The sequence below is a fragment of the Strigops habroptila genome, chromosome 7 (genome assembly GCF_004027225.2).
Source record: "Strigops habroptila isolate Jane chromosome 7, bStrHab1.2.pri, whole genome shotgun sequence".
Classification (NCBI taxonomy): domain Eukaryota; kingdom Metazoa; phylum Chordata; class Aves; order Psittaciformes; family Psittacidae; genus Strigops; species Strigops habroptila.
In genome coordinates, this window is record NC_044283.2 from 51,789,164 (window position 1) to 51,861,252 (window position 72,089).

General features: G+C 40.8%; 1 protein-coding gene across 1 annotated transcript; it reads right to left on the reverse strand.

The window, feature by feature from the left end:
- Positions 1 to 2,696: 2,696 nt before the first annotated feature.
- On the reverse strand, positions 2,697 to 57,140 carry EMCN (endomucin). Its single transcript, XM_030493397.1, has 12 exons — positions 56,965 to 57,140; positions 39,819 to 39,878; positions 37,189 to 37,290; positions 36,770 to 36,883; positions 29,659 to 29,802; positions 23,203 to 23,235; positions 21,038 to 21,103; positions 19,435 to 19,530; positions 17,702 to 17,726; positions 16,630 to 16,691; positions 5,632 to 5,694; positions 2,697 to 4,420 (listed from the first exon to the last, which is right to left on the reverse strand). Exons 1-11 carry the CDS (start codon positions 57,017 to 57,019, stop codon positions 5,636 to 5,638), a joined length of 816 nt encoding a protein of 271 aa, XP_030349257.1. The 5' UTR covers positions 57,020 to 57,140; the 3' UTR covers positions 2,697 to 4,420; positions 5,632 to 5,635.
- Positions 57,141 to 72,089: the final 14,949 nt, after the last annotated feature.

Here is a 72,089-nt window from a genome sequence, read left to right on the forward strand (position 1 = left end):
AGTTTTATTCAGTGGGTTGTTGGGGGTGAGCGCTGTAGTCGCACTGTTTAGTGCTGTTCCCTTGAGTGCTGCGATGTGGCCCCAAAGTCTGGCATCTCTGCCACAGAAGCCCTGCCGTGCGAGGCAATGAGGCACGCTTTCCCACAGGCAGGCTTGCCTTTCACCCTTGGCCAGCCACTGCTCCTTTCGCTTCCCCAGAAGATGCTGCAGGTTCAAATCCCTAGGGCAGGTTTTGAAGGAAAGAGCCCCTTGGCAGGCTGTCCCATTCCCAGCTGAAGCATTGCAGTAGCTTTGATCTCAAATAACTGACTTAAGCTCTGTGCAGCACCTGGGGCTGCTAAATGCCCATAAGATACGGGAGATCTTTCCAAGCAACAGGTATTCAATGTGGACGCCACAGGAGGAAGGGTTACCTGTAGCTGCCTGAAGAACAGCCCCGGAGCTGCCCACCCCAGCACAGGGTCCCAAAATCCATTTCAGGCCACCAGCAGGCTGCTTGTGGGTCTTTATTTTGGCAACCTGCAAAGCCATGGGTGGATAAGGTGTCAGAATCATAGAATGGTTTGGTTTGGAAGAGACCCTTAAATGTCATCTAGCCCAGCCCTCAAGATTAAGGCAAACAGACAGGCACATCAACAGGCATAGCTGGCACTGCCAGCAATGAAGATGCTGGTGACAGCAGAGAGGTTTCTGGCCTTGGCCCCAGTGCAGCCTGGTAGGGAAGTGCCTCTGCCTGAGGTCTTCACCCAGGGAAGGGTGCACAGTGGACACAAAGGAGCTGAGAAGATCATTCAGCTGTCTATGCTGAGTATTTTGAAGGTATTGGCATTTCACATCAGCTGCATTCACCGGGGTTAATTAAAGCCTGTGTTTTATAGATTGCCCTCGGCCATAAACTGAAAAGCTTCCTCAACTGGCAATCAATAGAGTAACCTTTAAGCTCATTTATTTTATTAGATATAAAGTCCTAATTTGAAGAGATTGAGAAGCCATAATTAATGGTGCCAGAGAGGTCCTGAGATGTATATTTAAAGCTTCCCAAGGAAACAATTTTGCCCATAGGTGCAAGTGCCTAGTGCACTAGAACACAGCGGTGGGGCCGGGGATGTTCCAGCGGGTGAGCCTCAGGAAACAGTCCAACACCACAGAAATACAACAGCAATTCAATAGACAGTATGCTGCTCTGCTCCCTCACCCCAAAACTGAAGGGCAGGCTGTGAACAGCAGTGTTGCCACCACGGGGCAGAGCAGAAAAGTCAGATCCTAGGGTCGGCAGATGGCTGCTGGCAACTGAGGTGTTCCAGAGATGCTGCAAACACCAGCCCCATCCCAAGCCACAGAGATTTAAGTGCTTTATGCCTCTCTCTTTAGTCTGCTGTGTGCTGGTGTGTGATTAAATGGTTCACCCCTCTTCAGTGGGGTGGAGTTACTCCAAAACTGCAAAAGCCTTTGGGGGTTTTGGAGGGTGAAGTATCCAGACGGAGCTGCTGCTTCCTCTTTCAGCGGCCTTGCCATGGGCGGTGTGGCTTTCCCACACTGAGCAGATGGCCCCAAGGAATATCTTTTATTCAAGCATCTTTCTGAGCAGTGCCATAAGTAGCAGTTAATGGCCCTGTCCACAGACCCTGGGGTGTTGAGGGCTGGAGTGACTCCTGTGATCCCATAAGCAAAGGAACTAACAAAAGACTGACCCATGTGAAGGAGCAGCTCACAGTGAGGCCCTTGACCAAACATACAAAAATAAATATCTAAGTACTTAGAGAGCTAATTAGTTGCTCATGGGATTTTTAAAAGCACCTAACACCTATCTCTTCAGCCCCTTTTTTCTATGCTTTTTTCTCATTTCTGGACCTTCTTCCTGTAAATAATCATACAATCACAGAACGGTTTGGTTTGGAAGGGACCTTAAAGACCAACTAGTTCCAAGCCCCTGCTATGGGTAGGGACACCTTCCACTAGACCAGGTTGCTCAAAGCCCCATCCAGCCTGAACTTGAACAATTCCAGGGATGGGGCCAATACAACTTCTCTGGGCAACCTGTTCCAGTGCCTCACCACCCTCACAGTGAAGAATTTCTTCCTAGTATCTAATCTAAATCTACCCTCTTTCATCTTGAAGACATTACTCTTTGTCCTGATCAAATAATGATAATGATAAAAGTAGATGTTTTTCTGATATTTTCTTATATGAGTCAAATAAGATGCTTGATAAAGCATCTTAGAGTAGAAAGCCAATAGTCAATACGTTGTACTACACCTGGTTTTTTTGCTTGGTTGGTTGTTTTCTTTAGTGCCCACTCACACGAGCCAGACACTTTGAGATACATTTTCCAGTCTTCCAATGAGCTTGGTTGTCTGCCATGGCCCTTATCATGAAGAGCCCAAACATCTTCCCCTATTTCGTTCTTCCAGTCTTCCAGCACCAAGATTTGCAACAAGCCCTGTCCTCTTCCCATCAACCCTTGTAACGAGGAGGAGATTTCTGTACTCCACACGCCACCCTTAGCATGCGTTCTGCAAGGTCTCGTGCCCCCCCTGCCACCACCATGCCCAGAATATCCAATGTCTGCTCTCTAGGCTCACTGTAAAGAGTTCAGCTCACTCTGCGCTACAGGAATGAAGAGTAATGAACATTAGTTTTATTAGATATGGGTAATTACTTGCATTTCTGAAAAGAGAAAAAGAAGAGCCACTTAATAAAGAGAATAACTTTTAATAGGCAGTTACTTATTTTTTTTTGCCCTTGACACATCATGGTAGTTTCAGAAAAAATTTTGCACAAACATATATATATATTTCACAACCTTTGTTTTTTTCTTTGTTTTTTCCTTTCAGTAAGATGCAACATGCTACAAATGACTTTTTTATTTTTTTAAATCAACATGAAAATCCACAACGATTGCTTTTTTCATAGGAAACTTCAGCAATCAGGAATCTGAATAGTTGCAGATGCCAACTTATATATTTTAGATGGCCTGACCTCGCCAAAGTAGGCATCCAAGACTCCTCTGCTCCTGAGCAACCCAAGTGATCCAAGAACACCTGAATGAACCCTATAAGTTCAGCTGCAGCATGAGGACACTTGTTGGTTCCCCATCCTTTACAGAGCTTCATCTAAAGTTTCTCTTGGTGCCACTAAGACAGAGGATTATTAGACCCATCAAAGTGGAAATCAGAGCAACTGTCAAGCACAGGAAAATGAACACTTTTCAGCTTTGTGTATAAACATGGACTAACAAACCTGCTCAATCTCTTACCATACTGCCAGGTAGGCTTTATTATTTCAGAAAGGGAAACTGGAGAGAGAAGTTCCTCAAAAGCATTGGATCAATAAGCATCAAAACTTAGATCATCGTCCTGGCTCTTGGTCCTGCACTTACACCACCAGTTGTCTTCTTTCCATTTGCCAAAAAAACAATGGAGGTTCTTGGCACGCTACCAGAGCCAGTGGATGAAGACTAAGCAGATGCTTACAGTAATATAATTTTCAAACATTATTGTTCTAGAAAAGTAGGATACATGCAGGTAGAAGCACTACTTGATATTTTTGAATTGCCAGCTCAGTACAAATTAAAAGAGTCTGTAATTAGCACTTGAAACACTCTTCAAACTTCCAGAATTATTCAATAACCCGCAGAAATCCCATGCATTACTCGGAACAAGGGGGAGAAGGTTCATCTGTAAAACTGCTTATCTTGCTGATCCCTACCGTGCACCCCAGGCTATATAGGAGACATATTTATAGCACACGTAATGCGATTAGCCAAGAAACAGGTGAAAATAGACTATGTTGCCTGCTACATTACCAGGATCATATTTAGTAATTTACAGAGCTTCAAAGAGCCTCAATGCAAGGTACATTCCCCCTTTTGCAGAATAAAGCATGCACTTCAGCATTTCACCCAGGCGTCCCATCCTGTAAACATTTATGACAAGCAAAGTGTGTGCTACAGTGAGGAGTCTCATGGAAATCACTGAACTAATTTTCATAGTGGCAATTTGCCCAGTACTGTTTCAAGGGTCAGGCCCTGTTTGTATTTTGCTACATACAATTAAAAGAACCCTATCTACCATAAGAAGTTCAACAAAGTATGCTAACATATTCCTTCCTGTATGTGCAGAAAACATTTTTAGTAACTACTATGCAAACACCACCCGCTTTTCACATTCTCTTCAACCTTCTTGAAAGTTTTTCTGCTTTTACTATATATGAAAATAATAAATATATGATATACCAGTTATTAAGCCGTCAAATAATTACGTGTCATTCCAGAAGGGAGAGGAGGCACTTGAGATTTAGAAGTCAAGAGCTGGTCGTTAATACAAATCTCCTGCCTGGTAAAAAGCTTCAGCCACTCCACATTTCCTGCAACTTTGGTGAGATGGTCCTGCATATTGTGATAAAACAGGCTGCTTCACATCTGAAATGACAACCGTATCTCAAGATTATTATTCCAGGTAAGGTTGTTCTGGAAGAGTAAGCTGAAATAAGGAGTAAATCCACTGTCTGGGACATTGTCCTGCATCTGCACAAACAGAACCACCTTCTGGATTTTCAGTAATGTAGGCAAAATTGCATTCTGCTGCTCTAGTTCAAGGGAGAAGGAAGATTATTTTGTCCTTACTGTTGGCATCAGAAAAGCTCAGTTTGTACATGCCGGGGGAAATGAGAATAGGCCAAACCCATCAAACTTGTTTTGCAAAAGGGTCTCTCCACATGTCTGGGTAACCAGATCTCACCCAGTGGAGGGACCTGTTCTGGAGGAGCTTCGTCCTACAACAATGGTGGAAGGCTGGTCTTGGTCTGAGTCCGGCGTAGCTGCCTCTGTCTGGTCTATCCCACATATGCTGTGACACCCAGTTCCTCAGGCCATCCTTCTCCTCTACCTCCCTCCACCACCCTCGTCACACAGGGTCCTTCCCACAGCCCACCCCTTTCCCAAGCCACTTCCTTCTCCCACTGTCAGCAAATGGCCCTATTTCCCCACAAATGAGAGAAGCAACTCCATAAGAGTGGAGATTGTGGTGCCCGAGAAAGCTTTGTACATGAAGGAAAATGCAGTGCCCACATCACAAACCGTGGGTTTCAGAGGTGCTCTGACAGTCTCTGCCCTCACACACATAAAAATACTGTCCAACACTTGCCAGTTTTGCATGTTAGCCACCAACGATTTCAAGCTGTAATAAAAGACCTCAATGAAAGCGCTTGCTTTTGAAGGAAAAACAGATTTTTCATGAAACCAAAGGAGCTGTACCAAGTTCCTTTTTTTATAGGTAGGTGTCTTCAAAAATCTCTTACTTCTCACACAAACAAAAAGAAAATTCACATAGGGAATTACAGCCAGAAATGCTAAGCAGTTAAAGCCAAATGCTATGCCTATAAAAGTCTACCTCTGTGAGGTGGCAGCTACTTCAGTCCCTCCGTTTACCTGGGGCTCTGCTCGTGACGGTGTGCTAAAGCTGAGCTTTGCTTAAGCTGTTGCTCATTGAGGCTGCTGCCAGCTGAAGTCATCGCTCTTATTGTTTTGCATTTTTAACCCTTTTGTTTAGTTACATGGCACAATACTGGGACTATTACCGAGACTAACAAACACTAATATCACAAAACATAAGACAAAAGCAATAAACTTACGTATTTATTGCTGAGATGTGAAGAGTTGCCGAGTTTTATTCTTCCCCTGAGATGAGTGTTCTCCTAAGAAATAGAAAATACATTTGCATCAGTTAAACATGCAAAGACAGAAGGACAAATTGGTCCAGCAGGAACACGTCACTGACCACTGTACAAACTAGCCAGTCTCCTTGTCAGACTGACTTAACCAGCAAAAACTGTCCACAAAATAGATTTTTACTACTCTCTCTGTGTTTTATAGCTTATTTCCCGTATGGTTCGCTCTCAAAGGGTGGGTTGCTACCACAAAGTATTTTCAAGGCAGGTCACAAGGGCTTAGAAAAGGCATAAGACTTTAACTAATGTCTAACTATGATGAGAACATTAAATTATAAAAAGATACAGATATAAAACTGTTTTTTGCTGATATCACTGACAGCAGCTCAGTTCCTTCAGAGAAGGAAAATGAACTTTTAAGAACTTCAGTCAGGGATTACAGACAGGTCTCACTCCTTCCCTGGAGAACCAGAGCTGCTGCCAGCAGTTGCAGGCTGAAAAATAAGCCTCCTGATGAGGGCATATTTACAGTTATCCTATTTCCAAATGTGTGTCCAGGAACAGCAGTGGAATTTCTTTGCGACAGAGGTTCGTACATGGAGATGAACAGGGAATGATATCCCCAGACTGGACAGAGCCCCATGGAAACAGGGAGATGAAGAGATTCTAGTAAAAGTGACTATGTATTAAAAAGTTTCCATATGATCTATAGCCTGGGTTGAAAATTGTAATACAAATTAGGATTATAACAAATACACTGATTAGGCATTTAAAAAATTAGCAGTCAAATTAAACAGCTGCACCCTTGAAGAAAATAGAAAAGACTTGTCGATAGTTTTCACATAGCTTTTCCTGGCAGCAAAAAAGAGCTCTGTGATTTTCAGAGATGAGTAGGAAGCTTGGTCTCTAATGGTGTTCAGTGAGAAACACTGAAAATTGTTCAACAGTAAGGTGCTGGAATGGTATTCATTTCTGTCATGGTTTAAGTGCTGAACCCAGGACAACTTCCCAAGTGTCCAATTTTGGATAAAATTATTAAAAAACATTATAAATTGTTGCTAAGTTACAGCTTCAGAAGTTCTGGTGACAAATTTCATCTAGAGAAAAGGAAAACACAAGTGTCCCGTAGACAACCAATGAAACATTTTAACAAGATTTATACAGTTTTGATAGGTGAAAAGCTTTTGTTAGGTAAAAATCTTGTTTTGAAAAGCTAAAATAAAGTGAACCAGTTCAAATATTATATAGTTTTGCACTAAGAAAAAATTAGATTTTCAAGAACACTGATTTCTTTTTAGATTTATTATTTATTTCTTCCTGTATTATTTCTTCCTTCTGCACATTTTTATTTTCCTTGTTCAATATACAGAAATAAAAGATTTAATAGGGCGTGAAAGGGAGAAATTGGCAAGATTGTTTAGAAAAGGGGTAGGAGAAATTAATTGAGAAATATATTACCATGCAGAAGATAATATTCAATAGTTGTAATAAATATCAATATTTTGCTATCAGTTCCCCTCTCAGCTGGTTGCTCTGCCTAGGCTAGAAATTAGGCAGACTTACATGGAAGACTGATATTTCACACCACAGGAAAACACCATGTTTAAGGAGGGGCTCCAGAGCCAACCTAGCTCCCTGGATAATGTCCCATTTATGTCAACAGGCTTTGGATTAGAGCATGAAATAGGTGAGGCAGTGCTGGTTGCAGGCAGCAGACTGCGTGAGTGGTACCTGCTAGCAGTCGTGTATGGGACACGAGTGGTGAAGTTGACTTATTGCAGACGCGGAGCCCTAGTACAAAGACATTCACATGCCCTATCTTATTTCCTGGTGCTACACACATAATCCCTGGAAAGAGTGAACTGCCATAAACTATTGCTGGGGTCAATGTCTGATGATGGCTCGATGCAGGCAGGGACGCTCTGTGTTGCTTTGCCATTGTGCTCCCAATAGGGCAGGAGCCTGCTAGAATTCTGAAACAAAACCAAGTTATTGCTACCCTATGGTTGCAAATGTATCTATCTGAAGATATTTGCATTATAGGGTCTATAATCGTTAGTGCCAACTAACAGTTCAGTGGTAAAGAGAGAATGATGATATACTGGAGAAGAAATGGTCACACAGATGCTGTCTGTTCAAGAGTAACAAGGATGACACAAGGTTTTAGATACAGAGCTGCAGGATGTCTTGAGACTGAACAGAGAGGTATCTAGAACAATTTTGGAGTCTAATGGCTCAGCAATTTGATGTTGTGCTAGATATCCAGCTGCAACACAAAGACAATTAAGAAGAATAGTCAGGTTAGTTGCAAGTGGGAAGACATTTTTATTGATCTCAGAATAGCTTTAACTGGCAGAAATAAAATCTAAGACTCTAAAACACCAAACTTGCCCCCAAACCATCACCCACTAAAAACAATGGATTAGACCTTGCTTCCCATAAAGGAAATGAATGTTCAGTATTTTGTTAGAACAGATGATACTTTAATCAACTGAAGAAACTGTTTCACACCAGAGAACATACACAGTGCCATGGCGGTACTCGACCAGTCTAGATAGATTACCTGCTTTGAAGTCTTGTCACTGGGAGAGAGGGTACAGTTATGCAGAATATGTATCAACAAGAGCAAAATTGCTGGACAACAACATCAGTCAAAAATTGGCTTTTGTTGATTCTGAATTATGCATTTAGGAGACGAGGACACATAAATTCTAGTCTCATTCACTGCAAGATGAAAGGTATCAGGAGAGACTTGACCCATCAGCTTCTCGCAATATAGTTATACAATATCTTGCATGAAGCTATCGGTTGATCCAATTCAATAGGTGCTATGGCAATACTTTTCTGATAACGGGTTGAAAATTCATTGCACGTTTGTCTACTTTGATAAGTACAGGAGTAAACTACAAAAGTGGGAGACTAAGGGAACTGAAAAAAGGTATTTGGTGCAGTTAACAAAGCACTGTCAACTGCACAGCTGCAAATGCAACTTGACCCACTTTACCTGTGGTCCCGCCTCGTGACACCTCTCCTGATGGAGGAGGAGTTGTGGGCTCAGATAGACTGGCAGAGGGCAGTGAGAAGCCAACCTCATATATATCATGCACTTCTATAAAAACTGAAAGAAATGATGCACAGTTTGAGAAAGAGGCCTTAGGCAAAATATTTGGAAAATGAAATCAGACTGATACTGACATTGAAGTTTTAGCTGGCGAGCAAACCCTTTCACTACACCTTTTATTCTCCAATGGTGCACCCGTTGGTTGATTTTGGTCTGAAATTGAATTGTAAACACAAAAGCATAGGCACCAGGAAGTCTCTAAACATTACTGTCATATAATACAGACAGATCTTTAGTTAAACTGTTTAGCGTATTCCTGCAGGAGGCTGTGATGCCACAGGGGATAAGACAAATTCATGGAAGTAAGAGCCACTGAGAACTATGAAGCACCAATGATACAACCTTTATTCAGGACATCTCCAAGCCACAGACTGCTGGAAGGCTATGGCAGAGGATGCATTACTGGACTCCTTCCCTATTTGTTATCCTTTCCTTCATTTCTTGTGCTAGCCATGCTCAGTGAGAAGATTTGGGGCTAAATAGATTCAGGATCTGAGCAGGTACTGCTGGCTTAGATGTTAGCTTCTTAGTTTCAATGTTAAAAGAGAAGGTGCTCTGGCAAATACCATAATACAGCACCGGTCTTTCATATGCACAGCTTTTCATATGGCACCCCTTAAACACTTCTGCTAGAGCCCCAATCACCAGTTCACCCAAGTAAATTAGCAGTCTAGGTACTGGGCTCTATCCAATACACACTGCATACATCCTTCTCTAAAACGCAGTCATGCTTAAAAAGGATGAGGATAAGGAAGATGTAATAGGAAAAATTTTGTATTCCTGACTCCTGATCCTTCAACATACTTAAGTGCATGGGAAGTAGACTCAGTAGACCAGATCCTGAGGGCTCAGCAAGGTTAAATGTTAACCAGGAAAGTAATAGCACTACAGTGAAAATGCAAGATTTTCTTCCTAATTAAAATGTCACTTGTGCAGTATTTGATTCGATTTTTCACTTTCACAAATATACTTGTTTCTGACTATTACTGTTGCATCCTGATGCCAGTATTTGTGAATAAGTAATGGGCACATTATCAGCCAAAATTGCAGATTGTATGAAATCAATGTCAAATCTCTGAAACAAACATTTATTTGTCTCATCTTTGTGGAAGGCTATTGTATTAATCTCACTATAATTTCCCTCCTCCATTTGATTCAAAATCTGAACATATTATTCAGAATACACATGCACTGCAGAACATGATGATATGGAAGAGAGTTAATAGGTCATATCACTATGAGTACAGAAAGTTTTCCACCTGGGCAAAGCCCTCTGACATCAGAAAAGCTGGAAGAAAAAGGATATAAAAAATAGTCTTTGACATAAAAAATAGGTTGTACTGTATCTCAGGTTGCATTGTCTGTAAGAAAAAAATGAGCTGCACTGCTATTTTACTGTAATATCTGCTGCTGAGAAATTGATCATAAGTGGCAATCTAGTTTGGAGCAAAGAATTAAAGCAAGTTTTTCATAAAATATGATTGCAGAAGCCTATTTTTTATAAAAGTATAAAACTATCTCTGCAGACACAGGCATCTAAATGTCTATTTTTATCATGCTCAGCTGAAAGAAAGCAAGCTGCATTACAGATGCTGGAGAACAGCATTGAGTGGGGCTCAGCACCTGAATACACTGGGTGGGTTTGGTGTGTGCCAGTGGGTCCAGCATCTGCAACATGCTACAGCACTCCCCTGCCACACACTTCACCCATGCCCGTGCAAATTAAACTGCTCCTCACCACTGTCAGCATGACAGGAGGATCTGTACAATTCACCATGGCAGAGGGAGTGTGTATGGAGATGTACAGGTGAAGTATAGGAAGGCAATTGCTGCTGAACAGCCAGGAAAAGGTGGGAAGTGGCTCCCCCAACATCAGAATATCTCAGAAAGCTGCAGGCTGGAAAGTTAACAAACACTCCACAGATGAAAACATCAGCTGACCCTCAGCAGTCTCTGACTGGAAGAGATTGCTTTAAAAATCCTTGCAAATATGCACGGGTCACAAACTGAGTTAGAAGTATAGAAGGAAACATATGCTATTTAATGCTTTTGACTACAGTTTTGCCCAAAAGTCTCAGCTGGAAGCGTGTGCAGTCAGATTGTGGTGCAAGTAAACACAAACAGAATCCAGCCATGAGCTGCAAAAAGCTGAGAAAGTTTATTCTTCAGTTTCTGCAAAGAAAGAAAATACAACTTCAGGCCATTATACAAAACAAGGTTAAAAAAAATTAGAGTATCAGAAATGAGAAAGAGAAGGAAAGGGAAGCAGGTACTTCTGTCTGCTGCAAGGGGACCCTTTTCTATTGAAGCAGCTTCTAGGTTTTTTACCTGCAGAGAAAAGAAATAAGACACTGAAAGCACAGCTCATAACAGGAAAAAGTAATAATCAATATCATATCCTCACATTAGTAGGAACGCTTGTTCTTACCACTTCTAAACACGCAGTATGCCTGCTGACTGCTCTTTGCTGACCTGCATTGTTTTTCTTGCAAGTGAGGGGAGGAGGGAAGGGAATTTTCCATGACAGAGTGCCTCATCTAGAGACCCAGCTTCTTCACCTGCTCCTAGAGGCATCCACCTGGATCCTAAACAAAATAAGATACAGATGAAAATACCAACATACTTTGAGAAACTGCATGGCCCACTATGGAACCATGCCCCCTGGCAGGGGTAAATTTCTCTGGGTTGGGCCTCTAATGAGGTAAACCCTGAAGATTTCTTACCTCCTTAAATGCCACGGTCCATGCTCAGGCGTGCTCAGCATAATAGAAAGCAAGGAGGAATAATTCTTTGCCCCAGCTCCAGATCTGTCCCATTGTACCACAGCCATATCTATGGTTTGATGTGTGAGGCAGAACAATTGAACATTCTCAGCATTTCGAGATTCATGGAAAGCAGTGATGCGGATATTTTCATTCAACTTCATCATTTCAGAAGACTACAGGATTTTCCAGGTCCGAAACCTAGCAGCGCAATGGGCTGTCTCATCAGGTGCTAAACTTCATGTATATTCCAATGACTGAGGCAAGTTTTTGTGTTGAATGAGAACAAGGTTTTTTCCTTTGTTCTGGGATGGTTTTGGTGCTTGGTCACTATGTATAGACACTCACCAGCCTTTGGTGTTGAAGGCTAGGAATCACCAAAGCCTTTACAGAGAAGCCTTTGGAAATTCACGAAGTCCAGGAGAATGCTGCAGGAACAAACCAGGGTCATCTCAAAAGTGGCTGAAGTTATGGGGTCCAATTAATCTATGCCATGAAAGACCACATATCTTCAAGGCAGGTAGCTCATCTTGTGCAAGTGACGCACCCAAGAAATGTTATGAAAATCTACAGGCAGGAGGTACATCCAGTTGAAGAAGCAGGTAAGGTTAGCTCTAAGGTTTCTATTACTGCTAACCACCAGCAGCTTTTGGAAAAGATGTGGAGCACATGTGAATGCCGGTTGTTCTACATCCTTGCTTCATACTATTTCATACTGCACTAGAGAGCACCTCTAGATACTGACTGATCCCTTTCTCCAGTGTGATTACAATAAATTAAGGGTGCTTTACATGTGACATGTTAGGTGTCTTTTCAAATATCCATGTTTTCCTGGTACATTTTCCCAGCTTTATTTGGTAGCAGTGCTTGAATTTTCATTTGTGTCCACAGTGGGTGTCTCGGGAAGCCATAATGCAGACATTTACCATGGACCTTTTTCCAGCCACTTTCCATTCCAGGTGCCTTGCCAAAATCTGAGCCACATCAGCTTTGACGCATTTAATACCTTTCCAGCAAATTCAGTGCAGAACAGACAATACCCCTACCAACCGAGTAAGTCATATATCCTCTACCCTGTCATCCCAAAAGAGTAGACACTGGTTAGAAAACATGCCCTATCGAATCAGCTTACGCTTAGGTGCCAGCATTATACCTAACAACTCTGAAATATTGTGTCACCTGCACATTCATATGAGACTTTGTGTTGAATATTGAACTGGTGTGCTGCTACTATAAAGGCCCTTCACACATTTTACCTGCTCTAGAATGGGTACTTCAGGCAAGGGCCATAAAAGAAAATTTTCACATCATTACTCAGGTATCAATATTTCTATCATACATCATTCATCTATATGGAGTAGCCTTATCTCAATTTCTATTCCCCAACCTTTCTGTTACTGAGGAATTTCCATCCTTCAGTATTTTTCATGAATCCTAAAAGGTGTTCAATACCTTTGCTGGTTTTCAGTGAAATACTCAAGAACCCTTACAGAAAAAGTTAGAGATGTTTTCAAGATAGGCAATACTTTATCATTACTATCATGGATGGCAGTGCTGATCTCTTAGCCATCAAGTAAAACCCTCCATCTTACATTCTTGGGAAACATACTGACAAGCTAAACATGCAGTTCTGTGGGCTATATTGAATCCCAAATAAGAAATGTTTTTGCTGGTAGATTTTCCATAGCTCTGTATTGTAGAAGACCATTTATTGTCCCTAGGAAGGAACACCCCAAATATGCCTGTACATTCAACATGGAATGGCTGCAGTAAGTCCTGCATTTGTATGTTAGTGTAAAATGAAATTATTCAGTATCCTGAGCATTTTTATCCAAGCTGAGTTTTCACATAAGATGCAAGTACAGGCACTTATCTCACATCAGGTGTTGTAGTTCACTGGCAAATGTGCATGACATATTCAAGGTGTTTAGTTTTGCATGTCTGTTTTTTTACTTTACATCAATTCTCAGCCAGTTGTGCCTCACAGGTCATAGCATCAGAAAAGCTACTTTTCTAAGAAGAGTTTTAAAAAATAAGAATATTAAAGCTCAGTGTTACCTGGTGTTCTTAATGATACGGCTCCATTAAAAGTCATAACATTAGTCCAGGCTTAACTGAACGCTGTTCTTTTCCTGTATTCCTTCACATTAATGGTAGGTGTTTGAAATAATATTCTTGATTAAATTTAATTCAGCTATGCTTCTGAAAAAAGAGTCTTTCTTTTTTCTTTGAATTTATAGTCAGAACCTAATTTTAGAAGCCCTAAAATAGGATCCTTCAGTAGTCAATGGGCCTCAATAGCTCAGCTCATTCCAGTTCAAGATACATGTCCAAGGCAGAGGGGACAAATAGCCCTCTGGACACATATATCTCTTTCAACTGTCTATGTGCAGCTGGCTTAGTTTTTAGATAGATGCAATAAGATAAAACTTACCATATCCTTTGATCAAGAGAGATCATGCACAACACTGACACAGGGGTTTTCTAGGTTGCCTGCTTGAGCACTTTGTAGGTCATACCTTTTTGTTTACATGTTTTTACACAGTTTTAACACAATTACATAATCTCAAAATATTCTGTTTGGAATAAAAAGTAAAAATAAAGAAAAAATAATGTATACTTCTAATAAAGCCTAATTTGAATATATGTCAAAGCAGAACTTTGTTGTACATATGCTTGACCTTAGGCAGGTGAGCACCCTATTGATAGTGAAAGGATAATGTAGATCTATCTGTAAGGTTAAGGCTGCTCTTAAGAATCTTCTAGATTTAGTCAAACCTTTTGTAGTTTGGTTGGTACGAGCAAACAGGGGTGGCTACAACACACAATTTCTAAGCAGCTGGACAATGGATTTATCTTTAAATTGAGCTGGGTTTTATGCATCTAAAAAGAAAAAGGAAGAACGTATGTAAAGAAGTTTATGCAGTGCAATTGTTTTCAGTTGAGGGACCACGAGTCAGACATTTCTCAATGTCTGTTTCATTTCTCAATACAGTGTTTCTATCTGTGCTGTAAGAAACACTTGCTTTCATGCTCGAGCTTTTAATGCAGCAAGTAAATCTTATTTAAATGGGCAGGCATCCTAACACACTCAAAAATACCGGTATGAGTGACAAATATTTCTGTAAGAAAGCAGGCTCTTCTTTCAGAGTGCTTTTAATTTAAGCAGTGAAGTGTCTAAAATCCTGGGGGAAAGCAGGACTTCCATTTCTGTGAAAGCATGTTTCATTTTGAAACATACAAAAATGTAAGAATTCAAGAGAAAATGGTAGCTAGTTTAAATATGAATTGTATTAATGAGAAGAGGGCAAGAACCTTGTCTTCTAAGTGGTTATGACTCATACCTTCCAATTATAGCACGCATACATCATACTTCAGTAAAAAAGAATATTGAGCATCCTCTGGGTGGAAGACATTCAGAGAGTTGGTGAACCAGAAGCTGATTAACAGGCACCAGACCTCAGCTTCTGGAAAAAAAAACCAAAACCCAAGCAAACAAACCAGTAACCCGGGAGCCTGAGTCTTTTCTCATTTACCTTGCTGTAAAACACATAATTCTGCTGCTGCCAATGAAGTTACTTTATTGTTGAAACCAGCATGAGGGCAGAATCAATCAATAAATGTCTATCAATTCCAGTTTCTGACTTCATTCGGCTTTCAAAAAAACCCCAATGATTTTAAATGAAAACATACACACAACTTCACACTCCTTAAAATAAAGCTAAAAGTCCATTCCCAAAGACATAAAAAAAAAAAAAATCCAAAATCATAAAGCACTGAAGTGCAGTCATTTAAGTGCCAAAGGACAATTGCTGAAGTGTCAAAGCCTAGTTTGCATTTGCTCAACAGCAGTGGGGCAGAACGATGTATCTTGCAATGAAGCAGTCCCTTCTCGTCACCCTCTAGCCTCCTAGCACACTACTTTGTATCAGCAAGGCTGCAGGAAGCTAGCATGACTCTGGTTTGTTGCAAGGGCTGCCAGAGAAGCCCTGTGGGTCTCCTGGATTGCACAAAAGCTTTTGGGAGTTGCAGAGAAGGCTGGAGAGCGCAGACTGTGCCTCTCCAGCAACTGGAGGATACTTCAGATTAAGTGCTGTGTTTCAGAGGGCTTCCCAAGAATTCGGAGGAAAAGGGAGAGCAGCTATCAGTCAATCTCTGAAATGTCAGTGGGGGAAATAGATGGCCAAAAAAAAAAAAAAAAAAAAATTTTTTTTTTTATACCAAAAAAGCATAAAGTATGAAGCTGTTTTTCCTGGGGTCTTCTGTACATGAGGTGAGAGCAAGAGAGCAAAGGTAGGACCTACATGGCTGAGGAAGCAATGGGTGAAGGGGAGAAGTTTCAGCATGAGTAGCTCTGCCATGAGAGGTTTTGGTTTGTTGTTTTTAAATAATGGGAATTATATTAGTCAGAATTTTGTTCTGCCTCAGTCTTCTTTTGTACTATTCTATTTCCCGTGGAATGTGTAACTGCATCCATCACTTTGCTTATACGGATGAGATTTTGCTTTCTTTTGTGCATGTAATCTATAACCTCTGTTCCTTTAGATTTTATTACCACATATTTTGTAAGAAACTGCATCACTGAAGCACAGGACAAAGAAATTTGCAATGAGAGTAGGATTTTGAATGCAAAGGGTGGCTGGGTACAGGGCTTACTGAACACTGCCGATACCAACTCCATCTGAGCCCTGTTACATACAGCACTGACTCCCAAACCTTTTGGCCCCTGGGACCAGTCCTCGAACTTGCTTGTTTATCCGGATCTAGCTGATAAATATCATGGTCATGGTTACTCCTGAACATGCCAAGCTGCAGATCACTTACCATCAATGATTCTAAAAATTGATTTTTCCTAAACCAGTCATACTTCTCATTCCCAAACACAAACACCACACACAGTGCAGCTGCACTGCTGCTTTAAAGGCTCCCAGTCTGGGGATTTGTACTGTAGAGGAATTGCTGCAGTGACTTTGGCCTGACAGGAACTGAAAATGGTTTTGCTATTGGAAATGACATTGCAAACTGCTCATCTCTGGGCTCAGAGGTGGAGACAGACATACACATGAAGGAAACACTCACCAGTCTCAGGAGAAGTTGTCTTCACAGAAAGAAGTTTCACTCCTTCTTTATCTGACTGGGCTCTGTTGAAGTCAGAAAACAATTAAGCAGACAGCATGATGTTGGTCAGACAAACAAAATTCTAAGATTATGAAATGGAGGAGGCCGCACCTGTGCCAGTCTGCACTGGCAGGCTTCAAATGGACTTTGCATTGGACCATATGTAACTTGTGGTAGTGGAAAACACCATATACCAATATCTCTGAAAACACCTTTCTCTTAAAATATGTAATAAATCAAGTTGCATGACTCTGGGTTCACTCTAGCACTCCACAGAAGAAGTACATCTGGGGAAAAGAGGGAGTCATCTTTTTTCTCTGTCAACACAAGACTTTTAGTGATGTCAAATTGCAAGAAGGGTCACTTTAGATGTCCAGGGAATCAGGGCTAGCAAGTAAATCAGCAGCCCAAATGTTGCTTTGGGACATAGAAAACATAGAGGCCACAGCCAGACTCAATGGCCTCTAGTATATATCTTCTAATGATTCTTTCTCAGTTTCACTCTCCTCAAACTCCTTAGCCAATACGGTTTTAACTGAGCCTCTGCAAATGGGCTAGTGGAGAGAATATGGGACAGAGGAACATGAAATAATAGCAAACAAGAGAAAAAGAAAGAGAAAATCCGGAATAAGAAACATTAAAAAGAGTGAAAACATGAACAAAAGAAGGGGATGAGAAAGAATGGAGGGGAAAAAAAAAATCAATGGGGCAGAAACTCAAAAAGAAGAGAAAAAAGACTGGGCCAATGGGCCCTGTGGCATAGCATAAACCATTTATCTATTTCAAAAGATCCCCTGAAGAACAATTAAGAGCCATCACATTTCTATCCATGCTGGAACAGATGCTTATCATGCATACCAGTGTACAATATCTGCAAGTGCATCACTTTCAATAGGATATTTCTCTTTGGGGTAGCAATTACTTATTATGTTTAAATAGAGAAAGATCAAAGCAAATCTCATGCAGAATCTACTGCACTCACAAGTGCCTCATGAGAGATCTCAAAGCAACGAAAAGACAGGATTCAACTTACTGTTCAGTGCTGTTCTCTTGTCTCTCTGGAAGAAGGAAAAAGTTAATATAATTTTGACTGCTGGAACTCGCTTAAGTAAACAGCTATTGCAGTTGCTAGCAGAAGGTTTAGTTGTGATTTTCCATTATTGCATTAAGCACATTAACACAATCAACCAGTTTGAATTGTAACAACTTTTCTAGTTCGTCTTCCCAAAAGATAACCGTCATCTATGAAAGTGAACTGATATTGCTCAAATTGATACTTCTGGAAACTAGGGAGAATGACATGTGACTTGTGCAAAAGCACAGCAGGAGCACGTTTTTCCCTGCAGCTCCCAAGTCCCCGGGTAGCTGGCACAGAGGAGGTGAGCATGCGATGGCTCTCCAATATGTAATGGCTGAGCTAAGAGATACAGGAAGAGGGAAGTGAAGGAACAAGCTGCCAGGCTGTATGCTCTGGGGGGTTTAACCTGGCATGACATCTGAGAACAGAGCCTGTCTTCCCCATCAATGAGGAACGGGTTTCTCTTCAAAAATGAATCATATACCGAATGTATTTTATTCTTATGTGCAAGTGTGGGCAGATGGATGGGGCCAGGGGGTTACGTTGGAGACACAGTGCCAATGACACTGGGCACAGAATCTCCATCCGCAGAGGAAGAACACTGGATAGGCCTGGGCAAATCCTACAGGAAGCACCACAGATATCTATCTACTCTAGCTTCCAAGTGAATTTGCCAGTACCATGCCTGCTGGCATTTTTGCATAGGGTAGGCTGGTGAGGAAATGTTCTTCACCTCATACCTTTATCTCTTGACTCGAAATATTCAATAATTTCCTAAGCAGAGATCACACCTTCTTCTGTGTATCTGGGACTGGTTTTCCACATCATTGGCTAAATTGGTTGTGACACACTGTTAGCCTTGGTCTAGAGCTTCAACACCCTGCTGTGATTTTTATATTTCCAAGTCCCAGTGATTTCATAGTTGAAAATCTCCACAGGTCTCCTAACTCATGCCAGTTCAGAGGGAGAAGTAAAATACAGTCTGGATTCAGATCTGGGTGTTCATTTAATGAAGAATTACACTTGCCTGTGGCCTACTCAGGCAACTCTGAAACATTAGGTAGACGGAATTTAATGGAATTATACTCCATCATCTTTAGTGTTTCGTGGACAGCAGTAAAACATACTGGCTTTAGCTGCTCTGTCAAAATGTTTCTGAAAACACAGCTTGCTCAGAGATTTTGTTCCCATGTACATTATACTGTAACTGGAAAACTTTACTTATATGTAGTGCATACATGAGTATGTGTGTATATATCAGGTATTTCCTAAAAGAAAGCGTTGATTTTCCTTTGCCTGTATCTAGAGCAGAGATAAAATAAATATAGTGATTTTGTTAAACAATATCTCCAAACTTAGTTTTCATTGTCTTTTTCTACCTGATTGACTGATCGTGTTAGCACAGCTGTTTGTTAGCTCTCTGTAACTGCAAAAGCATGAACAAAAAGCTTTACAGCATTATACATTCTCCAAAAAATCAGATATGGTTGCTCCCTCTGTTCTTCCTACTCATTTTGAAAATGAAGTGTTATTTTCCTACTTTAGGCAAAATATTTTGAAATACAAGAAGCTTCCTATCAGACTACTGCAACATCTATGGCTAAGGTAATCTAAAAAGACCCCCAGAGATCTTTAATAATAAAAAGCATATTGATCTTTTTCCCCTTCAGAGAAAGCAAGCCAAATACCTGGAGTTTTCTTCTGGCATATTCTGTACAAAGACACCAGGGAGAAGACAGAGAGGGTAATAACTATCAAGGTGATGACAACTGGCAAGATAACGCCTGCAAAAGAAGAACAACGTAATTTTGTCTGCTGCCCCTGGCTTGCATTGCCTCTGTGAACAGGCACTTGCACACAAAAAGGTGAGAGGTACCAGCTTCACTTCATCAAACATTACTGGTTTCTCTGGATCAAGGTAACCAGCTGCTCATGTTGTTCCTCCCACACCCACTGAGCCTCAGGCTTACAGCCTTTATGGAGGGAGGATTTAGGCACTTTCCTTCCCCCAGCCTTAGTCCTTCCCTGACACTTAACACTGCCCTGTGGAGCTGACACCATCATCTCCATCAAAATATTCACGATTCTCCCCCAGTGTTGACTGGCCCAAAAGTTTTGCAAAACTGTCGTGTTTCAGGATAATTTTTTGACACATGCAATTTATTTTTTCCTCTTTTTTGAAAACAAGACTCATCCCAAATTCAGCAACTGAAGCGATTATTTCTCTTTTAATGTTGTACACCCAGAAAGACACTAAGGAGTTACATAATTCAGTAACATTCCCCACAGCACTTACAACCAGGGATAAAAAATGCAAGATCTCCCTTTTAAATGAGGACATTTCTTTCCTTTTATTATTTCCCACCATCTGCCATTTCCTGACAGGTGTTTCCCAGCCAAGAAGCAAAAAGGAAAGAATTATGTAATGAGGAGAAGCATTCCCGGGGAAATATATAAGCCCAGTTTCTCCCCATTTATTGTTTTTCTGGCAGTGATTGGCCACATTTAAATGTAGCCTAAGCCCTATGCTGCGGGAGGCTGGGTCTACATTCCCACAACCTTCCACAGCATCAGCCGTCATGCCCACCCAATATTTAGAAATAGCATCTTCAATGGCTTTTGATGCAATTAATATTTAATATTCATATATATGTGTGTGTGTGTGCATCTGCAGAACTTGAGGGAGAACCCTGAGAAAGATTTGCAGTGGAAAAACATCAAACATATTATGCTAAGCCAGTACTTTGGGTAGGAAATAGCAGATCTGCAGCAACATTCTTGCCCTAGAGATACATAATATTAAAATAAAAGATTAAGTAACAGGCATCATGCAAACATCAAGTGCTTGAAGAGCCTGCAGAAGACTCCCTCCTAGTCCTTCTCTTCCATGACAATATGAGCAGTATATTTAAATAATACATTCATAACAGTATATTCATATAATATGTACTCAGAATGGTATATAAACAACATCTTCACATGTTTCCCTGTGTCTTTTCTCACAGTGGATGACTCTGTTCACATTTTTTTCCCAGTTTTATCGCTTTGAATTAGTCCTGGGAAATAATTGTGCCTCTCTCCGGTGAGAGTTTTGTCAACTTGTTAAGCTCTGCTTCTCTCTGAGAGAAGTTTTGTTACAAGCAGTTAAATTGGGTTTGTAATAGGGCCTACATCTGGAAAGGCTGAAAATAAAACTGCCAGTTTAATTTCTCTGCTACTCCAATCACTTGTGGAAAGCCAAACTTATTGACTGAAAAATCAAAAGCTGGACAATAAAATAGGAACACTCACTAGAATAGTGGATATCACTTCCTGGCACTTTCTTGTTTCCAGAACTGCTTACAGGACTGCAAAAAGCTAGATTTGCAAAAGAAATATAATCTTTCAGGTTAACATGTAATTGTCAGAACTCCCCAAACAACTCCTCCTGAAAATTTGCCCTCCCCAAACAACTTCTGTGTCCCCAGTTCAGGAACCATTTGGTGCTCCACACCTATAATTCTTCTAATAACACCTGAGTAACTAAGCAAAAGAGGTAGAGAAGTTTATCTAGTATGGCCTAGAAGAAATACACTTTTCATAGGTGCAGCCTTCCCTAGGATGATCTGCTTGTCCACTTACAGGTTATAAGCTACAAACTTTCTCACTTTTAGGAGTTTAAGGTAATGTTCAACATTAGAGGAAAACTTTTGACAAGCAAATAAACAAGCAAGAGAGTGAAAATTAGACCTGTCTCCAAAAGAAGAATGACCAAAGTATTTCATTGCTAATTAAAAAAAACATGTTCTAATAGTAGCAGAAGAAGTCCAAAGAGGTGCAACATTAGTAGCTATTGATTTTCTTGAGATGTGAATGTTATAAAAGGACGTGTGTGCTTTCTCTGCCACATTTGAGGACAGAAATGACTGTTGGGAGCTTCTGGGGCATTTTTTAGGACAGGGTTTAAAGGAATGCAATTCTACCTTTAGGTGCTAATCTGAATTTGAGTCAGGCGTCAACAAACTGAAATATGCCAGTATACTGGATTTTCCAGGTAACTAGGAGTTGCATGGTCCTACTTAAAAATTTGTGTGGGTTGACTGGTTGTGCAAAGGGGAAGATGTGAGAGCTGTGTTTTTATTTTTGTTCTGATGTTGTGTAGCTGTGTGCATTTTGGGCGGATTATTTAGGGTTTCTATTTTTTTTCCTTCCTCCCCTTCCACCCCACCTTCATTTGTCTGGCCAGAGACTGAAGCCTCCTGGGCAAAAATGATCACTCACTGCGTGCTTGTGTGGTGCCTTAACAATACAGCCACAGCTGAGACATTCTGATGTTATAGTTTAGGAAACAATCATTGCCTGAGACCCCTATCTCTGAAAAATCACTATGTTTCCTTAAAGCAGAAGTTGTGCCTCCTGTGGTCCCTGTCTGCTGAGGGGTGATAATGTAAGGATGGAAAATGTGAGCCATCATCAAGTGACTGAAATAATTCTTATGAATGCATAATTCCATGTGATTGCTTTGGATTTCCCAGGGAAATACTACTGCCCTTTTCGCTACCTTACCTGATAGACTACATGATATACAGGGCAAGCAGGCAGTTATCACAGCAATGAGTTATCCTGGATACTGACTGAAAATGTCAACAGAAACAAATTACGCTGAAAAACGTGAATGTCTATCCCTGCATTTGTGCAGCATCTCCACAGGAGAAAAACTGAGGATTCAAATCCATTGGTTATTTTCCTAGTTCTCTGTCAAATGGCCAAGATGTAAGTAATGCAGGAAAGAAAATCCATAGGTTAGCATTTTAACTACTTGAAATAAGACATGTAATAGCATGGATTAAGGAATTAAAACCTTTAACTCAGTTAACTATTTTCTTACAAGCCAGCCCATCCTGTCTACTTTCTCTGAATCTGGAAGGTGAATCTGGAAGATATTTTCCAGCTATGGAATGGTCTGGGATCAGAATAACAGTTAATTGGAGTAGTATATCCATCATGGTAACATGAGGGACAAGCTTTTGCTGATAGCAGCAGCAAGAACTGCAGGGACCAGTACAGAAGGGACTGTTTCCTGATAAGCCCAGAGAAAGGAAAACAGGACAATACAGGTTCACTAGCACAGGAAACTTGCCTTACCCTGGGAGCTGCTGCTTCTAACCACAGGACGAGGAATGAGAGCCACTGACAAGGAACAAGCTCCTTGGTAAACACTCTATTTATATCAGTTTCCCATTGCATCATGCAATATGCCAGACCTGATTTTTCTTTTGTGCTCTCACTCTGTTTTCTTTTCAGTATCTGCTAGTCCAACAATGGCATTCAGCCGAAAGCACAGCAAAGTTATGCATTGCTACAAGTTCAGCATCATTCCTCTGCTCCTGCATACTATGCTTCAGCCTGCCCCCCTCCCACCCTACACCAGCCCTTTTCGTCAGTGTGCACGGAGCAAACTCTTTTATCACTCTTACTTGTGGATTCTGTTGGTGAGCTCACGTGAAGACCTGCAATAAAACAGAAGGAACGGGTTTGTTAGTATCTGGTTTAGATGTCCAGAGTCTTCACATTGTACAAACTGACAGGCTCTAGCAACATGCTCAGTAAATCCACAAGCAATGCCGCCCCAGAACTGACAGACTGACACTGTTCCCAAGCCTAGAAAATCTGAGCTGTGAAAGTCTGCAGACATCCCTTACAGATGAGAGCAGAATCCAAAGTCCAGCCTATGCTAGCTTGTTATTCTGTTCAAGAGAAGAAAATCCTGCATTAGTTGATACATTCCTAAGAAATTCCTCTTGCCAAAACCAACTAAGCATCTGGGAGTGAATAGCTGGCATTTAAGTGACAAATAAGCATTTTAATAAAAGAAACTCAGATGCCTAATTGAGACATGTCTTCAGTTGTCACAAAAGCCTTTAAAAATGAGTCTTCATTAATTATCTTGGTGCTTTTGGCTAGCAGGCTGCCGAGCAGCAGGAGTAAGAAGCACTGATAGTGTGGAAGAAATGGACCTTGCAGAGTGCTGTGCACAATGCTTACTGGCCCACTCCTGGCAGCTTCCCCCAGCCACTTCACAAGTTTTTGGTGCAGAACACTAATTTCTTGTTAGCTTTTTGTTAGCATGCTGCTGCTTCTGTGCGTCTAGAGTATAGCAGGCTTGGAAATTAAGGCGGCTGTGAATACTTCACATTTGGAGGCTAGCCACAGGCAACCATCGCTCCCAGAGTGATTTTTATTACTTTGCATTAAATCTCTCCTGCAATCACTCTACAGTCAAAGGGAGCTGGGCACCTAACTCATCCGTGTCTTTGAGAATAGACACCTGCGTGAACTGGCAGAAAATCATTTATCTGTTTGTACAAGACAGGCTGTCTCTTGCCAGGGACGAGTGGCTGGCACGCTGCCCACCTGGTGAGGCCTCTCACACTGGATTGCTGGAGTTACCATGGAAAAAAATCCCTCAGGCCCTACATCCTCAGCAGTCACTCATTATTTTGAGGTATAAATCATAGTGTTCGGTCATCTTCCTGTAGGCTGGAAGGCACCATAAAATTCCCCTTGCTGGGTCTCTTCAGGGTTCATTGCTGCCACAGCATCTGTGGGAAATGTCGTGCATCTGACCCGGTCCCTGGGAGGACATAACCCATCAGCACATCCTCTGTGCCCCAGCTGTGCCAGTCTGAGAGACCACAGAGGGAGTGGCATGAAGGCAGCTGTAAATCCAGGCAGGTACAGAGCCTCCCACCTAAGTGTCTGGGATTGCAGTGCTGCTTCTCTTCCATCTGGGGCCCCAGGGGAGTACAAATCCACTCTTACACCCTGGCTGCACTTTCTGTGCTGTGGACTGATGCTTTGCGCAAAGACAGCTACTACTACTGGAGCTGTAATACGAATGAAACACATTCTATTACTGTGAATGTACTCTTTGAAAACCAGAATGGCTGCTCTTGTTTTTCATCCTCTCTACAGTCAATTAAAAACATGGATCACTTGAGCCACTGGGGTGCAAATAACCACTTTTGCTAATGATATATGGGACAGAGCTTTAGCTGCATTTTAATCACAAACATGCATGAAAAGCCAAGTACTCAAAAGTCAGCACTAACACTCTGCTTGAGCATACTAAATATGAGTAATGCTAAGTACTCTGAAGGTATACAGTTATCTCACCCTGGCTTCCTAGGATTCAGAGCAGACATTTTTTCTAAGCTTTTTTTCATGTCATCAATCCATCTGCAAAAAGCAATGTCACCTTGTGCAGAGAGGATCTCTGTAATGATTCATTAAGCAATGTTTATAGCATGTTTGGGTAACACTAACGACAAAAGCCAAGAAAAAGCTTTCGGGAAATTAATAACTCGCCAGTCAAAGGAGGTTTGGAATGATGCACAGTACAGAATTCAGCAGGACACACGGCTGGCATTAAGGAAACATCCAAATATGATATGATTGCTTGTCACCCAAATACTGCCTTTCCTTCAGCCTATAAGGAGTAGGATCCAATGGAAAAAAGTACCATGTGATCACACCACAATGGCTAAGGAAGCAAAGTGTAAAGTCCTGTGTGTGCATATTCCCGGAGAAAGGCAGAAGACCTTGTCATGTCTTACAGATAGGCCACTTCTCTATGAAACTTCAGACCTTGACTCCCCAGTCTGAAGAAAGTTGAGCTTGCCCTAGAAACCCCCCCAAGATTATAACATAACTTCACTCATGCAAACAAAGTGAACTGCCTTGGCTCAAATTAGAGCAAATAAATAAATAGCAAAAACATGTCAAGCCTGAGATGATACCCAAGTTCATTCCGAAGAATTAAGGTTTGTCAAAACTGTATGCAGGTGACAGTAGGCTCTGTGAACAGGAAGGGTCAGGTGCCTGCAGGCACAACCAAAAACCACGCTGCTATCCTGGCCAGACCTCACCACTGCAATAAAATCAGACAGCAGAGATGATCCCAGGTAGAAAACATGACAGCAGCCCCCTGCTCTTCCTTCAGGTACTGCAGGAGTCTCCTGAGCCTCTGTTACTCCTTAAAGACGACACACATCTACAAACACTAACACTACAAGCATCTTTCACAAAGACATCTCACCCAGATCCTGCTAGAGCATGAAAAATTAAAAAGCAAAAATCTCCTGCCCTTCTCTCTCCCCTCCATTTCCAGTATGCAAGCAAGGCGCCAGCTCACCCTCTGTTCAGAGATTGCTCAGCCCTGCCACACAAACAAAGCTGTGCTTATCAGAGCAGTTCAGCAGGTGCTTTCAGTTTGCATTTTCTAAATAACCATCCAGTGCCCTTTCTGGTGGTGGGGTCACATGCTGCTGTGCTATAGAAAGAGAAGGACAGAAGGAAAGGCAGCATTTCACTTACTAACATAGTTACTATAGATGTTGTAGCTGCCTGTTCAGAGCTTACTGTATCCTTTGGGGCAGTGAGTTAGGGGGCAGATGCTCTGCATAAATAATCTGGGAAGATTTCCAGATTCATCATGAGAAGTGAGGTGTGCAACACTGGCCGTGCTGAGTCCTCACTGTACGATAAGGAGGACGAGGATAAAGAATTTGGCATGTGACAGTGGTTTGATTTGAAAATACCTGCCTGAGCCAGTTCAGCACTGGTTAGAAGCTTGACAGATGGAGAAAGAGGCCAATAACTAGCCTCTCACCACTCTGTTCTCCAATGACCGCTACCTAAGCAGCTTGGATACCCTGCAGTTTGCTGCTTCTGTTTTTGGAGGGCAGCCACGTGAAACTCTGTTCACTGGCAAAACAAATGAATAAATTTGGCTGATTACTCAGAGGGGATACCACAGTATAAAGCAAAACAAACAAAGCAAAATTAAGAACTTTAAAAAACCCTCCTTGCCCTGACTATGCTATAGAGTGAGTGTGTTAACTGAGGCTTTGCTATATTTTCCATCTCACATACACTTTGATTTTTGTATGTCTCTTTGTGAAGAAGCTGAAGATACAGTGGGATTTTTTTACCTAATATCATTATCCAGAGTTCGTACATAGTTTGCGTACAGAAAGAGTCAAACGCTCCTTGTCTTACTCATAAGAATGTTTCTGAGGGAAATGCCTCCCGCGAATCGAGTAGGATTTATAATTGGAGGAGTGCAATAAAGATATCAATAGATGCAGCAGGTTGATTCATCTGACAGTTTATTATAATAGATCATTTGATCTTACCACCCTGCTGGGCGAACTTCAGCTCATTGTGCTTTATGGCTTTTTTTGTTGTTTAGGTCACAGAAAAAAAAGCTACAACACTTGCAATCCAAGGATGTATTTAGACCCTGACTGATCCATTAAATCTCCAAGTTTTTGTTAATTAAACAAAAGGAGAGAATTAAATATTAGCAAGCAAGCCTCTGTGGAGGTGGAGCATGAGTAGGAGGTATATTGCACGACAGCCGAAGTTAAAGAAGCGTGTGTGTCAATGGCAAGCATGCAGGTTGCTCTCTTTGCTCCAAACAATCCCTATTGCCTTCTCTAGCCTGGGTGAACACTATGCAACCCCTCCTCCGTGGTGGTGGTTTCAGTCTTTAATACAGCAAGCAATAGTGTTCTCTGATGTTTCTCCAAGTTGTTTCCTAGGCTCCCCCACTCATTTCAGTCCCTCTCCAGCTTTCTGTGGCACTCCTCCCACGCCCTGATCTTTTGATATAGCTGATTGGAAGTTTCTCTTCAAAATGTGCTTTATTCCTGCAGCAACGTTTTCACCAAAATGGCATTTTTTTAAAAGATGGAAAATGGTCTCAAAACTATATATATTCTTTTGCATTGGGGTTAGTCAAATGGATTATTCTGGTTCGGCATACCAAATAAAAACACTCTGTTTTGGACCAATTTCACATTAATTTGTCTTCCTCTGAGCTCTCATGCAGAAGCTGTGGCTTGGGTGCCTTTGGCTTGCAAGCTCTGCTATCCCCTATGGGCTGCAGCACCAGCCCCGCTGCGCCTACCAGACTCTGCTCTGAACACAGGGTATCCAGCTCCTATATAAGCCCCTGAATGAAATTCCAAAGAGCTGGGAAGAAATAATCTAATGGCTGTTACAGAGTCAGCATTTCTTCTAGTCTCAGCGCAGAATGAAACAACTGGCTTCACGCTTGCATTGCTTTAAAAGTTATTAGGGTGCAGCACAGCATATGGCTTCTCTTGGCCCTGAGTGATTTCACATAGGAGAAGAAGTCTGTTTAGGGAGAACCATAACATTTTTTTCTTCACGTCTTTAATGTATACAGAGAATAAGGAAGCAAGGGTGGTCTAAAGGTGCACCCATTCAAGATAAGCTACATAACTCATCACAGTGAGCGGTGGAATTTCTTACATATTTAAGCTGCAAGAAAGAAGCAAGGAGCTGGTGAGGAGACAGGAAAGGTGTAAATGTGGAAATCCTGGTGCAGGAGGAAGTGATTTTGAAATAGCAGTTTTATGGGAACTCAGAGTGTTGGCTATGCTAAGCACCTAGACTGACCCCCCCTGGATAGATTGGGCCTTTCTTTCTCGGCCAGGCATCTTGGGTAGTTCCTGAGCTCGAGAAGATTTAGTGGTTTTACAGCAAGGTGAGCTGGGTAAGATGATGACTTCCACAAACAGACCCAAGGAAAGTTGTGAAATTTTCTGAGCAAACGTCAAATGTAAAATGTAATTATACAAACAATGTAGTAGGTAATTCAATACATGTGATCCATAGCCAGATATGTATTACAATTTCATTTTAACCTGGAGGATTTACCTGTGTGAGAGAGCCTTTAATTAAAAACATTGTAATTTACTGCCTTTATCAGAGTGTATCAATGATAAGTTTTCCATAGCACGCACATGTCTACCAAAAGACACAAAACCTAACAGGATAATCAAGTCACTACAGCTCACAGTATATGCATTATGGGGCATAGGCTTACTGAAATAATTGTAAAGAATCCTCTCTAAATCAGTGACCTTGAATTAAAGAAAAAAAAAAAATAAAAATCTCAACTTCCTTAAAATGTTTATTATTATAATATCTTTTTGCATGTTTCCAAGTGCTTTAGTGCATAATGGGAATATGATATTACTCCACTTTTACATCCAGTCCTATCCTCTATGAGGAAAAAAATCAGAGTACACAAGCATGCTTATCTCCCACAAACACAATCCAGAGGTTGTAAAAAGTCTTGTATCTCTTGGGGGGTGTTAAACATTAATAATAATTGGGATATGTAAACAAAGTGAGTGTCCGCATTGGATTTACACATATGTAGCTGAAAGTAAATATTGAGTGAAGACCCAACAGACATTAAGAAAACCTGAATAAGTGGTTCTTCAAAATCTGGGAAAGTTAAGCCAGCTAGAAGCATAATAAATGATCACTCTCATGACCTGGCATCTACACTGACCATGGTGGTGTTTAGTGGACAAATACATCAACACACCCCCAGAAAAAAAAATATTACAAGACTGAAGTTGGGAAGGATTAATATCTTTATGACCTTGCATATGATCATGTACTTTCAACAATGTCGTTTAGTTGGTAATATGCATTAACTTGCCCTCCAGATTTATTAACAATTGTAAAAATTATAGCTGTTTTCTCCTTTGTCTTCTTTGCTTTGCAGCCAGAGAATTTATCTTCATGACCTCCTCTGGCAGTCAATGCTACACAGTGACCACATACAGCATATATAAAGATTGCTATTACCTTTTGTAATTTATATCCTCCTGTAATGACATTGAGTACCCCAATTGAATGTTTTGAAGTTCACCCATAGCTCATCATAATTTCATAGCTAGATGAGATAGCCACAGTATACCCTGCATGAATAAAGAGGTGGCCCTCATTCCAGGACAAAGCACAACAAAAGAAGAAAAGATTCAACACTAGTTGCATCTTTTTAACTGTTTGCCTGAGAAAATAGAGTGTATGTTTTCAAGACTCACCTGAGGTTCCAGGAGCAGAAGTGGTTTTTTGTAGAGAGATTGTAGAAGAAGACCATCGCTTAGTGGATGAAGCAAACCATCCTTTAGTGGATGAAGCATCCGAGCTCTCATTTTGTGCCAACTGTGTTCCACTTGCTTGTGTAGCTGGAAATGAGACAGATATTCAGGCAAGATGCACTTGTATAAGCATTCTCTTAGATCCTGGACCATCCCTCAGACAAAAGCTCACACCATCATAGAAGAGACTTAAGGTCAGAAAGCACTACAGCTTCTGGTAACTACTTGTCAAGTGATGAACCATTCTTAAGGAGCTGTTACTACTGTCATGGTTGAGGCATCTTTAAAGCACATCCTAGCATCAGAAACAGCCTCACATCTGTGCAGAAGACAACCTAGAGCTCTGACTTGGGAGTCCTGAATAACTAGGCGGTATTGCACCAAGAGCAACATGAGCAGAAGAGAAAAGCTTGCTTACTTCCCTGTACCGTTAACCTATCATTAAATGAAATAAATAAAAAGTAAGCTTCAGCCATAACTGTCACATAATGTGATAGTGTAAAAAGTTTCAGGGTTTGTAATTAAGTGCAGAATGAATTACTTCATTCTGTGCTGTTAAGGCCTAGGAAATACTATATCCCTGAAAATTAATGTGTGAAAAATTGAAGTGTCTTATTTCTGCTCTCACACAGTCAATAGAGGATCAAGACCACATTTGTCACAAGATTTCCAGCCTAAGGTGAGTCCAAGATTGAGCCCATGGAACTGAAGGTCATCAAATGACAACAAGAAAGAATGTAAGCTGTTCCAGTACAGTCACAGATAATTCCTATGTCTATGCTCAAACCTCAGCATAACAATGGACAAGACAGTGCGTACTGAATAAAACATAGGGGTGCCCAACAGTAACCTTATACTTCCTTTCTGATATAAATCAGAGATGTGACTGAGCTGTAAACTGTTTTCAGTGCCTCTTCATATGAATTTCAAACACTAGAACTAAAACAACTTTAAGACGTGTTTTAGTACAACGAGTGCAACATCATGCACATGCAACATTTGAATCTTGAGGGACGCTTCATTGCACGCTTTATTCAAAAACGATGATTACCAGTTTGGCCCTTCAAAGAACCCTTTTCTCAGGGAAAAAACTTTCAGTGCCCAGAGCTTCCTATTCTACCACTACACACTTTTAACTTGGCCCTTCACTTCCCCTCTTGTTAATGAAGTGCAATACCTTCGAAAGGCAAGCTTCAAAAAATCAGTGAGCTAAGAAAGAGTGAGCTGAAGTTACTGGAGCCAGGGAACTCATACAACTTTGAGGTCTAAGAGGAGCTGGGCAGCCAGGGATGGTATCTTTGAAGGCTGAGGCATGGAAGGAAACCACACCAAAAATTATGCACAACAAACTTAAATGCCTAAAACTTTCATGGGGATTCTAGTGATGAAAAGCATAATTTCACTGTCAGCTCCCTCCAGAAACCTCAGCATTGCACCTCTTTAATATGCAAGTCTAATCTGCAGCAGAGATTAATGAGGTAGAGTGTAAAAAGCTCCTCTACCTCATTTTTTTACTGTGGTATAATGCAAGGATCCAAGAACTTTAATAAGTCCTGCATTCTCATCATAGAAGTCTTGAATGAATCTTTAAAAGTGAACTTCTTCCACTTTTGTTTCTTACTGTGGTTGCTTCAGACACAAAATTTAAATGTTTAACAATGTTTAAATTTTCATCTGAGATCAATTAAAAGAAAAGCAAAAAACCTAAAGAACCTCCCTCTCCTTTTAGGATGCATGGGCTTGTAACAGCAACAACAGCAACCATCTTGTGGCTTTCCTATCATAACTTAGTAAAAGCTTGCACAGGAGTATGGAAAGTGAGGCAGAATAATTGTACGCCTTCATGTGCAGAGACATTTGAACACAAACATGCTTTGTGAACACTGCAAAACAATCAGTGTGTGGGAGACATGAGGAGGGAGGCAGCCAGCTGCCTTGTAACCCCACGGAGAGCTGTTTTCCCATGGGGATCACACGTTCTAGGCGTCCTATCAGTCCTGGCAGCAGCCCAGCCCTGGGTGCTCCTCTTGTGTTTGGGAGCTGTGAGAACAGATTGTTCTTGGGAACACGGGCTGGATATGCCTCGGCAGGGGATTGGGAAGGGAGGGATGCTAGCATTCCCTTTTTTTGTTTTTAATTCAGCCTGGGTGAGATTCTTCCTTCTACTCAGATAGCACCAGGTATGACTCACACCTTTACCCAGGGCTCAATGTGAAGGTTGTTGCATTTATTTCAGTAGACTGCAGAACAGGCTCTGTGCACTTGGTGTCAAGGGGTGAAGTAGAGGTGTAAAAGTCTGCATGCCAGTTTTCAGCATTTCCAAGACAAAAAGCACAACCTCAATTCCACTGTACCATGCTAAGGTTAAATCCTAGCAACCCAATTCTCTGCTGACTTGTGGCTTTTAAGCAGCCTCTAAGCCTTACACCTAATACACAGCATAGACTTTACCATCAACATATTTAGGAGGTTGAATTCTGTGCCAAAAGCCTATGGGAACAGAAGCATCCATATCCAGCCATTCCTCACGTACGCAACAGCAGCACTGGCAGTGCAGTATGCCTGCTAGAAATCTGCCTTTCTGGTAAATCCCACAACTCATACCTATGCAAGGTTTAATTTGATCTCAGCAGGAGGAGACAGCGCAAGTCCTTACTGCGGTGCCCGTGCTCTGCGCGGGAACAGGCGGGGGACTCTGCGCGGGCACACAGTGACTCAGTTCTGCCATCCCCACTGACACATCGCTGCAGTAATTCATCATGCTTCAGCTCAGCCAGCTGCAGCAGAGATTTCTGCCTGCCTGGCAGGGGGAGGCCTGGGCTCACAGAAAAGCAGCACAGTGGAGAAGGGTGGCTGCTGCTGCAAAAGCACTCGCATCATCAGTTAATGGGTTTGTTGTCAACAGCTGATTATGAATAAAAATGGTAAAGCAGTAAAGATTGTAAAATAGCTGTCCAAATGAGGATGATTGCTGTAGCGGCAGAACTCCCTGGTGGTGATGCAGCTCTCCCTGCTGATATTTTGATAGGATAAATGACAGTGTGTTAACACGTATTTGTCAAAGGGATAATCAACAACAGGGAATCTGAAACTGCTCTGCAAAGCTGTTGTCTGAGCCTCAGGTATTTCCTTACTCTTTGTGCTCTGAAAACCCTTCATTTTCTTTAACCATCTGTAATTTGACACATCCTCACTTGATCTTAGCATGATTTACTACTTAGCGTACATATAATCCACATATATTTTGGCATTTCCCAACAGTACTTTAAATTTTCTTTACAGCAGACTGTTACCTAACTAACTTAGACATCACAAGATGCTTCAAGTAAGCGGCAAATACTCTACATATACTCTACGCACTGCAAAGAATATTCATATCTGTACGTGTGTTGAGACCTTACTTGGCCAATCAATGAATCAAGGAAACACCTTTAGGGGGCAGAAGGAACTGCACCCAAACCACATTAAAATGCCAGCATGAGGGCTTTGTTGATGGAAAACTAAACTTTCTTCCTTGAGCTCCTATCTTCAGCATAAACACACATATAGGCCTGTAATCAATAGCCTGAGAAACCATTTGCACTAACGAATGCGTTCATGAAAGCTTTGAAAACACCCAGTGTAGCAAAACCAATGCAACTTCATGCCCATTCAAAGGAATGAAAATTGGCAAGGGAGGTAACCAAGCAGATTTCAGTTTTAAGGTTTACACCCATAGCTGAGTGCATCTGCTGTCTGCCAGCTTTACATTTTCTGGTAAGCAAAAAACCCCAAGTATTTAAAAATATATGTTTAAAAACATGTCTCCGCCTAACATGTCTCAGCAGCCAGCTATATCCTGTCTTTACCTATAGCATGTGCCAATGACCAGAGAACAGCATATAACACTCTTGTGGTAGTTTTACTGAAGTAATTACCTCCAGTTTGATAAAAAGAGAAAAAGTATCTCCTCTACTCTTTCCTTTTCTCACTCCTTAATATTTAATATTTCATTGCACCATGATGTATCATCATCCAGGAGAGTGGCATGAGATAAATCAGAAACACAACAGCCAAAAATCCACTTCTACTTGTAATTTAATACCTTGAGCACTGACCTTGCATAAAATGCTTGCTCCGTATCCAAGAGAGGAAAAACATAATCTTTTGTTGCATTTCATTTTGTATTCTCGTTGATAACTCTTAAGTCTCCCAGGATATGAAATCCTGATTGCAGATGCAACTTGCTATAGTATGGCACCATATAAATTCTTGGTTTGGGACCTGGACTGCACAAGTGAGCACACTTTTAGACTAAATGTGAGCTCCTGGATTTGACCCCTTTACTAATAAATTAGAAGGTTAAGGAGACAAGTTTAATTTTTTGTCTTCCAATATCATAAACAGGGCAGAAGGGCAAAATGGGAGAGATTGTACTTATCGCCTGCAGAGGAAAAGAATACTGAAGATTTAAAATAGAAAAAAGACAAAGTCATTTGCATGATTTCACAGCGTATGGAGCACTGAGGGCTTTTCCTGAATCTATAATAAAAGGTGACAGCAGCCACAGAAACTGCAGCAGAAACAGGACGCCCCGTCAAATCTCTGCTGTGTGAATGCAATCATTTAGTGAAGCTTTTAGCAGTGACTGAAGCAGAGAAAGCGATTACCTCCATTGCAAATCAGATTGTTGGCTTTTTATTAAAAATCAGGTCTAGTAAAGTAAATTTTGAAGTGTCATAGAGGCACGACCAATTTCTGCCTCAGTCCCATATGGCCAGTCCCAAAAGGGGGAGAAGCGAGTGCTAGCGAAAAATGAGAGAAGACAACCTTCATCTCCTGTCCATTTGGAGAGCAGAAGCCTTGCTATGCCTGTGCTTGGTTTAGGGGGTGCAACTCTCCCAAGCCCTGTGTTACTGCTGGGACACAGGCAGGGACTGGAAGGATGCAGTGAAGCCAATGGCACCTTGCTATGCCAAAACATGGGTTAGAAACAGAGATGGCTGTAGCCAGCAGTGAGACAGTGGTCAAGGGGCCTGTGGGTTTTTTGCAAGGGCTAGCCCCGCATCTGCACAGCCCTTGCACCACGCCTGTTCCCAAACCATTACCTTGTGACCAATCCCAAAGCCACTACCTTGTGACCCATCCTAACGCCGCTACCTCATGCCCTGTCCCACTTGTTTGTGCTGAAGCCAAGGATATGAGGTTTTTCTTGAAAGGTAGACTGGAATTTTGCCTTAAAAACCACTAAAATTCATTTTCACCTACACAGTTTTTCCAAATACTTCTTAGGACTGAAAGAAAATACAGTTCCAATGTCCTCTTTAATTTTCCTTTTTACAAAGGGGAGTGAGAGGCAGGTTAGCCCTGTTTTTAGATTCATTATCAACATTTTTTATTACAAGTTTTGGTGGTTTGGGGGAGGGGGAGAAGTTTTAGCTTAAATGAGGTGTTTTAAAAACAAATAACAACCCTAGCTGTTATTTGTTTTGTTCAGCTGTGGGGACTCTAGCTGACGGGAAAAGAACACAAGAGGAATGGAAAGAAAGTGTGGTGGTGAAAAACTTTGCACCCAGGCCCATCGGTACCTCCAGCACCATTGTACCTCCAGCACCAGTTTTTTGAGGCATCAGTGCAGAGCAGTGGCTGGAGCTAAGCTGTACTGGCAGGCATGCCTTTCCTTGTTAGGTTTCCTTCCTCTGCTGGGAGCTTTACCTGTCAGCAAGGTTTAGTTCCAGGTGGCTGTGCTGCTTTGGTACCCACAAGCCAAAGAATCTCTGCTAAACTGAAAGGACTAGGAATTGCATCCGTAACGTGCTGTGCCATGCTGCAGGCTTTTGACAGGCCCAGAGTGTCACAAATGAAGGCTTAAAAAGATTCTCTGTGGCCTTCAGTATCACTTCAGCAGCCTATGCATCGGCCAGACTGTATGCTGTGACTCACCGATACTGGCATTTAAAAGCCAAGCCAAAACCCAAATGACTTCAGGCTGATAATCAGACTACTCCTTACACCAAGCACAGTGGGAAAGCTGCATCAGAAGATGTAACCACTAACTGAAAGGGTGATTACTCTCAGGCAGTTTAGCGGGAGGAGTGGCTTTAAAGGAAAATCTGCACAAAGAAAGCATGCAGGCCATTTTATAGGACTCACAGTTTAGGCAAGGAAACCAAGGGAAAAGAAGACAAATTCTAATAATTTGTGACAGTTTAGTATGCTCTAAATATCAGTTCCAAGAACACTGGTGTACCACTGACTGCTGAGTTAAATATCTGGAGTAATTATCTTTAATTTTTTGAGTTAATTAGGTATAAAAATGGAGTATTTCAAAACTGTGGTTCAGTAAAAGACTTGAGCAAACATTTTCAGTGCAGTTCAGAGACAAAATAAAGGGAGACTGAATTTCATCCTAAATTTACTGAGCTCATTTTGGATGTTAATATACTTGGTTAAATTAATCCAACTACTTGCTGCATTTTTCTGTTTTTTTAATTTTCTTTTTCTAGAATCCAATCTGATGTGCTGGTCCAACACACATTATTCTGAAGATTCATGGGGATATATTCCTAAGATTGATGCAGGGTAATTAGTATCACTTCTCTGCTTTCAGTACTGTGACTCATTATAATATAGAACATAATTAACTGTAGCATTGTAACATATATAAAAATAAAAAAACCCAAGGGGGGCTGTTCTGACACCACTCTGCTGACATGGAATCAGTTATTTTTGAGGAAATACTTATAAAAAACTCAACCCAGCCACATAAGAAAATAAAAAATTAAACCCCTTCCAAATATGTCTTTCTCAATTACAGGGAGATTAAAATCCTGTGTGATGGCTTCTGGACACTTCCACTACAAATTAAAGGTATAATATTCATTGTGTAAGATTCTAGGGTGAGATTCTTTAAAGATAAGTAATATGGTAGGATGAATAGTTCTGCTTCCCCAAACCTTCAAATCCATAATCAAAACTACTCTTTTTTTACCTCTTTTTATTGCTCCATGCTGTTTTACAGAAATGTAGCGTACAATGAATCAGAAAGGGCTCAATGAAATTATATATCACTTACTGTTTGTTGTGCTGTCACTTTTGTATGCTCCTGTAGTGGTCACTTTTACTGGTGGTTGTGTTGTTGTACCTTGTGTTATTTGTTGTGCAGCAGTAGGTGCAGAAGGCGTGGAGCCTAATAAAGGAACAACATTCAAATTATTTCCTCAATTTTGTATACATACATACACAGACACACAAAACACACCTACTGCCTTGCTTGCAGACCAGTTTTAAATTATTAAAAAAATATTTCATTTAAATTGAAGATCAACAGGAACAGGGCTCCCTTCACTGCAGAGAAAGCCACTCTGTGCCCCATAGGTCCCATATCCCACTGAAGACAAGCCTGTGATAATGCAGTTACAAGATCCTGCTGCTTGTTTCCTGAATGAATACTGGAACAGCATCAACAATTAGCTCAAAGAAATTTTCACTTACTGCTTGTGATAGGCTCATTTGTAGCTCTGATTGCAGTTGTCGTTAGCACTGGTGCTTGCAATGTTGTTGCTTGCGAAGTTGATGCTCTTAAAGCTTCCGTTACTGCAAGAAAGGCATTCACATCTTTATTGATTTATTTTACCATGCATAAATAAACATCACATACCTCTAGCTGCCTTCTCTTACAAAGGCAGTGAATTTCTGTTTAAAGCCTGGCACTTCCAGAGCTTTCTTACCCACACTTTTTAAAAGAGGATTCAAAGTGCATGTGGTTGCTATCAGAGGGAAGGTTTGGCATGGCTTCCAAGGGAAGAGGTGAGGGGAAAGGAGCCTGGCATGGATGGATGCGTTCATTGTGCTGCTGGACTAGACTGTCGACCAACACTTTACTACACACCTATCTAATAGGAGGAGGGATGTAAACTCTGCAGAAAGAAGTGTGTGACACACAGGATCACAACTTATATATCACAGGTAGAGAGCCAAAGGGGAAGAGACTCTACCAATCTTTGTGCAATTTTTTCCTCTTCCCACTGCTGTCCACCTCAACCCCTGTTTGAGTCTTCTTCTCTGGCTAGCTTTCCCAGACAAGCTTCCTCTGCACCCACATTTCTGTGGAAAAAAGAGCAACTGGCAGGACTTTCTTTGAGATGTGAAGCAAAGCTTAGGACTCTGGATGAGATGAACAGTATTCTCTGATGAGTGATATTCCACAAGGTGAACTTGTTGCCCTTTGTAAGGTATTCTCTCCTCCAAAGGGATGAAAATTGGAGGCTGAGGGAAGAGGAGAGGGCTCCCTCAGGCAGCAGGGATCACTTCCAGCTACCACTGGTGTGGAAAGATGGAAACAGAGTTGCCCGAATATCACTAAGACAATAGCAAGGTTTAAACCAGTTTGTCTTACTGTGCATGGGTGGCATACTGCAGGTCCTATGTGCCCCTGGCATGTGCTCAAGGGAACCAACTGCCCAGATTGCTGCCAATGAATCTGGGCTAAAACCCCATAACTAATACTTTCAAGAGCCCAGCTTTCAATTCTGTAATCTAATACAAACAGAAAGTGCTATCGTGAGCTAGAGAGACTCCTTTTAAATCCCTGACAACAACCCAACATGCATCCTACTACCTCTTTTCATGGATGGGATACATGAAAGAATAGTAACAAATCATGACATGACATGTCATTTTCTCTCATATGACTTGAGTACTTTTAAATTCAATGTTCACACTAGAACTTTTAAAACATAAATTATACTCTTTTCCTCCTCTATTAGTTTGCTGGCTGTTCACGTAAAATAGCAGTGCCTCAAAGAATGGGCCTCCCTGGGAGCTTGCCTCACACCCACAAAGTGCTTTAATCTCATAGTGGGCTTCTGATGCTTTTCTCATAGGCATAAATAACAATACTGTTTTCCTTTCTGTGACAGAAATCTGCGAGAGAAATTTCAGTGAATCATCAGAAGAGCTCATTCACTGTGAGGTGTTGGGCCTTTATAAAGTGTCTTTGAAACAGACATTAACATCAGGGTTTTTGAAACATAAAAGAACTGCAACACAATTTGAAGAAGACTAATTCTTCTGCTGTAATAACTGTAACACTCATACTTCACCTGGCTGCATCTTATTCACCTCCATTACTTCAAGTGTATACCTCATAATCATCTCAGTGCCTTCAGCTCCAAAACAGCCTCATTAGTATCTCTGGTTAGTATCTGTAACCCCTGTGCCTAAGTTTTCTTCTCTCACATGGATCATTTTCTAAATGCATTAGTCATCAATATTCAAACCACTAAAGGAGTTGATATTTAGCTCACATGAATGAAATATGGGCAATATTGATTTTCTATAACTACAAGACTACATAATAAAGAGAACTGAATGTGTCAGTTGAAGATGTAAACCAGAATCACAGATTTTTACCATCTGAAGCAGATATTTTCTTTGTTAAGTCTTCATAGTTTTAGGACTTTGATGTAAGTAAATCAAGTTTGGTCTAGTTAAAACAATCACAAACAGAAGTCAGATAAAATGCAGCTTTTGAAACTGAGGGCACTGGTGCCAACCTCTTACCCCCAAAAGTGAATCTTGAAACTATTGTTTCAAGAAACTATCAGTAGATTTTTTGCAAATGATAGCTCTATGCATGTTTATTCTCTCCTACTAACTAAGGCCCAATATTGGCATATATCGTGTAATTCTTTACTATCAAAGTCTATGTCCTTTTCCGTCACTCTATACCCATCAAATCAGCTAGTCCCTGCTGCCATATCCTTTAAATAATGCTGTTTCCCAAATGATTCTTAATCTGACAACCTCTTGAACTATGAGTCTTAACTAATTTGTTAATATTTTATTACACTTGTACTACTTCTTGAAAGCACAAGAACTCACAGAATTTCAGCCTTTTTGGACTGAAACAAAAATGCATCCTGGTCAAATTAATCCTCTCCTTACGAAGATCCCTCAATCCTTTCTTCTCAACAGAGTTTCATAAGAGGCCTAGGGAAATACATTGTTCTACAATCACATGAAATAATTCACCTGATTTCTCCCAGAAGTTGGAAAAGCTGAATGCTAAAAAGGCAATGCAAGCTCCAGAATACCAGATAATAGCAAATGTGAACTCTTACCAGATTTTGATGTTGATGCAGAAACGGTTGCACTGGTGCTACTGGTTTGATTATCATTTTCTGAAATAAACACAGAAAGAATCATATTACTTTTGCAACCTTCCAGATCAATTTAACACTACACAGGCATATAAGGCAGAGAGCAGCAAGGACCTCCTTGGAAAATCAAGTTCAAAAGCCTATTAGCAGAAGCAACCAAACCATACGACTCTGCTAGCAATCTTTCAAGCTGTATGCTAAGTCTCTTAGTTTTGCCCTCACTGTTGTAATGGGGAGCATCTGCTATGGCCTTTCTCCTTGGACCGTCGGTTGTTTTCCAGCAGGCAATGAAAGGTTTTTTTGCTAGCTCCTCCTTTCCTTGAGCACAACCATGGCTGCTCTGGGTCTTCAGGGTGAAGGATTAACTAAAATAACTGGCTTCAGGAGTAAGCACCCTTTCTCCTGCCTTGGAGGAACAAAACTGTACTGGCTCCTTGGCTAGTACAAACACTTCAGGAGCAGTTTTCAGCATCACCCTCATCCTTATATGTGAGGGAAATAGAATTCCCAGAACATGGATTGGGTAGCACCAGGTTGAGGAATGACTGACTTTCCCCACTGCCCTCAAGGCAGTGCTCCAGCTGTTGTGATTTTACTGCAGTAAATGATGCCAGTCATAAAAATCCTAGGTCTAGCTAGTAGGCAAAAGTCGCCAATATTACAAAACAAACAAACTGACAACCCCCTCGCTCCAAACCAAAAGCAAAATAATTTCTATATCTTCTGGTTGTGCTGAAAAGTTGTAGCAGCATAACTCAACTAAAAGTTTTGGCTTCAAATAAGATTTCCAGTTTTATTGCTTGGTGTTCATATTTTTCCACTAAAAGAAGTTAGGGGGTGAAAAAATTACACTGCATCAGAAACAGTGGCATTTCTTAATGATTTTACACTGCTGTGAGCCAAGGGTGGGCACATTTGCGAAGGAAGAGATCAGCTCTGTGACTGAATGGGAGAGCAAAATGGCACAGACTAATCCCCTAGTGTTTTCAGGTTTGCAGCGTGACATCCTGTCATGCTGCATTAGCATGCTGTAATACAGACATTGCAAAACTGAGTCAGGACAGCATGTCACTATTCTTGTGTGACTTCATTCATGGTAATATCTGCTGGCATTCTCTCTTTTTTTGGCTACAGGGCGAACAGCCAGCTTTGTTCCCTTTGCTCAGCATGCTGTGCTCCAATTAAGATTTCACAAGCATCACCGGAGGCCTGCCAGAGTCACAGATCTAACCTGGAAAAAACATAATACATAATACAATCACAGGAGCTCTGCAGGCACATATTAAGGTCTAGTCAGAACCACCCTTACAATTCCTCTTCAAGCAGTGTAAGATGTTATCAGCCTTCTTGGCACCTAATGGGTCACAGCTGGGAAGTTGCTCCTTCCCAGAGAGGCCAACTTTCTTGGGTATCTTTTCTAGGTATGCTGCTGCCTTTGTAATGGCTCACACGCTGGCCCAGTCTGATGTGGGCATATCCCATATCAAATGAAATCAGTTCCCTATGGGCCTGCTGCTGTTCCAGCCCTATTCCCCAGGGCATATGACTACAGCCAGGCTATGCACAGCCTCTTGCACACTGTATCTAAAATACGTTTTTTCTTGCCATTTAGTTAACCAGTCAGAATAATGCTTCATAACCCACACTTGAAATACTTCGAAAATAAAATTAGTCCAAATAGACCAAAAAGCAATCTTGTTTTCTAAACAATGAGCATTTTTCTGTCTCTTCATTCTCCTTACAAGCTGCTGACAAAGCTCCTGTAATTCCCCATGCCACAAGGCCACAGCACAAAACCAGAATGTTTTTTCAACAGTGCCTACATTTCATATGGTTTGTTATAACATCTCTCAGTAACTACCACGTCTGTAACACCAGCTAAACGCACTAGCTGGCCAATTGGCTCATTCCCTAACTCACTCTTTCCCTAACTCAGCATGACTTTGCATTGCAATACTTAGATTATTCATCCTTTAAAGGCGTTCCATTTAATAACCATGCTGATAGGCTGAGATTTCCTCAAAACTAAAATAATGAGAGTTTAGGTCACAATTTGTTAATTTTATCACAGGTTAGAGATAAACTAAGGTAAATTTGATTAGCAGAGTAGAATAAAGTAGAGTTTCATGAATTGTTTTCTTAAAATGGTATAATTAATAATGGATAATTAAGTATACTTTGAAAACAAACTGAAAGCAACATGCAAAAATGCTTAAAACTTGCCAGGATTTGGGGGGGGGGGGGGGGGGGGGTGGGGATTGATTAAAAGAAGCGATAGAATTGGTGGCTTATTATGCCTTTATTTGCAATGTTGACTTGTGACTAAGGAGAATCCAATGGGGGATAAAAGCAAAAGATCAAAAATAATTGAGAACATTATAATGTCTGGCCCATTAGAGTTTTGGGCCAGACAAAGACATTGCTAGACAAAGAGAGAGATGGAAAGATTAATTTTTCTGCTCGCGTCAGGTTGGCTGCAGCCTCAAATGACAGACAACCAAGTAAGGTTACAGCAGCATGGCTTTTGGCAAATTTAGATGCAGTGATCCCTTTGAATCAAGAGTACTTTGATGTACTCTGATTTGGGAGTAGCCAAAATCTAGTCAGCAATCCACACACATACCTCTCCCACTTGTCATGCTTACTGGCAATAAACTCAGTAAAAAGAGTGTAGGTAGACCTGTGATGTAGCACCCCTGTATCTGGAGAACATGCACAGAGCTAAAAGGTGCTCAGCTGCGACACTGGGCTGAATAAAGGGATGGTGGTGGTAAAATCCAAAAAGAAAAAAGAAGAGAGTCTAAAAGTAGATAACAAGGCAAGAAGAAATCAGAACTGGGAGTGAGATAACAATATAGGAAGAAGTTGAGAGAGGAAGGACAGGAACCGCCAGAGGCAGTAAGACAATAAGTGTGGCAGGGAAAAATAAGAAAGAATTAAGAGCTTGAAAAACATTTGACCCATGGCCACAAGGCCAGATTGAAAAAAAGAGTAACCGGTGGGTTTTTGTTTTGTTTCTGTTCTGGTTTTTTTCTTTCTTTCAGGTTCAAAGAATTTCCCTTTGTCATCTTTTCTGTCTTGGATTTAAATGGTACATTTGTTCTAAAATTAAAGCAACAGTACAGTCATCTGTATCTGGGCTTCGGACATGATTTTGAAATGAACAGACTGAAACACTCACTGCACTTACTTTCTTTTTTAAAATTCATGAGTCCCTGAACTCAGGCAGGGCTGTCCAACAGCCACAGTTGTCCTCAAACTGCAGCTATTGGTGTAGACTTTGGTCTCCAAGGTCTGAAAGCTTGGAGTTTTCATCATTTCTTTCCTCTCATTATTTTTACCTTTACACTGGGAAGACTGAGATAAGCGGGTTTTGACCTTGTGTTAATTAGGTGCCTGTTACTGCTATTATCAAGACCAAAAAAAAAAAAAAAGGCAGAAATGACTGCATGATATTACATAAGCAGTTCTGTTTATACACTATAGGATACAAACCACTAAGTTTAAAATACCACATGAAACAGCTAATACAAAATGAATGCCAAAAAGTCAAAACAGAAACAATTTTAAAGATGAATAGATTGTTCAAAATATATATTAATTTTTTTCATTACATGAATTACTGAATTTAAATGCTGTCCAATTTGACATCAGTATCTGATTTTGTAAAGAAACTATTTTTGTGGAAAAGTCTCTATCATTACAGAAATAGTGAGTGAAATGGCCTGTTTGACATTTTTCACTTGCCCTTGCACTAGGTAGGCAGGAACAGATGTTCATGTTAAAATCCCTCATTTGGATGAGCACTGGTTAGGCCACAGCTGAAGTACTTGGTACAGCTTTGGAAGGGTGTTGAGAAGGGTGTGGATGCACAGAAGGGGGTGTTAATGGAGAACCATAAAAATCATCAGGAGTCTAGAAAAATCTCTCAGGAAGAACTACAAAAATTGCATTTGATTAGCCCAGAGAGGGAAAGATTAATGGACGGCATGATTGATAACAGCACTGAAGCAGTTGAGGGGCTGCAACAAAGGCAGAGGAAAAAACTTCTCATTTCATCCACTGAGGATGAAACTAGAGACAATGGACAAGGGAAATTTGGACTAGAAACTTTATATTTTTTTCAGTGCCTGTATCAAACTGATGGCGTAACAGACAGAAGCTAGTATTTTAACCAGTTTCCTGATGAGGATGTAAGATATTCCCACTCACAACCAGACCAATATCAAAAGGCTGTAGCAATTACTGAAGAGGTATCCTGAGGAAACCTGTACATGTTAATTTCCTGCTTTGAAGCTATAAAGCAGAATCTACAGGTGGCAGTGTTATATTATGTTTGTTTATTGTATGATTATATTATAGTTGTGTGTGTGACCCTGGGCCTTTACAATTATACACAAGTCATGGAAAAGTCAAAGTTGCTTTCTTGCTTTCTGTCTTTCCGCACCATCAGAAATAAATAGTGATCTTTTTTCAGGAAGCAAATGATAATTCTGCCAGCCCCCAGGACCAGGATAGAGCCTCCTGTAACAGCTTCTCTAGCATTATCCGTGGGAAGACTGTACACTTCATCTGACGTCTTGTCCTTTCTGGAGAAAGTTATAGCTGTCCTTGTGAGAAAAGCTGGTACTGATATTCTCAGATTTCCCAATAAATAGCTGCTGCCTGACAGTGCACACAACATGTTTACTCTTACCTTGGAGCTCTGTTGTCTGTTATGTTTTTCATTTTCATTTATTGCTGCTTCATCTCTTCATTCCCTTATCTGATCTTTCCCCAGGCTCAGTGTAGTTCTTACACTTCTCTTATTTCTGTTTTCACTCCTCACCCATCTTTCTTTCCCAGTTCATGAACTTCTACCCTAAACCTTGAGATAAATTCCTTTTTTTTCTTTTGCAGTGCATTTCTGTGTAAAGGCTCATATAGCCCCTAAAAAAAAAAAAAAAGGTTTGCCTAGATGAGTAACTCATCTCCCATCAACCAGTCATTGCACAAACACCCCTCCCATTTTCAGAGAGGAAAAACAAGTCTTAGGCACTGCTCAAACCCTACTCAAGCCCTCCAAACAGAGCTCAAGTGCACCTGAATACATTAAGCTAAAGATCAAACTTAAGGTTTAATTCCTGATGTAGAAATAGGCCTTCTACCTGGTGAGGCCGAGCCTTCATTGCTCTTTGGCTTTCCTCCTAAGTAACATTTTGTGGAGGGTTAGGTTGCACTTCCAGCTGAGGGGGAGAAGGCAAAGTGCTACAAGCAGTGTTTGGGAAACCCAGGCTCAGTTTCCTCCACAGCTTTAGGGTAATATTCTGCCAAGGCACATATAAAGGTGCTTTAAAGTAGCTGCCACTGATGATTATGACTGGTTTGTAATGATATGGTGCTAGTTTTCCAAGGATCTGCCCAGCTTCCTGCATGTCTGTGGCATCCATGCTGCAGTACTGTGCTACCATAAATAGTGTGTGAGCTTGCCAGTTTACAGCTTTCGTGGATATATCATCACAAATAAGATAAATGGCTACAGCTATGGAGTAAAGTTTACTCCATCCCACCTGGAAAGTCTATGTGGAACAATACAGTTTAATTAGTTTAGATGGAGCTTCTGGAACTTAATCTGCCTCATTCAGATCACTTTGGGTGTTTCTATGCATTTTGCCACATAGACACTCCGTGTCCCATTTTCCAGCTGCTAAAAGAGGAAAATAGTATGTTCTTATTTTCTGGAGGACTACAAACTGCATCACACAATGGCACCACATGCTAGCATTAATGGAGTTACGCAAGAAATGGAGATATTTGCAGGTCAAGATCTCAAATGCATCTGCAGTTTTCATCATTTGCATCTTCCAGAATAATAATACGGACACGAGCTGCAACTTGTTTTGCATTTGCAACTGATCTCAGCTTTCTCAACATTTTTCTTTGTCTGGAGCATGAGTTCAATGCAGAATCAACCCTCTGAAAATACTGCAGAAAGCTGTAAAGTAGGACAGATCGAGGAATGGGATTAATTTTAGGTAACTGTTGTTATTTCAGTCCTCCCCCTGCATTTCTTTGGTTTATTTTATTTCCACTACATACAGCTTTCTTCCCACCATGTTATAATTGCACAAATAAGAGCTACCTAATACCAAGAAAAACACATTGCTAGGAAATCTGCAGGTTCAAGAGAGGAATGTTTCTTAGAGCAGAGGGCTTTACGTACAATGTTTTGATAAATCTTATGAGCAGTGGTCCCTTTAGTACTTTCAATTTCACCTGAAGTATTTTGTTAAGACTGAAATCGTGACATAAAACTTCCAAAAAAATCAACAGTGCTGAATTGTGGTCATAGGTTAGTCAGTGGTTGGATAAAAATTACTAACCCATGCTATGCAAGTTATTTAGAAAACCAGTAAGCACTGCAAAAAACTCCTTCAGGAAGCATAGGTGCTTCCAGATCACAAGACCGTCTATTCGGGTTGTACTACTAGGCTGGGCTTAAGTGCAATTTTAACGGTATTGTTCGAAACCATCAATTCCTTTCTTCCTATTCAAAACCTCAAAGCTCACAAACACAAAATCTATAAATTAAACATGTTAGAATTAAAAAAAAACCCCCATCATGTTAAAAACCTGTAAATATTTTGCTCTAAAAGAACTAATTTGATAAAAGTAATACCTTTTCTAGTACATTTAATCCCTAGGGACTTGTGTTTTACATCTTAAATCAAGGTTCAGAAGTACTCTAGTGAATGGCTGGAGCTGATAACAGTGCGTAGTAAAGGATGTTAATTTAAACAAAGCCATTTGCAAACTTCATGAATCTGAAGCAAACTCAAACAAAAATACAGAACCTTCATGTCTTCATAATACTTCACTTGCTAAAGCATGGCATGTCTCACACATACATTCATATGTGTTTGTGATAGTATCTACATGTAACAATTCACTCTGTGACAGCATTCGGTTAAAGAAAACCTGAATCCCTAACAACAGTCCCATGCTGGATCACTGCCACTACAGTATCATCACGAGTCAGGATTGCAAAGTGTTTTTACAGTCTGGTCAGATAATGCTTTAGCGCTTCTGCAAATGTTCTTAATGCAGCCTTCTGCAACATAAGCCACTTTCCTCCTCAGGATTTCCTCCATTGTGAATATCTTACAACAGCAACTGGAAGGACTATGTGCATCCTGAACAAAGTTACACTGGTCATGTTTAACTTGAACCCCTGTAAGATGTAGTCAGATACTACAAGCAATGCTAAAAACTGCAAGGCAGGGGGAAAGGCCACGTTCTTTGCTTCCTGATGCCAACCAGCTGGAACTCTGTAGCTCCCACTGCCTATGGAGGTGGGAAACCACCTCCCGTTGGTCAAGCTGTTACCTTCCTTTCAGTCACAGCTCTTTAGCAGCAAACTGAAAATATACTATTATAAATCCTACATGTTGAGGTCTTAAATTTAAGTTCAACTTTCTACTTCTCCACTGTAGCTCCTGGTCCTGGTTTGAAGGCTGGTGTCACAGGACAGAGATGACTTCCTATAAAACGGTGAGAAGAAACATGGGCAGGAGCATGGGGGAAGACACCAAGGCAGGAATGAGAAGCTCCCGGCTCAGAAGGGCACAGCGCTCTCCCTGCAGAAAGCAAAAGTAGCTGAGAACAGAGAGGGAAGTGAAAGCATAAATGCAAAAGCCCTGTAGCTGGAAAGGGAGACAGGGACAGGGCTGCTCCTGCGTGGCCTGAGAACAGGCAGCAGCAACTGCGGCAATACGGGACTTGGGCTCTGCAGAGGAAATGCAAACCAGGTACACTGGTGGCACCCAACAGTCAGTGACCCAACACCAACCACTAGCAGAGAATTACTAATTCCCCAAGCAAACAGCGCTGTTTCCACTCAGCAAAGAGCTGCTGCACTGGGAGCCACCACACAGAGAAATACTGAAAAAGCAGCTGCCAAGGACCAGCCTCAGCTAAAATGGCTGTATGTTGTTGAGGGCTCCCCCTCAACAAAAACAGTAATGAGAGGGGTTGGATGAGTGCGCCATATTTTATTGAGTATCTGAAACAATGCAAGCACAGCATGCTTTGCCTCTCTCCATGTGTGGACATAGAAATTTGGCTACTTACCAGCCAGTTTCATGGTTTCTTTTACTGACCCAGAAGAAATGCCGTTTCCCTATCAAGGGCTTTTAATCATAAGCTTTCCCAGTGCACTTTCTGCTTCTATGTGAAGCTTGGTGGGTATCTTTATTACTGTGTACTACAGAGGGATGAACACATTGTTTGCACTCCATAAAATAATACATGTGCTCAGCATGCTCATCAGCACTCCAGCCTGCCTTGGACAATGGCTCCAAGGTCTGCACTTCTCTTTATTTAAACCTGTTAAACCTATTTAATAGGTTTTAATTAAAGCCTTTAAAGCTATTTAAAGCACCAGATTGTCACCCTTTGATGGTGATATATTTGTCCATCCACGTGTAAGATAAAAGGTAGGAGTTACCAAGGGTTATTTTATAGTATGAAAAACAAACTGCCACCTCCCTTGTGTTAGTCATGCTAAATCAATTTTTAAAATGTCTTTAATGGGTGCAGTTTTATATAGAAAGAGCTTTTTACATATTGTGCATTGCTGAGTAGAAAAAGAAAGAAAGGAGAGCCCCTTCCACTGCAACAGGAAAGAACAGGAACGTTGGTGTAAGTCACCCACACCCATAAGGCAGAGAGAAAACTATGTCCTTCTGTGGGTAATGCTTACAATGTTTTTTCCTTACCATGCTATTTGCAAGCCTATTTTTGTTTCCCAGGAAAGCATGTGTTTGGGTAGGGCAGATATAAAACAGCCAGAGGGGAAGCTAAGACCAGGTCAATCGGTAGCTCTCCTTTGCAGCATGCTGCAGCAGCTAGTGAAATCACAGTGCTGCCCTATGTTTGTGATCCAAATGCATCTCCAGCAACATGACTAATCGTATAATTCAGGAAAGGGTCACTGCAGTGTCTGCTATAATGTATTTATTTTTAGCACATCCGGGATCAGCCTAGACACCCATTTCAGCCACACCCGCCCATGCCACCCTGTTCCTGACAAAGCTCTGCAAGCCTCTGGAGCATCGAAATCCTGTTCCTATCAGAAAAAGTAATCTTTTCCACACTGCCTAGAACAAAGGTTCAACGGTACAGGATATCCCAAAGTGAGAGCCCAAAATGGTTTGTGCAAGCCCAAAGTGGAGTACAGTCTCATTGGAGTTATATTATATGCAAGGATGAAGGATATATTTTAAAATATCTGATTTCTGTGACTGGCACATATAGCTGATGAAAACCTCCTTGTCTGTGAGTATCATGCCACACTGATTGAATGCTGATGTTATTTTGAATTTCTACCAATCTGATAAGACTGCTAAGCTCAGATGCAAAACTGAAATGCTTTTCTCACATGCTTTCTGTTCCAAAGCATTCCTATTAAAAAATCCAAAGTTGTTACTAGGAGAGCACTTGAAGCAGAGGGTCAGCAAGGAGCAGCTACACTGTCAAAGAGCAGTAGGAACTGCTGTGATAGCTGCTCCAGCACCTGCGCTGATAGCCAGCTTCCCAGTGGAGCAGAACGCAGACCATATTCAGGATGCTCAGGCCTGTCAAAACCCCGGGTCCCAGTCAGCACACTGGGAAGTCATGGTGAGCTGGGAACTGATCATCTCATGCTGGTTAACAGCTATAGACATCACTTGTACTTTTATTGGCCATTAGTATAATTTTATTTCCCATGACAATTAAAACTGTTGGCCATTCCTACTCAAACCCTTCTGCTCTTCTTCTGCCTTGACCATTTCTTCCACAAATGACCAGCCCCCATTTTCCATTTTGTACCTGAAAACAGTATTTTCTGCCAGTTCTTGGAACTGCAAGGTGAAAGCAACTAGGGGGGAAGCAGACAGTGCACTACAAGAAAGTGACACTAAGCCAATGAGATAAATTGTGCACTAGTTTACCTAAATGCGATAGCATTAAGACACACTAGTCATGACTCCATTAGCACAGGGAATGGCATGCAAAGGGAAATAATGGATTCCTCCACAGCTATTTGAACTAGACACATAAAATGTGCAGAGAACCAAAATACAGCCCTGCACCAGGAAGATTTTTGCCTCTAATACCTGTGCTGTGTCCTTCCCTTGCTATCATTGGCACATCTTGGGGATCTGTTTGGCATAAATCTGTAATAAGTTCTTCCTCTGTTACACACTGAAAACTACTCTAGCAAGTTGTTGCAAGTGAAGCCAAACAGTTTGATAAATACATTCACTGCTTTTGGAACCATAGCAAATATATTAATACACTACTCTTATAAAGGAAAACCTTTCCTAAAGAAAACTTAAAGCTACTCTACTGTAATAGCCTTTCTGAGCAGCCAGCTTTTGGTATTGACTACATTTCCAAGATCTATGTGTTTTGTGCCAAAGCAGAGTTAAATGCCACAGGATGTCCAGAAAGCTTCATAATTGAAAGAGTTCTGCAGTTTTCAGAAAGATATTTTAACAGTCCTGTGCAGAAATGAGTAACTACAATCAAATCGCTGGCTCCAAACATTTCTTTTAACAGACCACAGACTTATGCCTTTACAACCATCTGTAGGAGTCAAGGGGAAATGAGGTTTGGACAACTTGATAGGAGGTTCAGAGAGTTTGTAATTTCCTGGGGGAAGGAGGGTGAAAGCACCGAAATTTTGGCTTTCAGGGACTTTGAATGGCAGTGGAAGAATTAGCCATGTGTCCTGTCCAAAATTGACTGTCTTTACGTGACATGAAATGGGGCATTTGGGGGTGAAAACATTTGAATTTCTCATTTTTTGCCAAAGCAATCCTCAACTTTTCACCATTTCACCCAACAATGTTTGGTGATATTTTTGTTTCCACAGCATTTGAATGAGTTTGCAAACACTGATATTTACACCATCTACATTGCTGTGATATATAACCTATGCTGAGATGAGGAGGGGTGATTAATCTGTCAAAGAAAGATGATTTCAGACTGTCCTCACACTGGGATAGATAGCACCACCCACATTAACATTTATAAGGTAATCAACACTGTATTTCAAATAAAGCCTAGACTTGACGTTGAGCATGTGAAGAAGTAGAAAAACTAGTAAAAAATGAAGGAATATGTGGGGCTCTGATCAGTTCAAATAATTACCATGCAATGAAAATATGCCTCAACAAATCAGTAAGGTATTTTATAGGGGAAAATAATGAGAATCCTTGTCCAGGAAGGTAAGTAAATCTCCTGGCGCTGTTTTCCTCAGACTAACTAAAATCCAAAGCTTTTGCCATTATGATCAGTTGTTGCCTCAAACGCAAAATCTGTCAAGCCCAAATATGACATTAATCTCCTGCTAAAGATTATGAAAGAAGAAATCTGTAGGAAGCATAAATATTTCATTAATATAATCAGGGATTTAATTGATTTAACCCTAAAGTTTTGATTATACTGACACTCCTCACATCAAGTACTACACTAAAAAATCACGGCATTAAGACAAACTGAATGTGCTTTTTAGAACAATTACATATCTTATCAAAATCTTTGGACAGTAAGGCTGGTGTTGAGCTCCCATCCCAATAAAACACATGATTTTATTAGAGTGATAAGACAAGGCAGAAAGGTTACAGCAGATAAGTATGATGCAAAACTATGTGCCTCTTGCTCTGCAGTTTCAGCAACCTGAGATGTGTTGCTATCTACAACATGCAGCTAACACCCAGGAGCATGTTAGTGCCATTGGAAAAGAGAGGTTAAAAATTGTTGTAAAAATACTCTATTGATAACTGGGCTAGATTTTCACCTGTTCCACAGTCAGGCAAGCATCCACTTTCCATGTAAAAGCAGTCAGAAAATCCTTGCCCTGTTACTAGTTTGAAACATAACCTTTGGAGCATCAGCTAGTTAGTCTGGCCTGAAAGGGGCTGTTGCCTACCCTGGCTGCCAAGAAAAACAGTTATTTGGAATTAATTTGGAACCCCAAAGACCAGCTTCTAGTACGTGTGTAGGTGGCATCAGAGGGCTTGATACCTCCTTTCCACCTCTCCCGCAAGCAGACAATACCCCAGATAACACATCTGCTAAATTTTGTTCTCTTAGAGGCATTATATCAGCAAGTGATCACCAGAGCACAGCTTTCTCACAGGAGGAGGTATGTTCAGAAGGCACTGCATAGAGATGGCATCATATTAAATTGTGTCAAACCACTTTTTGTATTGCAGGTAGGTCTGGCTGATGCAGTGTACTGCTGTTAGGGCATCCAAGGAAGCACTTTCACAAGATGAAAGCTGAGGTATCACCACCCAGGTTCTGGGACAATGATGGTGGCTTACATGTCAGGACATGGCGTGACTCACGGTTTTGATTCTTTAAATCTAGGACAGCTATTTTAGAGTGCTAGCTGAAACCAAAAGTAAATGTTTGTCTTCTAGGGGAACCGGGTCTTTAATTCTTGACTTGTATTAGTAAATAACAGCTGCTACACACACAAATCCAACATTGTCTCTCTGTTTACAGAACTGCAAAATAAAGCCATTAAACAGTCTTCCTTGAGTTGTCTCAACAAAACAACACCCCACCCTCTTCATGAGGAACAAAAGTAATAAGGTTGGCTTCCCCATATGATTTTAAGTGGGGCCTTACTCATCTTAAGACTGTGAGGATAGCCTGGCTACCTAATCGTACCAGTTAAAAATACTTCCTCTTCTCTACATTAACAGTTTCTTAAAGATCAATTTTAATTTGTATTTTTGCAGGTTTTTCACACAGGACTCAGATATATAAACAATTGGAGACCAAATTCAAGGTCCTTTATTTTTTCTAAATAGAAAAATATCCACAAAACCAAACCAACCTCCTAATTTGTAAAGGAGTAGAAATTAATAAGAACTCTAGGTTTTAATCCAGATAAAAGACACAGCTAAATAAAAAAGAAAACATTCTGGTAAATTTTCAGGAGGCAACCATTTGTTGGCCATGTTATATGGCATTATGTATTCTCAGGTTTGAAGGAGAATGCTGCAGGAAACTTGCCCTTCAAATTCAGTTTCCATTTATTTTGGCTGCAGATCATGATCTCCTTATCAAGCAGGTATCAAGCCATCTGCTTCTATCCTCAGTAAATTTAGTAAACTTGCATTCAGGTTTGGGGCTAGAACAAGCAGTTTTCATCTGTCCAGTAATAAATACACCTTTAAAATCCATTTGGTAAAACTACCCCAATATTGGGAAGGTCTAATGAATGAAAGGAATGTGGCAGGGGGGTGGGGGGTGGGGGTGAGGAATTAAAATCTGTACAGGAATAAAAACTTAATTTAAGTCTACTGTAGGCTCCAGCACTACAATTTGATTTTTGAGAAAGCTAGTCCTGCAAACTGCTAGGAACTGCACAAACACCCAAAACACAGTTGTTTGGTTTGGTTTGTTTTCACAACCGGGAAACTCTCAAGGCATTCAAAGTTTGGGTTCAAGCAAGCTAAAGGTGTGAAAAAGCAGCTGGCTATCTAAAGCCTATTCACATTTCTCAAATTTTCATAGATGAGACAAGGATCCTTTTATGACAGTCTGTGCCTTGCTGGTCTCTCCCAGAGCACAGCCATGAATAACAACCCAGAATGAGGGGAGACCATGCTAAAAAGCTTTAACTGCTCAAAACAATTTAGTTAGTATTTAATTTTTAATGTGTATTTTTTAAAAGACTTCAAGATTTGAGAGCTGAGAACACAGAAGATGGAAAAGGAAAAGGCCATCCATCTTTCCTAGTTAACATGCAGAGTTCAGGCAGCTGCAAATGTATGTAATCACTAGAGGAGCCCTGGTTTAGAGGAACTTTTCTCAAGCTATCAGCCTGGGAGCCAGGATTCATCTGCTGTGTTGTAGGGTTGGGATGATGTCCCAGACTCTGCAGCATCCTCTTAACAGGAAAGGGGGCTGGGGAGCACGTAGCTTGGGGTTGATGCACAGTGTAATGGAACAGCTCCAAGTTGCTTCAGTGGCCTTTGGACCAAGCTCTCAATGCCAAGATCTGCTCCTACCTTTCCAAAATGGAAAGCATCCTTGTTTTGACAAGAACACTCTTGGAGAAAGGTACTGCTAGCTGTCAACAGGGGTCACTAATCAGACATTAATAAACCCACCCACTGTACATCTACAATGTGAGACAATATGTTCCAGCTCCTATATTTGAGTGCATGAATACATCCAGACTGATGCTAAGCAGAGAACATCCCCGCTCTTTTCTGCTATCATGTCTGCAAGAAAGAAACCTGGATGCCTGAGTAAGAAGGAAGCTGCAGTGTGCTGCAAGCACTGAGTGGTGGACATCTGCTATACTGCATAGCTATAGCCATGCTGTGCTACTACAAGGCCAAAGCATAAGAAGATGCAACCTCTAAGCACTTACATTATAAGCACTTGCCAATTCCTTTCCCCACATATTTTAGAAGAACAAACTTCCCCTTTAGACATTTTAAAATTACACCTTAATGCAGACTCAAGAGTATTTATATTACCATTGTTTGCCAATATATTTTTGGCCCATTCCAGCGCTGTCTGTTGTTTAAAGCTGGAAATGCTATGAAGCAACCCAGAAAGCATTTCTATTTGAGATATGTTTTGGAGCAGGTAAGAATAAAGGGCAATATGCCGGAAGGACTGAATACCTTGAGATGAGCATGAAAGAACTCCTGCCTTAAGCATGTCATTTAGCTCTCAAAGGGCTGAGAATAGCCTTGAGAAGAGGGACAAGTAGCCAGCAGGCTACTGGTCTCCACATCTGTGCATAACTGAGCCTTTAGAAATTTGCTGACAGAGGATAGAGCCCACCAAAACGTAAGGGACTTCTGAGGATGCAAGATCCCAAGATGAGTTAGAAAATTACCAAGAAAGCACTGCCAGCATACAGGCTGAAGACAAGGAATGAAATTTGGAAGCCCCACAGGGTACTTGGTATGTTCTTTGCTAACCACAATGGAAACATCCTTGTCCACTTCTGCATGATTTACAAAAGATACAAAGACAAGCAGCTTGTGTGTATTATGTGAAGAGGCTGCAAGCCCACACATCACTTGTCTTGGTAAGCTTTGCAGACAAACTACCCTAAAACCTGGGGGAGGGAGTATTAAAGTGCTGGGGTGTGATTTGACCTTCTCTAAATTTTACTGAGCATAATTTTAAAATACTAAAAGTGTTTCTAAGCAACTGCAGAAATGTCTTGCTGCTGTCTCCAATGCTCAAAAAAAAAAAAAAAGGAGACCGAGCATGAGGGAGACTGGTGTCAGCCTCCTTACCATCCGTCCCTCTCTTCAGATTATGAGATCCTGCTGCTACAACCCAGATGTCCAGGACACTTTATTGATCACAAACAGTGGAAATCCAAAGACTTTGGTCCAGCCTCATACAACAGACAACAAAACTGCTTCTGTCTTAACAGGTCAATGCATGGGGTAGACTGAAGGAAACTTGACCAGATTCTCTACTTTTTTTTTCACAAGGTAGATAGAGACATACTCTGATTTTTCCCACACATATTCTTCATTTTCTAAGGTGAATTCACCAACAGAATTTCACTACCATGTCTACCTTGCAATAAAGCATTAAAAAAAAAAGAAAGAAACAAAAAAAAACCCCAAGACAAAAAAACTTTTACAGAACCAAAGTTGTCCAGAGCAAATGTATCCTATATAAAATTTGCTTATTCACTGTTATCAGTTCTGCCCCATTCATATCATGCAGAGGAGGGAAAATCCTTTTTAAAGAAAGGATTGTATAAAATTGACAGAATTCCTCCCACCTTTGCATGTTGCTTTCTGATAAGCTTTATGGACTGTTGTGTGAAATATACTCCTTTTGATCCAACTCCGCTTTGCTTTTCAGAAGTTGTGAAATTAAAGGTTTGACAATGACAGGAAGGATATTTTTACTAGGAGTAGCAGACAGAGAATAAATAGTACCTCAACACAGACTTTTGGGGCTTGTACTTGTTTAACATAGTTTTAAAAGCAGTTCTTTCTGTGGCACTTTTATATTTTTAATCTCCTTCATTGATTTTTTCTTTCCCTAGCAGCAGTCATGAAGCTCCTCAGTCTGGGAGGAGTTAAAAGCAGAGGTATATTGAGCCCAATATAAACCCAAGCAATAGCATAAGGTACAGCACAAAAGACTTTTCCAGATTTTAACACATAATCTGAGCAAAAGTTGATTAACTTTTTAAGATCAGTTAATCTACTATTATAATTTTTCAAACTGCTGATTCATAAAATCCCTTACAGTCAATCAACAGACATTTGTAGAAGATTTGCGTAGAAGTATTCACACCAGAGGGCCAGCAAGTGAAAACACAGATAAAAAGCAAATTTGCCTTCAAAACTTTTGATAGATGTGATGATAGATTCTGGATCTTGTTACAGTTTCTTTCATCTTTTCAGGTTTTACTAGTTAATTCCACTTTAAAAGCATGATCTTTCAAAGCTGTGACCATATGAACACCACAAAGTTCGATTAAATCTGTGCATTTGAGAATCATTTAAAAAAGATATTGTACTCAGTAACTAATACTGGCTCTAGGCTTGCATCCCCCATTAATTGACACTCAATAAATGCTGTAAGCCCCTATATCTTTGCGGTAAAACTAAGATAATTTCTGAGAGATAGTTTGGCCAAACTGACTGCTGGCATAGTGCCACGGAAATCCATCAGGATAGATTTGATTTGAAGAGCAGTATTTGCAAAATCTGACAGACATTTTGCTTCCCCCCTTTAAGTCATCTCTACAAGAGATGCTTTATTTCAAAGAAGAGAAAGAGAGCACAAAGCCTTTGTAAATATACCTCTGCTTTTAACTCCTCCTAGACTGAGGAGCTTCATGACATCCAGAAAGAGAGCTGTCACAAAAATACAATGGTAGAAAAGTTTTTCACTGAACACACATAACTCAACTACCAGTTAGTACCTTCTTCTCCAACACACAGACTTTCAATCACTGAACTGCAAGGAAAAAACCCAGCATCCAGCTACTGACAGCTAAGCTTTTGCTCACAAAACACCCCACAGATGTGACAAGTATAGCCAAAAAAGTCAAAGAACCTACCTCCCACAGTGCAAACACAGAGTGCAGCTAAGAAGGCAATCCCTGGGAGCTTCATGCTTGGTAGTGGTGGTGGTAGTGCTGTCAGCTTTGCCTCACACAGCTGGTCAGGGAGTGCTCTCTCACTCTGAGGCAGGCCTTAATTACTCCATGGAAAAAGGTGTGTAGAGACTGTGCCTAGTCACTGCCCATTCCTGCTTATTTTGGGGACTTTGATAAAGAACAGGAGGAAACACAACATACTCCCTCTGGGAGTTCAGTACGGAGGAGATTTATTGTTTCAGTCCTTACAGGAACTCCTTTTCTTTGGCAGTGAACCGTGTTTTTGTTAATACATTATTTTGTTCTTCTTCGGCCATGAGGTCAGGAAGGTTTTTGAACAGAGGCAAATCTTTCTTTAGAATATGTTATACATCACCAACTTTTATACTGCAGCTGGGGATACTTTCAAAGGAGACGTTTATGAGCAGTTAGGGAGCCCAGGTAGTGGGGGATAACACAGCCAGGAATGGAGGAGTAAAACATGCAACAAGAGCCCTCACCCGCCTCTTCTTTGTGTTGTGTAAAGCAGCCTTGGCAAAAATCACAGCTGTTTCATGTTAAAGGCAGAGAGCGTGTCTCCCTGAGAGACCTGCCATCCTGCAACCAAGAGGATGTGAGGGGCCACCAGCACAGGGTGAGGAAATGACTCCATCAAGGTGCCCCAGCAGGGAGAGGCTCTGGGCTCCACAGAGTTAGGGCTGGAGAGTGTTGTCTTTTCCTCGTAATGAAAACTGGGTGCTTTCTTTTTCTTTCCTTTCCTTCCTTCTTTTTTTTTAATTTGAAAAGTTACAACTAGCCTTGACTGCATCTGCTCCATTAGTAATGGACTTTCTGCAGAGTGAGCCTCCTACCTGGGCTGTCTAATATTAAAGCCAGTGCAGAATTGCTCTCTTCTCCTCAGGACCCACTGGTCTGGGAAACTTTGGCGCCCCTCTTTCTCACAGCCATTTCTTGGGCTTCTGTGGGAGAAACCCGAGCAGAGCTCTAAAGTTAAAGGCTATCAAAACATCATCTTGTAATACTCTTGTGCTCTTTGCTTTAATGCTTCAAGGCAGCTAATGGCAATTAATCACAAAACTTTGACCACAGCAGGTGTGTAGTGCCGTATGTTTGCTTGTCTCCCTTTCTGTCCACTCTCAGGTAAACTTGACAGAAAAGTTGACCTCACAAACCGCCTGGCTCATTAAATAGTCAACCCCATTTATTGCAGTAATTAAGATTTTTTAATTTTTTTTTTTAATCCCCTCAGGACTCTTTCTCTCTATAAGGGGAATTTTTGGAGTGGCTTTTCATGCAGGAACTCCCAGGAGCTAAGTTACAGTGCTTCCAACAACAGTACTGTTTTATTCATGGGATGAGGAAAACAGCAGCAGCTCAGCGTCATGTGTGGAATAATTTTTGTTTAGTTAAAGAAATTGCATTTCTACAGCTTAAGGTTATGACATATCCTCTACCTATTGCAGGTGACAGAAGCTGGTGACCTGATCAGATATCTGATGGTAGACAATGAACTTCTGGCACTTCATTTGAACAAACTTAGGTATACACACCCATGAGAGAAGCAAATATGTAAGTTCTTCTTAGCAAGACTGTGTTTTCACCATCATTGGAAAGGATCACACAGTAATACAAACTTGACTCAGAGTAGAGGTGGGCCATACGATGACACTTTTGTCAAGTTGATAGGAGCATATGGCAGGATGTTAACGCCAGTGCTCTGTTTTTATGCTAGTTTTGTGCCAACGTAGGACCTAAAGTTAGAACGGGCTAGAAAAGCAGTAACTATTGCTGCAGAAAGCCTTCAAGTGAAAAGATGAATTTGAACATGGAGAGTGAATTGATCCCAAGTTAGTGCTGTTGCTGATGAGATAAGAGGGACTCTAACCTTTTATTTACTGCATTTATGAACCACCACTTCAAATGTTAATTCTGAAGAAGGATATAGAAAGGAATATTATTTTATTGACTGAAATGAAACCTCTGCAAAATCTAAGAGGCCTGAGGACTGGATCCCTTCCTGGGATATCTGAATATCTAAGAGTATTGATTTGGTTCAGCATTGTTCATCTGAGTAGCAGCATCCCAAAGAGTCCTCAGTGCACTGCTGCTGCTGAAGATGATGACTATGGTGATTAGCTGCAATTCACTGCAGGCAGAAAGGGCGCAAAGCATTGCAGCCCTGCAGTAGCTGCCCATATCACAGGGACAAGTGTGGAAAAGGTTCCCCAACTTCATGCAAGGAGTTGGAAAGGAACAAAAGGACGAAGTGTCTTTGCCCTGCACTATGATATGCATCTCAAGTTCTACCTCAGAGAGTCCTAAGGCACTTAATGCCTCACTAAAACATCAAGAGAGCTGTGCCCCAATGAGATACTCACTAGCATCAACGTCAAAGGCAGCTAACTTTTGGTAGATCAAACTTGGTATGGATAGCAGCAGCACAGTAACGAATAACATGAGTAGAAGGGGAACAGCTCAAATAACTCACTGAAAGAAAAACTCTGGCCAAAGCTGAGTGGTAGCTTCTGGCTTGAAGTATCTGAGCTGCAGAAGAGAGATTCTCCCAACTCTTGTCAGTGGAAACATTTTTTTTCCCCTTTAAGAAAACATTTAAGGTTTTAAAAACTTCCAACAATCTTTGCAGCAAAAGATTATTCCTCTGTGTGTTCACTGAACAGAAATCTTCTCTTTTCATCCCTACCAGCAAATAAGTTTTCCTTTATTGAATAAATGTTTTTCCCTCTTTCCTCAAACTAAGAAACTTTGCTTCAGTGCCAATGTGTGCTTTGTTTAATAAAGAGAAATTTGGTCATTGGTACTGCTGCCAACTGTGGTATTACGGCCAGCACTAGAATATCTGGAGTTTCACTTCGAGCCCCAAAACAAGTGACTGTGTGACAGTCTCAGTTTCCACATTTTTTCAAGCAAGATTTTAGCCCTCGTAGTTGCAGAAGAAAACTTGAAACATGACCAAAGAGCACTCTAGAGAATGAAAGGACTCTCTCTTTTAAAATACCGTTATTTTGCAGTCCAACAATGGTTGGGGTAGCCTGAGTTATATATTTATTTTTGCCAGTGTGGTATTTCATTATTAAAGGGAAACCATTTACTGCCAGAGTGGATTTGCAGTTACAGATTTATTGGTCTCCGGCTGTATTTATATATTCTTTCTTAGTTCACATTGCTTGGAGCAAAACATTGCCTTTTTATGCACAGTCTTCCTATGAGGCTCAAATAATCCCCTTCAGGTTTAGAGAATGTAGAAATTTTACATATCGTTCAGTATTCTTGAAGCACCCCAGCATAAGCCAGGAAATACTATGGACAGCCATGCTGCCTTGCTGTGGCCTACTGGCAATTTCCAATGTGAGTGTAAAGAATAAATGTCAAAGTCTTTACAAAAGCAAAAATAAGAGGATACAAAAGATATGCAGTCTTTGATGATTTACTAAAATGAAGAAACAAACACTCTGACTAAATTTGCCGGCCTTTCCCGCTGATGCTTGCTATCCCTTCCACTGATAGTTAGTTTAACTCAGAAGAACAATTGAAAAAGAGCAAGCTAATCTCAAACTCCTATTATCTTGCTACATCTGTATTTCAGCAAATATACCTAAAGTGGTATTTTATTAGAAATTATCATCTATGACTTACCTATATATTTGGTTATAGTCCCATAAAGAGGGTCAATTTACATTGAAAAATGCATTTGTAACAGTGTAGAAATACATTGTTTAGCCACGTTTTCTGTTCTTTCTTAAATTGTTTTTAAAACACTTGTTCACTTGTTTTAATCTATCACATATATTAAAATTTTAATATAAACTAAAACTCCAAAGAACTTGAATGTATCGATATGAAGCCGAGATGTTTTGATGGTCACGTACAGAAGTTACTCTGAAAATTCATGCTAAGGGACATTTTAAATGCAGATATTTTGTTCTGAATTTTCAATGGTAGCATTGGAACATCTCAGAGAACGGAAATGTCAGTTCCCAAATTCCTTTGCACACAATAATATTAAAAATATGAAAGCGCAGGCTCGCAAATGTATTTAAGCACTTAAAAAACCCAGACAGCCACCTTTTCTTTGTAGCATGGAAATGCTTAAATCTCATTGATTTGATTCAGAGCTAATATGAAAAATTCCACTAAATCTCTAAGTGTCTAGATGCCTTTATGTGGGCACTAAAGACCAAAACACATTTAGTCTGTATTCAGTACTCTTTTTATGAAAGATATTTTCAAGGCTATTTCTAATAGAATTACTGTAACTCTAGCTATCAGGTTTGAGCATTGTTTGTTTGCAATACCAACAGAATCTGTAAGGATACTGTTACTGCAGAGCATGTTTTTCTACTCTTTCATACATGGAACTCTATTGATGTACTACAGGGAGTAAAATTACTTTCTAAAAAACTGGATCAATGTTTATTCACTTGCAATTGATACGAGTCAGGACCATATTTGCAGAAATGCGGTTGCCACTCTGCTAGAATGCCAGATTTCAAAGGATGTTATATGTTTGAAGTATTCAGTAGATACATGTCACTGTCAAAAGGGTGCAGCAAATTTACACTCCCGAGCTACCTGTGTCCATCTCTCTTACTGTATGCTTCCATTGCTGCTGCTAGTAAAACAAAAGATAGGCAGAGTGCTCTGCACATATGTGCTTCATATTTCTGTTCCCTAAACTGTAGTTCCATCCTCAGCCTCAGTTTATTTCATCATCTCATGAGTCTTGGGTATCAATAAAGACAGTCTCACTTGTGTGTTCAGTCCTTACTTCCTTATCCGTTAGACAATATATTTTAATGGAAGGAAGCCAATTTTTGCTATACTTGATGACCTGATTCATCGGCTTCAGGAGTTACTCAAATCTGGATTACGTACTTGAAAAGCTGTACTTGGCTATTTTTGTCAACTAGGCACCCTGTGGTTGTCCCTTGACTTTGTGAGCTCCACCCTTGGAGCTGCAATGTGCTACTTAACAGCCTAGGTCCTTTCAAGGACACCAGTCTAGGTCCATTCTTTCTCTATTGGTGAGTTACTGATGTATAGATATTTTGATCTTGCTGGTCAGAGAGAAGCTTAAGCATAGCTACGGTGGCAGAAAGAAGAAAGCTATGGAGGGAAAGGTACTGCTGTCCCAAGTCATATTTCATGCTTATGTACAGGGAGTCAGGAGAGCTGGAAGAGAGACCACAGACAGTCACTCTAGGGATATGAAAGAAAGTAGGCTTGCAAACTTAGAGCAAGAAACATGTCATGTAAAGACTCACACAGAATGTGTTTATAGGCTTTGCATCCTGTCCTGAGCTAATGAAACGGGAAACAGTGAGTCAGTCTCAGTTTCTTATGTTATTTGAAATGCATGGAATGATTATACGGTTGGCTGTCTTAGAGGAAACAAAACAGAAGTATGTGTTTGAACCATGCCTGTAATTTTCCAAAAGGCTGAATAAATCCAGCCACTATCTATCCAGACATATATCTTGTCTTTGTTGCGGTAAACTGTGATGAGCTCATTCTTCTTGGGCCTAGTTAAAAAATAAGCAGCAGTATGAGGCTACAGTGGACCTCAGTACTGCAAAACAAGATGCACTTTCTCCTCTAGCCACACTTGTCAATTTTCCTGTGCCAGATGTTATTGGACATTAAGCTTCTGACAAACTGAGTCTCTGTGGCTTCTCTTTTCCGTTTGGTTTCCTCTGCACAAGCAATGGAAAACTGTATCAGGTTTCTTGTCAGTCTCATGAGGAGATACACTGTGCATTGGTCTGTCTAAGCTATAGTTTTTAACAGTGACAGCTTTCTTTTCAGATTACTAATGCCAGAAAATAACATCTTAGAACATTATAAAATATCTGCTCATAAAGAGCCTATTGTACTTAAATACAAGTATTATACCTTTCTCAGCAGCCAACACTATGGCTTATACTGGTAGCTCAGCATCTATTATAAAACTATGTTTTCATCCACTCATAAATGGACTCATGAAAAAAACGTGTCCAGATTCCTCATTGCCCAGTTTTGTTTCTGTTTGTCAATGTTGTGGGATTTGGGGAGCTTGAGCTACTTCTTAGAAGATCCTGGGAGCTTCTGAGCTGCAGAACATAGGGCTGGAAAAAGGTAGAGTTACAGGAGATTTGGCAGCTGTGCAGAATTTAATGTTGGGCAGATAGAGAGTACGCAGGAACAGCTGGGCCAGCACACTCATTTCCTGCATCTCTTGCTCTGTCAAGAGAGTTAGGTAAAGAGACAATTCATAATGAACAGCTTTTAGTGGAACTCATAACAACAAGCCAGAATTCACATATTATGAATTTGAGACTAAGTTATTCACCAAGACAATGTCCAGGAGACATTTTGTTGCAGAGGGCTGCTCTTGAACTTAAGACAACCCCCCTCTGCTTCGCCTTTTTCCTTGTGCTTTTTATTTTCCTTTTTTCCCAGCTATCTACCATCTCCTCCAATCCAACTTCCAGCATTGATAGGCTTGAACTTTTTGTGGCTTAACCTCCTTATCCAGCATAGCTATTACTGCCGTTCCTCAGTGTCTGGCTTCCCAAGCCTCCATTCCTTTGGTATATTTCAGACTTCCTGTTGTCGCTATCAGAATAAGTCCTGCTGGCAAGCACTTTTTGACACATGCCGAATACAATGCATGTCCGGTGTGATAAGGAAACAGCGTCGCCAAGAAAAGTGGGTAAGATCCCTGTGCCAAAATATACCCCCAGCATTTCAGCTTCCTAGCAGACTGTGTATCTGCCCCTTCACAGATACCATAAACATTTTCCTGTTCTCTGCATTTCTACTTTCCCATTTATTCAGCAATAGAGAGGAACTAAATGCTTTCCACAGCATGTAATATTTAGGCAGTAAGTAGCCAACTGAAAATAAAAGCATCTTGGGCACCTGCTAAAAGCAGGTATTTCAGATCATCAGAGACAGTTGGAAAAGACACAAAAATTTTCACACATACATGCTTTTGGTGATTTGTCATATTGCTGGACAGTTTGTGACCAGGAATACACTGATTCACATTCATCTCTGCTTTCACTAATCTAAATTTTTGTTCCAGACAGCTTGGATAAGACTAAAACCTTTTTAAGGGAAAAAAACCCTCACCAAAGTACAGACAAAAATTGGCTATCAGCATTCTGTGCTGCCACATACTGTACTTAAGACTGCTCAGTAGCAATGGGAAATGGTCATAGTGACAAAAAGCTGTTAGCAAACTACTATATATTATGCCAATCACCTTTTTAAATAGGTTTATGGTATGCCCTGTTGTATATTTGGAGTTTTAAAACTATGCTCCGGGACATCAGGACCTTGGGTGTTTACAGGAACACTACTGTATCTCTATTTAACATTAAAAAATGCTGATGTGGGGTCAAGACCTAGGCAAATAAGTTTGGGGTACCATAAGAAGATGGCTAGGCAAAGAATAGTTTTAAGAAATTTCTTCTCTCCTATATCTTTCCATGAGGAACAGGACCACATACAGTCTATGTATTATGCTCTGACAAGTTAAGACAATGTATTTTCCTTTACAGCCGGATCAGGTTAGGAGGCTTTTAATCCCCATGGCTCAGCTGAAAAGCAAAACCCCAGTGAGCTCCATTAGATCAACTGGAGTTATATTCTGAAGTTCAGCACTTCAGACATTGAAGTTAACACTTTGCTTTCATTTTTGTTCAGTGCTGAGAATAGCAGGTGGACATCAATTGCTTCTACAGACTAGTTATTTTTGTTTATAGAGGGACGAGAAAAGAAGGGAGGAACAACGGCAAGGCTGAAGGCTAGGACAATGCAGTCCACATAACTACAGTTTCAGGCTGAGTACCGTAATCACATTCATGAAGGAAGTAAGCAGTCATTAAAACTGCGGCATATTGTTTTCATCTGACATTCTACTCTTTGAATAGTTTGGCTGAAGACAGGGAGTATCACCATCACCGGAAGTGTGTAAAAACAGGTTAAATGTCTGTCAGAGAAAATGCATTGTGGTTTGTGGCAGAGATCTAACTCCCATTTCTGTAGGGCCCTTGCTATCCTGAGAGTCTATGAGATAGAATTTCAGTCTGGAAAATGTACTATTTATTAGTTTATTAATCAACTAACTTGGGTCATCACCCACAGATATGGAGACCCGTTTTCAGTCTGCATGTGCAGGCCACAGCTACGGAGCCTGGGGGTTAGCCCATTAGACTTACAAGATGAGTTACAAGATGAGATGCGAAGTCTATCAAGGGCTAGCTGAGGTGGCAATTCCTTGTACACTGACACATGTTAACGAAGATGGGTAGAAAGATGGGTAGCTAAAACCTGTGAAGTGACAATTTGTATCATCCCATTTACTGAAGTAGATGTAATGATAGCAAAAAACTCCTTTGCAGGGTTTATTACTGTGCTGACAGAAAGCGCAATCTTGCAGAATCGCTTCATCTCCATTAGGAGAAATGTAAAATGTTGGCATTTGTTCAAGTACTCATTGAGGAAACCTATGATTTTTATTTAATTGAATTGGCATAACCCCTTTCTGTCGTCTTCATTGCACAACAGAGCTTTAGAAGAAGTGACTGTTTCAACATTGCTTATAGCTGTTGGAAATCACTATATAACCTGATGCTTGGATCTACTATATGACTAAGACTGGATCAGCTCAATACTTGAAAGAAAAAGGTGTCGGAAAGTACACATGTGTTTCAGGAAGTAATATCTAGACATTAGTACTGTTCTAGCAGAATACCAATGAACAAGGGGCAAGATGAGCAATACCTCACTGTCAAGCCACAGCCAGCCCCTCCTCTGTCTCTTGGTCTCCTTATTTGATCGAGTAGTTTATAGCAATCTCTCCTTGCTTTTAGGGTGGGGGAAGGAGGGCTCCTGTGCTTCAATCCGTTGGTAGCAATGAGTGTTAGAAAGACTTTCATTTCCCCAGGATCCTGTTTTTTGGCTGGGAGGCCCTGAGGTGAGTCACTGAGCCACCCACCGCCAAAACAACAGGAAAAGTCACAAAATCCTTCAAGAATAACAATGACTGGGAGGTGTCTTCATCCAGGCTAGATTGCTGGTTACTGACAACATTTGCAATTGCTTTGGAAATATGCTTCTTTCAGGCCATATTTTTGTTTTATTTCCTCTTCTAAAATGATTTTTTCCTCAAAAAATCATTCAAACAGTAAGGCTGATGGAATACTATTTATCAAGCTGACTATTTAGTGAGTTTTTCTACTTTTCGTTCAAAGATCTATTTGATAAAGATTTTTTAAAACATTTGATCATGTTCAGAGCTGGCAATATATATCCTTTCAGTACATGTTTTGGAAAGTAAATAGTGATATTTGCTGAGGAATTTAACTGAAAACAGTATTTTCCAGTGTTCAGTCAGACCAGACCTCTGCTCAAGCCAGGCCAGATTTGCTCTTTAGCCAAAGTTATAGGACAGATTCTTCAAACCCTGCCAGACCAGTCTAACTGCTCCCAGAGAAGTAAATTAAAAACACCCAAACCAACCTTTCGCCATTTTCAGTAGCAATATCAGCAGGGCTGATCACTTTGGAAAATTCTGCTCACACCTACTCTATAATGACACATTAACAAATCTGTACTTTGAGTGCGTAATGACTATTCCTATTAAATTCAGCTGGACATCTTAGCATTCAAAGTTATACATGCAAGTGTTCATAGAATCAGGCTCTGGAGAAGGAGCTGTGGCATGTGAATAGAAGTCCTGTTATTTCTGTTTTCTACAAATTTCCTGCATCCTGCTTCAGCCTCATACTGCATTCCCATACATATGTTGGCCTCACTCAGAGTGGAAACTACATGGAATAGGGATTATCTTTATTTCCATTGGGCATTAGCCCAATTTATGGGACAGAACGGAACCTGCAAGTTAGAAACAGCACCACCAACAACAGGAATTTTCCAACACATCAGAACTAGGATTGAGTTAGTTGTGAACTCACTGAACCGTCAGCCTGTGACGTTCACTGCTCATGAGAAGGAGTACAGGCAATACTAAGTAGCAGGGTATGGAACAAGAAGCACACATCATATTTGCTTTAAAAGGTAGGACAGATGTGATCTACATGTCAACCAAAGCACCTGATATTGTCCTTCTGCCACTCAGCTGCTCCTTATACAGGAATCAGCTGTTGCTTAACACCACCTTGCTAATCTGACCTGCAGATACTGGAGTACCCAAATGTTAGAGTAATGCAGGAGTACTCCACTGCATATAGACTTGTCATGTAATTAACAGAGAAAGCACTTACACTAACATGGCCAGTTCTGCCTGGTTTGTGCACCTCCCGTAACACCATGGTGCTAACGACTTGGCCAAACACTTCTTTTTGTCTTGTTTTTAGTATTGCAAGACTTTTAACATTTTATTTCCCAGTTCTCACCAGTTTTGACATGCCTTCCATTTCCCTGCAACAAGCATTGCTTCTGTTTGTTTTTTACCCCACTCTGTGGCATTGCTATACACCCAGATTTCACTTCTCCCCTTTGTACCTCTACAGACAAGTAACATTTTTCCTCATTTATACAGCAGGCACTGCAGGATGTATATATTCAGCTGGAGTGGGTTCTGACCATATGACTACCTGGCACACCTACACAACTAAGGTCTCACTAGCCAATTTATTCTCTTGAAGATCATAAAAACAAGAGAAATAACTGGCCAGGAGAGAAAAATGAAGATAGCGCTCACACTTCTGAGCTGGCTGATATTCCTTCTCAAGTTACTGTGGAAAATTACTTCAGATGTGGAAAAGCTGGCGCTATTTCACTGCTAAAGTCATCGTTCAGTTTAATGTATTTAGTGCTTTTTGCCGAATGTATTTCCTTGGTCAGTAAAAGCAGGGAGAACTGCTAGCAGCCTTCAGGCAATACGTCTGAACTCCTGTAATGTTTGATGATGGGCTGTGGGATGGGTGAGGGGAAATCTTTTGCAAACACTGTCTGTTAACACAAGACGTCAAAAGGAGTCCTGAGCTTGCGTTTGGAAAAAGCCTTCACAAAAATGAAATTACATAAAGCAGGAATGCACTAAAACTCTACCTCAACATGCTTCAAAAGTGGGTGTATAATGTTAGGCTCCTAAATCCTTTTTAGCCACCAAGATTAGTACCTTGATCTTTGCTACTGTGATCAGCCAGCAGGTTCTGGGAAAGTAGCTTGTTTAGGCACCTAAATGTGGGGTTTAGGAGCCTAATTTTTTCTCTCAAGTCTGAAGTCTTGGTCATGCATTCTCAACCAAGGACAAGTAAGAGCACCAGGATTTTCAGTTACTATTAGAGTTTTACTTCCAGGCCAAACACAAAATCAGAAGGGCTCTAATTTTCTAGTTTCATTTTAGATGCAACCCCAAATTTCACCATTGGTGTATTGTTCTGTAGGTGGAAAAGAGGAAGGATAGCAGGGCCAATGGCGGAGTCCCAAGCACCACAACCACTCTGGGGCTGCAGCTTTGCTTCCTTTCCGCCTTCCAGCTTCTTGGGAAGTGTCAGGTCTTGCTGCATTTTTCCCAGTTGCTTGCCTTCCTTCCCTCTCATTATCTATGCAAAAGCAACTTGTGGAATATCTGTCTGCCTAGCCTCCAGTAGGGCTCCATGGGCGCTCCAGTAGTTTTCAGCTCACGCATTGGCACCATTCCCACCTCCTGCAAGACAAGGGACCCTTGAGGTCCCAGGGATTTCAAACACTCCAGCAGATGAAGCCACCTGACTTTTTCTGCTGAAGAAGTGGATTTGTGTCTGCTATGAACTGGTAACAGGATGCCCTACAGAGAATTAGAAGATAAAAATAAAAATAAGCTATTTTTATTGGCTACTTTTAAAGAGGCTCTGTTTTCCTTGTCAAGACCGTCTGGAACACAGAAAGCATAACTACAGGGTTCAGCTACGCTTGAAACCAAAACCTAGGCTAAATCTTAAGCAGAAGCCAAAGCCAAACCAGAAGCACAAATCAAAACCGAATGTGTAACTCTATTCCTAGAAAGTCCTCTTTTCAAATAAAAAAAGTAATTACACTCTTATTTTCTCAAGCCTCGCCTATACACAAAAGCTGTAACCATTTTACTACCCCCTTTTTGAAGCTGATTTTTATTTTAATTAGGACAGCCTTTTTATGTTCTTTTAGGTTATCCTCAGAACACCTTGCCCTGATTTGTCTTAATTCATTCCTTACACAGCAGGGCAGCTTTTGTCTCCGGACTCCTCAGAGTGAACATACATACTATCTATTTTTCTGTCTGGATTTTTTTTAGTGACTATATTTGAATAATTTTACAAAGAGTAAGAACCTTTCTGAATTCCTTAATTGAATTTAGTGTAAGACTTATATGTCTAAAGGAGTTAACAGATGTCACCCTCTGTAGGATTGCAATGTGGATTGTGGGATAATAGCATTGACTGGTCATGGAGAGGTAGAAAATTAATCCAAAGGGGCACTAAAAATAGCATAAGGAAGAAGCTTTCTTGAGATGTAGCCACCCTACTCAGTGAGTAGAGCAAGGCGGCAAATGTTTTTGCTGACAGGTCTGAGAAAGATCACAAAACAAAGATTAAAAGGAAATTGATGTGAGCTTAAACCCTTAAATATCCCTTAGATAGAAAGAGAAAACATTTTCACAGGAGAGTGGAGCTTGTACTTTGTAGAATAGCTTTGGATTTCTCACCTAAAACTGCTGACTCTCTGAAATCTACTGCAGCAGAGCTAGCAAGGTGATAAAGATGAGGACAACAGTGTGAGACAACATAGATTAAGTGAACAAATGCAATGCACTGTTAAAGGTGTATTTTCAAGAGCTCACCCATTCACAGTTGCTCCACAGATTTTAGTGCATGCTTAGCAGATCAATTTTCAAGGGCTTCCTCTTGGAGCTTCCCCTTGGAGCATTGCTATGTATGCGAGACTCAGATCATGAATTTGGTGATGGTCACATCCTAGCTTTAGTTTCACCATCCTTGTTGGTAAAATAAAGTCGGTAAACTGATAAGAACTACTTAGTGGAAGATAACCACAGTAGCTGAAAAGTAAGATGAGCTTGTTCTTCACTAATGTGGCTGATTTGGTGGAGATTTAAGAATGGTTTAATATTGCAGCAAAGGAAGCTGTAAGAGCAAACATTATTACAATTGTGAAAACACCCCTCCAATGATTTGCTTAAAGCAGAGCCCCATAGTTATTACCAGGGCCTTACGCGTGTTTTCAGTTCTTTCATTAGTCAGAGGCTTAACGAAATCTCTCAAAAGAAAGCAGGAAGGGCTGTGCACTGATTCTTGGTGATTCATTGATTTCCTTCCTTCCATCCCTAGCTACAGCTTTACTGGATGAGTCTGCACGGTAGCACACGTAGAGCTGCAGTCAAGATAGACCCACCAGCCCATTGCATGCCTTCCATGGGGGAGCAGTGGCAACTCCATTACTGTCCTCCACAAACACCACCAGTGCCTTCTGGCAAACCGTAGAGCTCTGGCAAATAGCTCTCATTTTAAGTGGTCCTCTGCATTCACCTGCAATGAACCTTGCAGCAGACAAGCATGCCACAACCATGTAGTTGCCAGCCTTGTCTTGCTTTCATGGCCTGACAGACCTCTCTATTCTGTGTGTCTAGGAAACAAGGATTACCAGCTCAGATTACCTATTATAAAATCTAGTTGTAAAATAAGAAAATGTAAGTTTTAAGTACATCTGATGGTGTTCTCTTCTCTGAGGTGGCATACAGGATTTCTCTGAGGCATCTCTTAGCTGCACTAGTTTAAACAAACTCAGTAAAACCCTCACACTGAGCCTTGGCTTCCAAAAAGTTTTCCCCTATTCCAGTTAGGTCAGAGATACCTGTTAGGGTGTTACTACATAAAAGTGCATCTCCCAGGCAGCTCTTGAGTCCTGATTTCTCCTTAAAAAAAAAATAATTATTTGAATAAATCAGTGTAAGGGAACTCAGGTGTGTATGTGGCTTAAATGAGCACATGATGTCTGCAAGAGTATAAATGAAACAGCATTCCAAACTGTCCTGGGAGGTCCTGCAATAAGCTGATTTCTCCAACTGTACCCCAATGCTTGCTTAAAAAAAAATCAGGAAAGGTTATGTTCACAACATATTTCATGACCATGAAACACCCTGGGATCCTCATGTCCCAGCTGAAGGGTTGCCTGATAGTGCAGCTGTGGAACTGAATTGTGTATTGACCTTGTCTTTGGAAGCCCTTGATTATTTACGGGATAATTTTAACAAACAAGATCAAGAACTGTTCAAGGTGACTGGATTAACTTTCTCAAGCTTCTTGCACACTAAGCTCTAACTACCAATGTGTTTTTATTACTGGTCAGAGCAATATCAATAGATGTATCACTGCAGTCAGCCATAGAGAAATTATAGAAATCATGACTTTCTTTAAAATTTTGGTCTGAAGCAATTGACGTTGGAGAAGGACTCCCACTGGACTGGTGGTTATTAGAGGGCTTTTGTTTAGATTATGCTCTCTCTGTACAGTACTTCCCTTGACCTGCCAGTGTGGAAATCCGATTGACTTGAGAAGGAACGGGGATAAATCCTTGCTGAAAATGCCACCCTTAGTCTTCTTTTTATCTTAAAACAACACATGTAAGCTGAGTGAGACTATTTCAAAAGAAAGTTTTGACATATAAATACTAAAAGCAGCTCCGCAGTTTCACTGAATTGCATTTTCAACTCATTGTTCCTTTTATTTCTTGGCTTTTTTCTCATAGCAGTTTTTACACAAAATAAAAAGGCTAAACTTATTTCTGTGGTACAAAATGAGTGGCATAATTCCTTACTATCTAAAATCAACTGGAGTTTTCTCAATAATACAGAAAGGGGCAAAACCTTGCCTCTAATGGCTGTAACATTTGCCCTGTTAAGAGCCATGGCAAAACAGCTACTGAGTTTCTTGGAAGCTAGAGATGCCCTTAGGTTCCCACAGTTTTTACTTGCATTGCAAGAATGGTCCAACTGCCCTGTTGTACTTTCCCTCTCTTGAACAGAATCCCATCACCTGTTCTTGTCCAGACTTTTCCCCGTCTCTAAAGTTCCATATATT

Excerpts from the sequence above, each read along its gene's own strand:
- EMCN (XM_030493397.1), bottom strand. The coding sequence starts at position 57,019 with ATGAAGCTCCCAGGGATTGCCTTCTTAGCTGCACTCTGTGTTTGCACT. Across the intron at positions 39,879-56,964 it reads CTGTGTTTGCACTGTGGGAG|AAAATGATAATCAAACCAGT; the intron begins GTAGGTTCTTTG and ends TGTTTATTTCAG. Across the intron at positions 36,884-37,188 it reads AAATGAGCCTATCACAAGCA|GCTCCACGCCTTCTGCACCT; the intron begins GTAAGTGAAAAT and ends TTCCTTTATTAG.